At 39.0% G+C, this 61,960-nt stretch overlaps 2 protein-coding genes across 6 annotated transcripts; one reads left to right on the top strand and one right to left on the bottom strand.

The window, feature by feature from the left end:
* Nucleotides 1-5,601: 5,601 nt before the first annotated feature.
* Nucleotides 5,602-10,275, top strand: LOC105060988 (pentatricopeptide repeat-containing protein At1g79540). 5 transcript variants are annotated; one of them, XR_012138436.1, is made up of 6 exons: nucleotides 5,602-8,105; nucleotides 8,399-8,515; nucleotides 8,667-8,738; nucleotides 8,824-8,947; nucleotides 9,576-9,681; nucleotides 9,843-10,274. XR_012138436.1 is itself a non-coding variant. In XM_073251427.1 (2 exons), exon 1 carries the CDS (start codon nucleotides 5,704-5,706, stop codon nucleotides 8,059-8,061), a length of 2,358 nt encoding a protein of 785 aa, XP_073107528.1. In that variant the 5' UTR covers nucleotides 5,602-5,703; the 3' UTR covers nucleotides 8,062-8,105; nucleotides 8,399-9,491. The 5 variants fall into 5 exon arrangements, 1 of the variants encoding a protein (XP_073107528.1); XR_012138434.1 differs by having other exon boundaries at nucleotides 8,399-8,738; XR_012138433.1 differs by having other exon boundaries at nucleotides 8,399-8,947; nucleotides 9,843-10,275.
* A 20,446-nt stretch (nucleotides 10,276-30,721) lies between these two features.
* Nucleotides 30,722-32,917, bottom strand: LOC105033471 (patatin-like protein 3). Its single transcript, XM_010908302.4, is given in 5 exon segments — nucleotides 30,722-31,201; nucleotides 31,204-31,363; nucleotides 31,478-31,540; nucleotides 31,813-31,856; nucleotides 31,859-32,917. Coding segments are annotated over 5 exon segments (1,308 nt in total). The 5' UTR covers nucleotides 32,727-32,917; the 3' UTR covers nucleotides 30,722-31,028.
* Nucleotides 32,918-61,960: the final 29,043 nt, after the last annotated feature.

The following is a 61,960-nucleotide window of genomic DNA, read 5'->3' as shown; positions in this document are numbered from 1 at the left end:
ACATTTATAGTAAAGGAAATCTGGAATTTACTATGCTGGTGGTTGTTTTCAGGGTGATGATGGCCGATAGATGATGGGTGCTTGGTTTTAGTTATGAAAGGGATATTTGGTATGGGGTGATCCATCTTAAATCAAGGATGATATGAATGGAGATGATAAGATCACGATATTTGGTTGCACCATGATAATCTTATATGATAGTGATTTCAAATCACTCCCATTCTTCAAATCATCTCCCAAACCAATGATGGAATATCCATTCTTGAGGTCGAAAATTCAAAATCACCCTAGGCAGTGATCTTGGACTGAAATATAAGAACAAAAATATCCATCAGTCTAATAAAAAATTTGGTCTAATCAATATATCATTAAATATTATATCAATATCGTATATATAATATTATGTTACATTATATATTATATTTATGATATACATTACATGATAATATATTATTAATTATATTTTATCATATATAATTCAACGATAATTTTAAATTAGAGTAAAAAATATCTTATTATACTTTTATATTTATATAACAAAATATTTAATATTTTATTTCGATTCATCTTATTGTTCTATCAAAATAAATATTCATATTAATAATAATATATTATAAATTTAAATAAAAATACTAATTTCTATATATAACAATTATATATTTTTAAGGATTGATAATTTATCAGATTAATAAATATCTTTTTATAGAATATATTAATTATTAAGATATTAATAAATATATTAATATTTTATTTATAATATATTATATATGATTAATAAATATATTTTTATGGAATATATTATAGATGTTGGGTGGATGTCTGGCCAGGACACCACTTCCCAAGATCTTTTAAGTACCACGCGATGCAGCAGGAAGAAGAAAAAATAAAAGAAAGAAAAACAATTAAATACGTGGATCAGCCACAAAAGGGCTCGCCTCCACGGGGCATGCAAACTTCGCTATGAAAAAAAAAATTTTACAAGAGGAGACCTCACCCTCAACCCTTGTACACCCAATTCTCTCTCACCTGAAGTTCCCCTCACAAAAGCTCTCCCTCCCTTAGAAGACCCCCTGAACCCCTGAAGTGCCTGGCGACCGCTGTCTAGGAGCCTCCTGCTCCTTCTCTCTCAGCGCTCTCGCCTCTTTCCTCTCTTCTCGGGTTCGTACGTGCGAGAAAACCAACCACTACCTCTCTGTTCGTCACATAGCTTTTTATAGACCTTAATCACCACTTAGATCATGATTAGGACTCCTTAATCAACCCAAATCACGTCCCAGACTGTCGGATCAAGATCGGGAGCCACCTGGCCCTGATCGCGGCTCCGATCCACGGAATAGTGGCCGTGGACCGTGAGAAATGAGTGGGAAATGCCCATGCGATCCATAGGCCCAGCCGTGGATCGCTCGGTCCACGGTGGACCGGGGCAAAGGGGCCAGCAGGCCGCCTGGGCCTGGGCCGGCCGCGCGCGCAGGCCTGAGCCGCCCAGCGCGCGCCTGGGCCGCGCACCGGCTGAGCCGTCCACCCGCATGGGTCGCGGCAACCGCACGGGCCTGGGTCGCACGTCCCGCGCGCCGCCGCCTCGGCCGCCGCTGCACCCGCGTCGGTCGCCGGTGGTCCTCCGCCACCTCGAATCTCGTGCAAACTTCAAAAGCTCGTATCTCCTCCATCCGAGCTCCATTTCAGGTGATCTTGGTCTCGTTGGACTCCATTTTTCGCCGCGAAACCTCGCTGTGGACTCAATGTGGGCTGAATCTTGAGGCATCAAATCCCTAACAATCTCCATCTTGACTCGATATTCGGCCTCCTCCAAACTCTGAGAGCTTTTGGATCTCTCGCCCCCATGCCCTGGGATAATTGCCTGCTGATCATGGATGGGCAAACATGGGAGTCGAGCCAGGCTGCTCGATCCATCTCCGTCGTATGCTGTGCTCCTCCTGACCTGAGACCTACTCGGGGCATCATCCTGCGGCAATAGGAATCTCACCCTGCGACGTCGCCTCTCATCCCTCCGAGTCTTCTGTCTCGTGCCCGATCCACCTCCTGGAGCTCCACCTCGCTCTGGGCCCCACCTGACTCTCGAAGCTCCACCTCGCACTGGGCTCCCGCCAGGTAATAATGTCCTCTGCTCCCCTTCTTCTCCTCCAGCATAATCCTATTATCGCGTAGCACCCTCAGGATTCCCCCACCAGCTACCATCCTGTAGCCTCTCGAATCCAGTCTACTAAGTAAGATAAGATTCCGTCTGAAATCGGGTATGTATCGGATCTCCCCCAATCTCCTCACTGTACCGTCATGTGTCCTCCAGCTGACCGTCCCAATGCCTCTGATCGCACAGCTCGATCCATCTGGCAGATATACAGTGCCCTCACTGTTCTCCAGGGAGTCAAGCTGCTCCTCTCTGCAACATACATGATAGGGGCATGCAGAATCTAATATCCACTGCTGGGAAGAAGTAGATACCTCATCAGATATCTCCAAGACATCTTCATCTGAATCGCTGCCGGCCGTCGCTATAGCAGCCACCGTCCGATTTTTAAGTTGAGGGCAATCTCTGGCTAGATGCCCTAACTCCTCACACCGGTAACACTTGTTTTTGCTCAAATCCCTCCTGGACTTGAACCGCCCTCGTTGCGATCTCCTGTCGCTCCGTCTACCGCCTCCTGCTCCTTCAGAAGCCACCAAAGCTGAGCTACCGCCACCTGAGCTCGAAGCTGGGTTCTTCCCTCCTGAGAACCTCGTTCTGGAGTATCGCTGCGGTGACCTCATCCATCTTGATGGTGCTCTTCCCCACTAGAAGAGCAATCACCAAGGACTCGTACGAAGAGGGAAGCGACGCCAGCAAAACCAGCGTCCTGGTCTTCTCCTCAACATTCTCGCCAACGCTGAGAAGGTCGGTGAGGATCTTCTGAAAGTGTCTGAGATGCTCTACACGCTCTATCCCTCAGTCATCCGTAGTTGGTAAAACTGCCTCCAGAGGAAAAGAGTATTGGTGAGAGACTTCGCCATGTACAACTCCACGAGCTTCGACCACAGCACCGTCGGGGAAGTCTCGCTCAGCACATGGATCACCACCTCATCCGCCAGGTACATGCGGATGGTACTCACCGCCTGCATCTGTAGCCGTTTTCAATCCCGCACCTCTATGGTGGTCGGCTTCTCATCGCACAAGAGAGCATCGATCAACCCTGTTGGATGAGCACGTCCTTCACCCTTGCCTGCCACAAGGAGAAATTGCTCTTACCATCAAACTTGTTGATCTCCATCTTGATTGTTCCTGTCTTCTCCATCTTCAGTCTTGCTCACCACCGCTGCAATCTGCGTCCTTGAACCGCCTTGCTCTGATACCACTTGTTGGATGGATGTCTGGCCGGACACCACCTCTCAAGATCTTTTCAGTACCACGCGATGCAGCAGGAAGAAAGAAGAAACAAAATAAAAGAAAAACAATCAAAATACGTGGATCAGCCACAAAAGGGGTCACCTTCACGGGGCATGCAAACTTCACTATGAAAAAAAAAATTTTACAAGAGGAGACCTCACCCTCAACCCTTGTACACCCAATTCTCTCTCACCTGAAGTTCCCCTCACAAAAGCTCTCTCTCTCTTGGAAGACCCCCTGAACCCCTGAAGTGCCTGGCGACCGCTGTCCAGGAGCCTCCTGCTCCTCTCTCAGCGCTCTCGCTCTCTCTCTCTTCTCGAGTTCGTACGGCACAAGAAAACCAACCACTACCTCTCTGTTCGTCACAGGACTTTTTATAGACCTTAATCACCACTTAGATCATGATTAGGACTCCTTAATCAACCCAAATCACGTTCCAGACAGTCGGATCAAGATCGGGAGCCACCTGGGCCCTCCGATCGCGCTCCGGTCCATAGAATAGTGTCGTGGACTGCGAGAAATACGTGAGAAATACCCACGCGGTCTACAGGCCCAGCCGTGGACCGCGGTCCACGGTGGATCGGGGCAAAGGGGCCAGCAGGCCGCCTGGGCCGGCGTGCGCGCGGGCCTGGGCGGCGCCTGTGCGCGAGCCTGGGCCGCGCGCCCTCCTGGGCCGCACGCCCGACTGGGCCCGCCGGCGCATCCCGCGCGCCCGCCGCCTGCGGCCGCGCAGGCTGCCGCCCCGCCGGTCGCCGGTAGTCCTCTGCCACCTCGAATCTCGTACCGACTTCAAAAGCTCGTATCTCCTCCATCCGAGCTCCGTTTCAGGTGATCTTGGTCTCGTTGGATTCCATTTTTCGCCGCGAACCTCGCTGTGGGCTCAATATGGGCTAATCTCGAGGCGTCAAATCCTAACAATAGATAATTTTGGTATTATATAATCAGTGATCTTGGATTTTTATAAAATACCAAACAGGTTACTCGTGAATACTCCAACGATCTTTAATTACCTAAATCATGGCCTAAACAAACGTCGTGATCTTAGATCATTGATGATCAAATCACTACAAGATTCGGATCACCGATGATCTAAATCATCGTGATAATCTCATTTAGATCATATAAACGCTATCAAAATGTGGATACTCATGGAAGGCTAAATTTGGCTATTTTAAGGCCATCAGCGAGTCATGATAGAAACCGACTCTCGTGTTGTTGAAGATTGTTTGGACGGTCCTCATGTAGATGTTCACTCATATGGTGCAGCGATTGAAGATTAAAGACAACATATGAGACTAATTGATAGTTATAGAATGATACATGCATTAAGAGAAGCTAATTTGTAGCTAGTAACTTGGCAAATTTGGGCTTAACATGCATTGAGGTTCTCAAGCAATATTCTTTTTTATTTTGACAAGTTGGAAGACCCATACAATACCAGACGACCTAAAAGGTTAGAAAAAAGAACGTCCCAAAATGACGTAGGCAAAACAAAAGTAACAGTCCATAGACTCCCTCCCAAGTGCGAGGTAATATAACTAGCTGTCCAATTGACAGTGCTGTTTGCATCCTAGTAAATATATCTGGTGTCAATAGTGTGCACCCTCCTGGAAGTCTCCAAACGTCATGGATGAGACGGTGTTGAGCCGCTCCACCACCCCGACTCTGCATCCAGCTCATCATTGTGGTAGAATCTTCTTCGATGACCATCCAGTCAGCCCTCGGAACCTGCCTCCGACTACATTGTTGAACTTACAACTGGGACATACTATAGGAGGCAGTTACTCCATGATATAGTTTTTTCTTGCTCTTTTTCCCCTAGCACAATTTTTTATTAATTTTATTAATAACATAATTATATAATTCTTTTTCTCTTGTCATTCTATATTTGGATATTGTGAGCAAACACGAAGATACATGCAAACCTACTTCAGGTCCACTGAAAACTCTAATTAAGCGAGAAATTTTGGAAGCCCCAAAAACCGGCCACCTGAACGCAGAGCGGTCCAAAACCCAGCACTAGAAAATCCATTTTCTGTTGGATTGAGCTAAGCTGTAGAACTAGGTCGAACTACGTCCCGGTCCAATAGAAGTGAGGCTTTGCACTTGAAAAGTTTTTCCGTAGCCGCCGCTGGAGAAGGGCGGCGGAGACCGTGCGAGGAGCACCGAAGAGGTGAAGCCATTAGATGCGGTAGGAATTCTCTCCCGCCGCTATTATTGTTTCCAAAGTCCAAAACGCCCGCTATTCCTCATATCTCTCTCCTCCTCTTCTCCCGGCCTCCTCTTGCTTTTCGAATTCCACTTTTCTCTCTTTCCATGACCGTATGAGATGGGCAAGAGCAGCCAAAGCCCCATCTCTTCTCCGGAGATCGGAGGCTCGTCTCCTCTCCACCATTCCCTCCCTCTCCCACGAGCTCTCCCTCTCCGAGCAGGTCCACGCCATCCTCCACACCGTCCCCACCATCGAGCCCCCCCTCGAGTGCATCGCCCCCCTCCTCACATCCCACGTCGTCGCCGCCGTCCTCGACGAGACCCCTGCCGTTCGCTCCGCCTTCCGCTTCTTCGTCTGGGCCTCGAGGCGCCGCCACCTCCGCAGCTGGGTCGGCCACAACCGGATGATCTCCCTGCTCCGGGATGGCGAGGAGGGGTTCGAGTCGGCCTGGCAGTCCCTCGTGGAGATAAGGGACTGTGGCGAGCTCATCCCGCCCGCGGCATTCACGGTGCTCATCTCGGCCTATTCGGCCTCCAGCATGGCCGAGAAGGCCGTGGAGTCCTTCGGCCGGATGGTGGAGTTCAATTGCCGGCCCAATACCTTCACGTACAACACCGTTCTCCAGATTTTCGTCGATAAAGATGTCATCTTGCTCGCCATGGCGGTCTATAATCAGATGCTGAAGTCAGATTGCCGCTCGAATCGATCGACCTATAATATCTTGATGGACGGGCTGTGCAAAGCGGGGAAGACCCAGGACGCCTTGGCGTTGTTCGACGAAATGCTCCAGAGAGGTATCTCACCGAATACCATGATCTACACGGTGTTCCTCTCGTCGCTTTGCAAGGCCGATAGGTTAAATGATGCGAGCAGGCTATTGGATTCCATGAAACAGAAGAACTACAAGCCGGACTCGGTTACCTACAATGCATTGTTGAGTGGATTTTGCAAGTTGGGGAGAATTGACGGAGCTTTCGAGCATTTGAAATCATTCAGGGAGGATGGATTCGTTCTTGGATTGGGTGGTTATAGCTGCTTGATTGACGGGTTGTTCAGGGCTGGGAGATTTAAAGAGGCATGCCTGTATTACCAGGAAATGTTGGAAAATAATGTTGTTCCGGATTGTATCCTGTACACTATATTGATTAAGGGTTATGTGGAAGCTGGTAGGATTGAAGACGCTTTCTCTTTCTTGACTCAGATGACCGAAAGAGGTTTAGTTCCCGACACCTACTGTTATAACACTCTGATCAAGGGTCTTTGTGATGCTGGCCTTTTGGACAGAGCTCGTTCTCTGAGGTTGGAGATTTCACAGCATGACCGCTTTCCTGACTCTGCCACCTACACTATCATGATCTGTGGATTATGCAAGGAAGGGCTTGTTCATGAGGCACAGCAAATCTTTGATGAGATGGGGAAGCTTGGGTGTGTACCAACTGTTATGACGTTAAATGCTCTCATCAACGGGCTTTGCAAGGCTGGGAGGCTGGAAGAAGCTCACATTCTTTTCTATAAGATGGAAATGGGAAGGAATCCTTCTCTGTTCCTTAGACTCTCGCAAGGTGCCCATCAGGTTCGCGATAGTAACAGTCTTCATAGATTGGTGGAAGAGTTGTGCCAGTCTGGGCTTGTACTTAAAGCGTATAAGCTTCTCCGAGACATCATTGACAGTGGAGTTGTACCTGATGTCATTACATATAACATACTGATCAATGGCTTGTGTAAGGTGGGCAACACTGACGGGGCACTGAAGCTCTTTAAAGAGATTTATTTCAAGGGGCTCTCCCCTGATGCAGTCACATATGGGACACTTATTGATGGGCTCGTAAAGGTCCATAGAGAAGAGGATGCCTCAATGGTTTTCCAACATATGTTGCGGAGCGGATGCACCCCTAGCTCATCAATTTACAGTACTCTTATGAGAACATTGTGCAGGAAGAAGAGAACCTCACAAGCAGTGAGCCTATGGCTGAACCACCTCTCACAAAAGCACCGGATTCCTGAGGAAGCCAAGACCATTGCAGTGGTGCGCAAACATTTTGAGCAAGGTTACCTGGAAGAAGCAGTTAGAGGATTATTTGAGATGGATCAGAAGCATGGATCTGTTAATTCATTCCCATACACCATCTGGCTCATTGGGTTTTGCCAGGTGGGAAAAGTTGATGATGCTCTTAAGATATTTAACATCCTCATAGAGTTCGACATTGATGCCACTCCACCCAGTTGTGTACTTCTCATAAATTGCCTGTGCCGTAAAGGGAAGCTAGCTGCTGCATTGGATGTTATGCTTTATGCGTTGAGAAAAGGTTTCCTTTTTATGCGACCTGTGGGCAATCGTTTAATTAAGAAACTTTGCATGCATAACAAAAGGGAGGCAGCACAAGTGCTCGCATGGAGAATGCATCTTGCTGGATATGATATGGATGCATATCTTCGAGAAACTACAAAAGGCCTATTGTATGATAATTAGATTGGTGGCAGCTGAATTCTGCTGTAACATCAACGTGTTCTCAGGTGAGTGATCGGAGAGGTTTTTGTTATTACTCTAAGAAGTCTGTGGCTCGGGTAAATTACCAACTTTTTGAAGTAAAAATCAGCTGCATAGGTTCCAAATGATTAGCTATTCTTTTGGGTTTTGTGTAACTCACACACTGATCTTGTAACATCAATAAACAAAATGCAATTGGAAACAAGGTCATGGGTTGTGCTGGTTGTGCTTTTTTACATTATGATTACATCCTTTCTTTCACATGATGCTTTGTTGAATATAATGCGTGAGTGTTGTAAAGTACTTCACTGGCAATCAGGATAATCATTAGAGGAGTAATTGGAATGGCAGCTAAGTGGAACATTAAGTGATGCTTGTTAAGACAGTAGTGCTGAAGTTAGTCACTGTGACATTTTATGCTGCCTTATGGTGAAAGGTAAGTATGTGAACATAGGTCGATTCTGATCAATGAATAAAGGCAATGTTCATCTATGTAAGCCTTTAAAATTGGATAGCTTCTTCAACACTATAAACATACAAGGAGAGTATCTTATTTATGCCACATTCGCGCTTTTCACTTTCTCCAGAGCAAATTCAGGTGGTAAAGGAACTAGACTCCTTTCTAGTCCAAGAACGGAAACTTTTTGCCTAGTCTTTGGGTATGTATGGTTGTCTTTTTTCCCCTTCTTCATTCTGATTTATTACTTTCCTTTTTCTTGCATCGAACTCAACCTTTGTTTGCAGTTTTAGCACTCCTGGGAGTCTCTAACAGAAGGTGAATGCATATTCTGTGAGCAACCTGTAAAATAAAGGCTTCAAAATGGCACAACCTTGATACAGTCAACAAGTTGACAGGCTTTTGCCATTGGTAGATTTTAAGATGATAATGCTTTCTGTGTTTTATTCTAAAGATATCTCCTCCTTGTTGCTCTTCTCATCTTTTATTGTTTCCATTAATTTGGTTTTTCATGAAACTTTTTCTCTAGATATTGCCTGACTTAAGAGTGATTTGTCAGACTTTTCTTTGAGAGCGTTTCCAATCCCTATATCACTTTGAACTATGAAAAAGAGAAATTTAATTGTTCTTCAATTGTCTGTTGTTCCTTCACCCATATTCATGTGCAACCCAGGAGACAAAAGATATTGTGTCAAACCTTGCCATTGTTGGGATAGTTTAGCTTGCGCTGAACATCAGGAGACTTAACAATACGATTTTTTTTCACCAATTATGTTACTTAGATGCCTTAGTAATTTTATATGTGATACCTCTTAAATGAATAGATGTTAGTGGGCTAACTGTGATATTAGGAAAACTTCCACTTTATGATTTTTTTTTTTCATGAATTTATGCAGGTTTGGAATTACTTTAGCTCAGCTAGCTGTACGTTAACAGTCATCTTTTGTATCATTTTTGTATTAGTTGTTATTGCACTAGCTTTTTGCATCTTGTCACATTTTTTGCTTCTTGATTTGTAACATGATCTTTGCATTTACAGGAGTGAATCCTCTAGTATGTCAAGGAATTCCATCACAAAGCCATTTGATCAAAAAGTGTCCCTGCACCAGTTATCATTGCTATAGAGGTTGATCCTTGTTGTCCAGGTAAATTTCTAACACACAACAGATTTAACAGTTTTTTTATCAATATAGATTTCCAAGTAATAATCCTTCATTGTCTAGTTCTCTACAATTCTATATTGATAGGAATTCTTGTGCTGGCACTCACTAATCACATTACATCATGTTGTTGTCTTGCCAACAAGTGAATGAAGTCTCAAAAATGCCAGAAAGATCAAAGGGAACTGTACATCATTCATATCGTCGATGGAATCAAGCACCTCGGAATGAAAAAACACCGTCCATATCGTCGATGGAGTCAAGCACCTCGGAATGAGCAGATCTCAGTTCGTTAGATGGTTAGGTTTTACACAGAAATTGAGAATCAGTTGAGAATCACCCTTTCGTTATCATTAGACATTTAGGAGAGAGAAAGAAAGTTGATAAACATTGTAACAGCCCATACAAAAAGGACAGAAAAGTGCAGTGGATTCTTACTTAGGCTTGTCAAGCCAAAGTAAAAGAAAGCCCATAAATCCTCCCTTGGTGGCTTTGACAAAACCAAGGACCAAATAATGGGCTAATGTTTTTTTCGGAATATGGCATGATCCTAGCAGAATCGGTCTGTTCAAATTTTAAAGTTATTAGTTAAGACATGTCTTCTATTTTATTTTGTTCAGTGGGTTATCCAGTTTTTTTTTTATAATTGTGCTAAGTAGAATAGAAAAATAATATGAAGGCATCTGGTAATCATGCTTAAATTTTAATTCTGTATGCCCGTACCATCTTAACTAATTCTCCATCCTTTGTCATCAAATAGATGTAACTCCTATAGCTTCTCTAATGTATTCAGTCACCACTCATTCTCCCTAGTTTCATTACACATCTGACTCAACATTCTATTTCTTGGACCATTGAATGGAATTAATGGTCAGGGAGTATGGACAAACTGTCCCTGAGAGTAGTTTAGTTTGTCGGTTAATATTATGGGGGTATTTGGTTTGTAACCGAAATCAGAATGAGAATGAGAATGAGAATCGAAATGGCTTGGAATCGGAATGATCAAATCTTTGAAGCATTTGGTTCGTGATCAGAATCAGAATGGAATCGAAATTGAAATGAAAATTTGAATCCATAGAGGAGAGTAGAGATTGAGTTCTATATGAATTGAGTCATTTCCATTCCACCTTAGAATCGAAATTAGAATGGAACTTCTCTCAACCAAACGGTTGGAATGAAAGTTACTCATTTCAATTTCGATTTCAGATCCTCACTCCTCTCAATCAAACACCTTCTATGGCTTAATACACAAATCGGACTAAATTAACAAATTCATGGTCCTCTCCTATGAGAATTTTTATATATTGGATGATTTTTTTTATATGCTTACTGAAGCAAGGGGGTGTTTGGTTCGTAATCGAAATCGGAATGGGAATCGAAATTGGAATGGCTAGAAATCAAAATTGAAATAGTCAAATCCTCTGAAACGTTTGGTTGGTGATCAGAATCGAAATTGGAATAGAAATTTGAATCCATAAAATAGAGTAGAGATTGCGTTTTATATAAATTGAGCTATTTTCATTCCATCTTGGAATCAGAACCGGAATAAGACTCCTTCCAGCTAAATGATTAGAATGAAAGTCACTCATTCCGATTTCGATTTCAGACCTTCATTTTTTCCAACCAAACATCCTTTAAACATAGATTTTTAATTTATTGAGGCTGATTGGTGGGCAAATAAATCCACCTATGCGAGCACAGACGTGGTTTGGACTACCATGTTCTTGTCTGAGCTCCTGCGCTCAATTGACAGAGATGCAGCGGGTGTAAATACGAGAGACTATAGCCGAGAAAGTGCATCCAATCTGTTTTCCTAGCCCAAAAAAGTCTCGTACTTCACAGCTTTTATAAGCAGAAAGTACCAAGTCTTTGCTAGAGCACTCCTGACTAATTTTTCTGGTCAGTACCGGATGATAACAGTCATCTCTGCATCCCATTATATGTAATAGTCAACTCAGTTTTGTGCCTCGACCACATCGCATGAGTTGCTTTACCCTAGTATCTATTTGATTGTTATGCATCACTAAGTTGTCATGGAGATTCGATCATCTCAGGAGGTTGTTTATGCACATGTGAGAGGTGCAAGAGGTGGGAATCAAGTCGGGCCATATTAGATACAGGTTGGATGCGAGTCTGGTGGAATATATGTCAGCATGGATCAATATTTTTTATTGAGGATCTATTTGGATGATTGAACTAAAAATTTTATAGGATTTATATGTTGGATTAATATAACTAGTAAAATTATAGGTTGGATTAGGCCTGTATTTATAAATGTCTAAAGTAGCTTTGGAGTGGGCTAATGGGAATCCTATAAAAAGAAAAAGCATATGGGCCTCAAAATGTTTAGAAGATCAGCCAACATGGATTCTGTATCTATGTGTTCAACAGTTATGTTCTTTTTCTTCACAAGGTCTCTTACTGTCAAGTACTTCAGCTCCAAATGTTTAAATTCGCTGGAAGATTTATTATTCATTGTAAAGAACATAGCAGCTCTATTATCACAATAGATTGTCAATGGTCTGGTGGTAGAATGAATAATCTGAAGTACTGCAATAAGATTTCTCAGCCAAATAACATAATAGTAGCCCCTAGCAGGTAATACATTCAGCTTGCATAGTGAAAGAAGCAGTCAATATCTGTTTAACACTCAAGGATACAGCATCTCCAGCTAACATAAAAATATATCATGAAGATTTAAAATCATCAAGGCATTCAGCAAGATCTGAATTTGAATAGCCCATCAAATTTAGGTTATCAAATCTTTTATACATAAGCATGTAGTCCTTAGTTTTCTATAAGTATCTCATCACTCTCTTTGCAACAATCCAATATTAGAACCCTGGGTTTGACAGATATCTACTAAGAACTCCTACTGTGAAGATGTTGCCCAGCTATGCAACCCAAGAGGAGGGAGGGGTGAATTAGATTTTTTTTTAATTTAAAAATTAATTTACAACTATGAGGATTATTTAACAATGAGCAGGATAAATATGGAGAGTAAAATTTATGCAAGGTGTAGAAGTTGGATGCAAGAATGCAAGAAGATAAGAAAATTTAAAAGGAGAGCAAGTAAGCACAACACAAACAAAAATTTATAGTGGTTCGGTGCCAATCTTGCACCTACGTCCACTCTCCAACTCCTACTTGGAAATTCAAATCCACTAAACCGTATTCAACCCGAATACAACGTCAGAACTCCGACTCTAGCTATTCCAAGCTAGAACACTTTTTTTCGGATACAAACCAACCCAATACAATCCGATTCAAGGTTCGATCAACCTTTCTACGTTTTGGAACCCTTCCAAAACAAAAATCAACTCAAAAATAGAGTATAACAGTTAATCACATGAAAATACAGATGTAGCTCCTTTAATGAGCAATAAACTTTAAATACACTTTACACAATAGAGAAGCAAGCTTTTCTGATTTTCTCAAGATGGTTGAAGACTTGAATGAGCTCTTGAGGGGTTGGTGAACTTGAAATAAAAGCTTCTTTAACTTCAAGAGGGCTCTTGCTTGGGGTTGAAAATGAATGCTTGAAGAACCTTTTCAAAAACCTTATTGATTCCCTCCTTTAAGTGCCTTTTATAACTTCAAATGATGGTGGAGAGTAATCTGGGCTGAAATAGAGCCGTTAGAGCACATTAAATGGGTATTAAATACAGCCAAAACGAGCTGAAAACTAGCCGTTGGGAATTTTTCGTCACAGGGGTCGACTCATAGGGTCGATCATGCTCATGAGTCGACTCATGGGGTCGACTTCTGTGGCACAAACAGAAAATGACTGTTTTGTAATTTTGGCCTACACAGCAGCGAGGTCGACTCATAGGGTCGACTCATGCAGGTCGACTCATGGGTCGACTCACAGAGTGTGCCAGCCAAAGAATTCAGCGTGCGTTCAGCCCTTTTGCCATGAGTCGACTCATGGGGTCGACTCAAATATATAAACATGATTTTCTTTCAAAATACATATTCAAAAATATTAAATTACCTCCAATAGATTACAAATCTTGTGTTCTTGCTCTTGAGGCTTTCGAATCAGAACTTGATAAAATTAGATTTTGCTCCTGAAATACAATAAATCTTTTTTCAAGCAAAATCATTAGTAACCCCCTCAAATGCTTTGTAATCATCAAAATCAATTCAAGAGCAACAATCTCCCCCTTTTGATGATGACAAAATACTTGAGCAAAAGCATATATAAAGCATTGAACATGAATTTTCAAATTTATGAAGATGCATCACTTCAAATCATAGTCAAGTATTTGAATGAAATGCATCATAAGCAGTTTGAAGATCAATTTAAATTTGCTTATAAGTTCATTTGCTTTGAAATAATAAAAAGGAGTGACGATTTTGTTCTTTGACACATTTGCTTAACAATTTTGCTTATTACTAATTTTTTTATTGCTTATTGCTCATTTCTTTATTGCTTATTGCTCAAATTCGATTTTGATTCTCTACTCTTCTTTTTGACAGTATCAATTAAGATTCTCTACTCCTTTTAAGGATCTTGAAAGACAAATTTTCTTTACTTCCCCTTTTTGATAGCATCAATTAAGATCTTAAGGGATTTTAAGATAGAGAAAAGAAAAGAAAGATGATAAAAAGGATATATTTTCTTTACTCCCCTTTTTTGATACCATATTTTACTTCTTTAGCCTCCTTCTTTGATTGCTTATTTCTCTACTCCCTCAACATAGCAAACATAAAGGATATATCAATTTGCTCATCTAGAAGATATTGCAATTCATAGTATTTCTCAGCACTAATATGAGTTATTTTTCATATCTCATAATTAAAATAATTCAATTTGATCAATTATAGAATTTCGCTTGCGCGCCGCACCACAATATAAATTTCAAAAGTGACTGAATACAAAAGGTGTCCCAATACACATGAATCAACTCAAATATAAAAGTCATGGATAGAAACTATCCAAAGTTAATTAGCCAACAAATACAAGGCCCATAAGATAGATCCTAGACATAGGAGACAAACTAATCTAGATCTAATAGATGTCATGGCTAGAGGGATCAGAATCTGAAGAATCAAAGATAGGGTGAGGAGATGTAGGATCAAGTCCATGAGCACGATCTCGACCACGTCTGCCTCGGCCATGGATAGAGGTACAGCACGAGTAGAGGGTTGAGAGGATCCTGAAGCCTGAGAAGCTACGGAGTGTGCATAAAAAAAATCTGATGGTGTCCAAAAGATCCAAGGCTCTCGATACAGACTGTATCAGGCACTGAACTGAGTAGAAGCATTCTCACTGGAGCCCCTGATCTCTCTCCTCAAGAAGTCAAAGTCACTCTCTAAAACTCCTCGAAGTCTAGCAGCCTCTGCAGATAGGTCGAGACCTCTGTGATATCTTCATATGGCTGGGATGGTCTAAAGCTAATATTGCCTCTGTAAGTCTAATACTCTGTCTGTCAATCTCAAAATAATCCTTCAAGCTGCTCAATGCGTATCGATTGATCAGTAAGCATCTGAAAAATAGTAGAAATATGAGTGATCAGAGTCTGGTCTGAGTCACCCTGGGATGTCGATCTCTGAGCAAAGACTGAAGTGGTAAACTGCTGTGATAGAATGGAGGCTACACGCTAGGACATCATCTCAATCTGATCATCTGCTAGTCTAAACTCTGAAGGATGTGCCCTGCTCTCTGACTGCAGAACTGAAGCATGCCTCCTCACAGACTCTGAAGGACCAGCCTCGTGATCAGATATGAACTAAATATCTGGAGATGCTCTGTGATCATGAAGAGTGAAGACGGTTCCTCCTCCTTTGCTCTATCCTCCACTCTCTCCTCAATACCCTTTGTCCAACCGCCATCAGTCTTAGAAAAACCATGCGATGCAGTGTGTGACGGTTGATGGTATCGAAATGGGATAGTCTAGCAACTATCTCTCCTTCAAAACTGACTCCGAACCTTCTAAAAACTAAGGTGAGTGCCATACCAAAAGGCAAGTGAGCCTTGGACCTGTTCAGGGTCTCTCTCATGGCCTCAAACATCAATGCTGGAAGGTTCAGGGGGGTTTGGGTGATCACATGGTACATAATACAAATATTCCTATCAGATAGAAGGTCATGTTTACCACTCCTAGGGACAAACAGTTTAGTTACCAAGTAATGTAATAGCCTCATCTCAACAGAAAGAATTTTTGCTTTTAATTTATTTAGACTTCCAGTATAGGTCTCCCTAAGATAACATTAATTCTTCTTCTTTAATAGGGAGCTCCATATTGGTATAGCCTTCACAAGGCAAATGCAGTATCTGTCCCAAATATACTGGATCAAGAATAACATCAACACCTTTTATTGTAGATTTCACTATTTATTGCTATAGCTCAAATTTAAGTAAAATTTTATGACTAGATCGACATAAGTATTTTCTTTTAAAAAGTAGTAAAATTTTCATTCTTGATACTTAATCTTCGATCCAATAGTGAACCCTTCTTTTTCAAAAAATTTGAAATTAATATTTTTTTCAGATTTTACTTTTCGGTCAGAGAGAGGTATCTTGCTTGGGCTGATTGGAGACTGAGTGAAAGCTAAAGCAGGACCTGGAGTAGGGATTGGAGCAGGAGAGGGCTCGGCTGCTAATCTCTTTCTGTGCACACTCTCTTCTAACCCGCGAACAGATTTTTTTCTCTGCGGTAGCTTCATTTTGGGAGCCATTAGGTCAAGAGAGATTTGAAAGGAGCTTAGGAGACTAAATGTGAGACAGAGAAAAAAAGATTTTGGAAGGAAAAAGGCAAGGATTTAAGGAGTTAAATCACCGATTTGGAGAAGAGGGGATGATTCTAGGGCAAGCTCGAACCGCTCCAAATGAGGAAGGGAGAGGAGAGGAACTTGATTTTTAAATGGGCGATTTGAAGAGTGAAAATCGATGGGAGGAGATATTTGAGAGAAATCTTTGGTTTGAGGGAGAAGAGATGGAGAGCTTTTGGTTCGGTGGGAGGAAGAAGATGAAGGCTGAGTCGGCTCAAGAAAAAATTCTCAATAAGAAGAGAGCGCTCGAAGGGTTTTGACAAAATTGTAAGTTTATCCTAGGGTGACCCTGGGGGTCGACTCATGGCATAGAAAAATTCAAAAAAATGATGGGACAATTTCGAAAAAATTTGAAACTCTGAGAAAAGGATGTTTACCCAAATATTGATCATGTGAATGATAGTTTTGAGCTTTTGAGCTCTTAAGAAAAATGAGAATTGAGCTTAATAGATTTGGTTCAATGAATTTTTGGTATTAAGAATTTGAAATCAGAGAGATACTTAAGCTGATGGATCAAGGATTCCTAGTTCTCTTCTAATTTCATAAAATCTATCTTCACTTAAGGCCTTGGTAAAGATGTCAGCTAATTATTTTTTAGTACAAACATAATCAAGAATTATATCTTTATTTTAGACATGTTCTCTTATGAAATGATGTCTAATTTTAATATGTTTTGATCTAGAATACTGAATTGGATTTTTAGTTAGATTTATAGCACTGGTGTTATCACATCTTATGGGAGTTTCATTGAGTTTGATGCCAAAGTCTTCAAGTTGTTGTTTAATCTACAAGATTTGAGTACAATAACTTTCGACTGCAATGTATTCGGCCTCGGCCATAGACAGTGCTACCGAATTTTGTTTCTTACTAAACCAAGAGATTAAGTTAACTCCAAGAAATTGGCAAGTTCCATTAGTACTTTTTCTATCTAATCTACATGCAGCAAAATCGGTATCTGAATATCCTATCAAGTCAATTGATGAGTCTTTAGAATATCATAGTCCTAGAGTTTGTGTACCATTTAAATATCTAAGGATTCTTTTAAATGCATTCAAGTGAGATTCTTTCAGATTTGAATGAAATCGAGCACAAAAATAAATACTAAACATAATATCTGGTTTACTTGCAGTTAAATACAATAGAGAACCAATCATGCCTCTATAAAATTTTAAGTCTACATTTTTTCCTCCTTCATCCTTGTCAAGCTTACATGATGGGCTCATGGGTGTACCAATTGCTTTGGAGTTTTTATTCCAAATCTTTTGAGTAGTTCTTTTGTGTACTTACTTTGGGTGATGGAGATTCTTTCTTTTGTTTGTTTGATTTAGAGTCCGAGGAAGAATGTAAGTTCTCCTATCATGCTCATCTCGAACTCCCCCTGCATGAGCTTAGCAAAATCTTGACAAAGAGTTTTATTAGTAGATCCAAAAATAATATTATCAATATATATTTGTATAACTAATATATCATTTTGATTTCTTTTAATAAAAAGGTTGTGTCTACATTTCCTCTTGAAAAATCATTATTAAGCAGAAATTTGCTTAGCCTTTCATACCAAGCCCTAGGTGCTTGTTTCAAACCATATAATGCTTTGTTTAATTTAAAAACATGATTAGAAAAAGCATGATTTTCAAAACTTGAAGGTTGTTCTACATAAACTTTTTCAGCAATATATCCATTTAGAAAAGCACTTTTGACATCCATTTGGAATAACTCAAAATTTATAAAGCAAGCATATGCAAGTAGAAGTCTAATTGCTTCTAATCTAGCAACAGGTGCAAAGGTCTCATCAAAATCAATTTTTTCTTCTTGATTATAATCTTTTGCAACTAATCTCGCTTTATTTCTTATCACATTTTCATGCTCATCCAATTTATTCCTGTATACCCATTTTGTGCCAATTATTGAATAATTTTTAGGTCTTGAAACTAAAATCCATACATTATTTCTTTCAAATTGATTAAGTTCTTCTTGCATTGTATTTATCCAATTATAATCTTTTTCAGCTTCATCTAGGGTTTTAGGTTCAAGATGAGAGACAAAAGTAAAATGATTGAATGCATCTCTAAGTGAAGAGCGAGTTCTTACACCATGTGTAGGATCACCAATGATTAGTTTCTTGGGGTGATTGTGATCATACCTCCATTCTTTGGATAGATCATTTGTACCTAGAGGTTGTTTTTATTGTTCTTCACTTTTCTCATCCTGTTTGTCTTCATGTTCTTCATCATCTTGAATGGTTGAGTCTTTTAGAGTGATCTCCTTCATCTTTTCTATAAGAGGATCTGCATCATCAATACCTTCATTCTTTTTGAAGAAAGATCGTTAGTTTCATCAAAAACAACATGTATTGACTCTTCTACTATTAAAGTTCTTTTGTTGAAAACTCTAAAAGCTTTGCTAGAAGAGGAGTAACCAAGAAAAATCGCTTCATCGAATTTAGCATCAAATTTTTCTAGTCTCTCTTTATCATTGTTCAAAATAAAACATCGACAACCAAAAACATAAAAATATGCAATATTTGATTTTCTTTCTTTCCAAAGCTCATAAGGGATTTTCTTTAAAATTGATCTAATTAAAGCACGATTTAATATGTAACATACCGTGTTAATTGCTTCTGCCCAAAAATATCTTGGAAGGTTGCTTTCATATAGTATGGTACGGGTCATTTCTTCAAGAGTTTTATTTTTTCTTTCTACTACCCCATTTTATTGGGGTGTCCTAGGTGCTGAAAAGTTATGGTCAATATCTTTTTCATTACAAAACTTTTCAAAATCTTGATTTTCAAATTTGGTTCCATGATCACTTCAAATATTTTGTATTAAAATTTTTTTTTCATTTGTGACTTTTTGATAAAATATTGAAAAAATATAAAAAGTTTATCCTTATGTGCTAAGAAGAAGACCCATGTAAAACGAGAGAAGTCATCAATAATCATAAAATTATAACATTTTTACCTACACTAGTAGTTCTAGTGGGTCCAAATAAATTCATGTGCAATAGTTCTAATGGCCTAGAAGTTGAAACAATATTTTTAGATTTGAATGAGACTCGTATTTGTTTATCCATTTGGCATGCATCACAAATTCTATCCTTTTCAAAATTCAATTTGGGTAAGCCGATAACCAATTCTTTTTTAATAAGTTTTGAGAGTGAATGCATGCTAATATGTGCAAGCCTACGATGCCAAAGCCAATTAGTCTCATTAATCTTGGCATTCAAGACTACTAGGCATTGCATGTTTATTTTGGAAAGATCATTCAAATTTATCATATAAATATTACCATGTCTATGCCCAACAAATTTAATACCTTCATTAATAGGACTAGTTACTATACAAACTGAAGATTCAAAAATGACTTTGTATCCTTTATCACAAAATTGACTGATGCTTAATAAATTATGTTTTAAACCATCTACTAATAAAATATTTTGAATATACTTGGAGGAAGTGATACCTATGTTACCTACACCGATGATCTTTCCTTTGCCATTGTCTCCAAAGGTGACCATCCCTCTATTTTTAGCATCAAGTGTGATGAATTGAGATTCATCACCAATCATGTGTCTCGAGCATCTGCTATCAAGATACCATCTCCGATTTGCTTCTTGGGATGCAAGACACACCTATACACAAGAATCAAGTTTTGACTTTAGGTACCCAAATTTTTTTGGGTCCTTTTAGGTTAGTCATAATGGTTCCTTTTGGAATCCATATTTTCTTTACATTGAAATTTTTAGATTTGTTAGAAAAATATGAATAAAATTTGTGTCCTACTTTACCACATTTAAAACAAGTTATATTTAAAAATTTATTGTACGATGAGTTTACAAAGATGTTTTTCAAAAATTTTTGTTCTTTTAAAGGGTTATATCCAAGACCGACTTTATCATAAATGGCCTTTTGATTGTCAAGTATCATGTGAAGCTTATTTGAACTTAAAGTGAACTTCTCAATCATTGATTTTAACTTGGCAATCTTAATTTTTAAGTTTAGATTTTTTTGAGACAGATTGATTTTTCATTTAAAATATTCTCATTTTCTTTTAGTAAAAATTGATTCTTTGATTTTAATTCTTTGTTCTTTACCCCTAGCTTCTTTAGTTCATCAATTAGGTCATAAAATGCTTCATGAAGTTCTTCAAAGGTGAAGTCAATAGGGGTTTCAGTATTTATCTCATTTTTATGTACCATAAGGCACAAGTTGGCTTGTTCATTTGAGTCTTCTTCTTCGGAGCTTGACTCATTACTTCCGCTCCATGTAGCCATCATGGCCTTCTTCTTATACTTCTTGGGATCTTTCTTCAGTTGTGGATATTCAGACTTAAAGTGTCCCGATTTCTTGTATTCATAACAAATAAAGAGTTGCTCCTTATCCTTCTCTTTGCTATGTTCCCCTTTTGTAGGTGGCCTCTTCCTCATTCCTTATTTTTTTTCTTCAAAAACTTCTTAAATCTTCTAGTAATGAGGGCCATTTCTTCATCCTGCTCTTCATTTTCTGTATCATCGAATTCTTCATCAGGTTGAGCAGTAGATTTGAGGGCGATTATCTTCTTTTTTTTGACATCTTCTTCTTGGTGTTGTTTCGTGCTTAGCTCGTGAGTCATCAGTAATCCTAGAAGCTCCTCCAAGGGTAAGATATTCAGATCTTTGGCTTCTTAGATTGTGGTCACTTTGGCCTCCCAAGTCTTTGGTAAAGACCTAAGAATCTTTCTTACGAGATCACTGTTAGAATAAGACTTATCAAAATTTTTTAGACCATTAATAATATCAGTAAAATGAGTAAACATCTCAGTTATTGATTCATTATGCTCCATTTTAAAAAGTTCATATTTATGCACAAGTATGTTGATTTTTGATTCCTTCACTTGATTAGTTCCTTCATGAGTTACTTCTAATCTATCCCATATTTTCTTAGCTGACATGCATGTTGAAATATGATTAAATTTATTAGTATTTAGAGTACAATACAAAATATTCATGGCTTTAGCATTTAGTTGAGCCATTTTCTTATCAACCTCATCCCATTCTTTTTCGAATTTGGTTGATTCCACACCATCAATTATTTTAGTGAGTGTGTGTGGTTCATTTACTATGATACTCCACATATCATAGTTAAGTGCTTGAATAAAGATTTTCATCCGAGCTTTTCAATAGATATAATTTAACCCATTGAAAAGTGAAGGTCAGTTTGTGGACTGCCCCTCGGCTAGTGAAGTGCCAACTTGAGTTGCCATAGATCTTTAGCTCTTTGATGGTTAAATCAAAGTAGGGCTAGAGTACCGAGCTCTGATACCACTTGTTGCCCACCTATGCAACCCAAGAGGGGGGTGAATTAGATTTTTAAAAATTTAAAAATCAACTTACAACTATGAGGATTATTTAACAATGAGCAAGGATAAATGTGGAGAGTAAAATTTATGCAAGGTGTAGAAGTTGGATGCAAGAATGCAAGAAGATAAAGAAATTTAAAAGGAGAGCAAGTAAGCATAACACAAACAAAAAGATTTATAGTGATTCGGTGCCAACTTTGCACCTACATCCACTCTCCAAGCTCCTACTTGAAAATTTAAATCCACTAAACCATATTCATCCCGAATACAATGTCAGAACTTTCGATTCTAGCTATTCCAAGCTAGAACACTTATTTTTCAGGTACAAACCAATCCAATACAATCCGATTCAAAGTTTGGATCAATCTTTTCACATTTTGGAACCCTTCCAAAATAAAAAATCAACTCAAAAATAAAATATAACAGTTAGTCACACAGAAATATAGATGTAGCTCCTTTAATGAGCAAATAAAGCTTTAAATACACTTTACACAATAAGAATGAAGCTCTTCTGATTTTTCTCAAGGTGGTTGAAGACTTGAATAAGCTCTTGAGGGGTTGGTGAACTTGAAATAAAAACTTCTTGAACTTTTAAGAGGGCTCTTGCTTAGGGTTGAAATGAATGCTTGAAGAACCTTTTCAAAACCTTGTTGATTTCCTCCTTTAAGTGCCTTTTATAACTTCAAATGATGGTGGAAAGTAATCTGGGCTGAAATAGAGTCGTTAGAGCACATTAAATGGGCATTAAATACTGCCAAAATGAGCTAAAAACTAGCCGTTGTGAAATTTTTCCGTCGCAGGGGTCAACTCATAGGGTCAACTCATGCTCATGAGTCGACTCATGGGGTCGACTTCTATGGCACAGAACAGAAAATGATTGTTCTGTAATTTTGGCCTACACAGCGGCAGAGGTCGACTCATAGGGTCGACTCATGCACAGGGATCGACTCATGGGGTCGACTCACAGAGTGTGCCAGCTAAAAAATAATGTGCCATTCAGTTTCTTTTGACATGAGTCGACTCATGAGGTCGACTCAAATTTATAAATATGATTTTCTTTCAAACTATATATCCAAAAATATTGAAATTGCCTCCAATAGATTACAAATCTTCTGCTCTTGCTCTTGAGGCTTCCGAATCAGAACTTGATAAAATTATGATTTTGCCCCTGAAATATAATAAATCTTTTTCCAAGCTAAAATCATTAGTAACCTCCTCAAATACTTTGTAATCATCAAAATCAATTCAAGAAGCAACAGAAGACTTTTGCTTGCTTCTTAGCACCATCTTGAAACTTATTATAAACTCCTTTGTGCTTGGTAGCTATACCACTTGTTGCCTAGGACTTTGCTGAAGAGACTATAGTATTCCTATACCAGTTCTCGCTGCAATTGATGCTCCACTTGATACGATCTCCTCAGAGCCATGCCTCTCAACTGCACACACCGCTCCATCTGGTTCTTTGTAATCGTGGTGCTGGTGTTGGTATATCGCTCCTCCCCTTTCACTCCTTCACTCTGAACTCATGCCAAAACTCCTTCCATCTGTGAAGTCATCTTTGCTCGATGCTCTACTTGAATCTGAAGTCCATTTGATGCTGTAGAAGTTAATCCTATAGTCGAGGCCAGCCACCCAACACTGTCTTGTTGGGCCTGCCGCTGCACCTCGATCACCATCGCTGCCTCTTCGAATCCTCCACACTTCATGGATCCCTCCGAAGCCATTTCGGACCCTCCACTCCCCGCGGACTCCTCCGAAACCAACAAAAGCTCATTTGACTCTTCAGACTTAGCGACTAAACCTAAAGAATTTGAGTCTTTCTTTTCTCCTCCCTTTCTCCTCTTCTAAAGCGGACACTCCCACTTAAAATGCCTTACTTTATTACACTTGAAGCACCTAGCCTCTTGCAGTCTTTCTGAGACTATCTTCGTCCCATTTGTTCACTCTTTTTTTTTCATTTCTTGAGCCTCTTCGAAATAGCAAGATCCTCCTGAAAAATCTCTCTTTTCGTCATTTGTTCTCGTCACTCGTTGGACCTGAGTACTGACACGATCTCCTTATACATCAGTATCTCCTTCTTGTACAGCAACATCATAACCAACGGATCAAAGCTTTTGGATAGTGAACATAATAGCAATAGACTCTTATCCTCTTCTTCGAGCTCCACCCCAATATTAAGCAAATCCATGCTCATCCGGTTGAATCACTGAATATATCTTGCAACATCCTCGTTCTCTTGCATCCGAAGGCTGTAAAGTTGCTTATTCAGTATTAACTTGTTGCACATATTCTTCCCCATATACAACAGATGCAACCTCGACCACAAATTCCTGAGTGATCTCTCCTCCAACATGTCATACAACACCTCGTCCGTTAGACAAGCCCTAATCATGGTACATATCTTTTTCTTCAAGGATACTCACTGCTTGTCGGTCATCCCTTCTGATCTATCCTTCAAGGTCGAATCCAATCCCATCTGAACTAGCAGGTCCTCCATCTTAATTTTTCACATGGTGAAACTCTCATTTTCATAAAACTTCTCAAATTTAACGTTCATCCCACTATTTTTTATGATCAAACCAAATCACAAACAGCATAAAGGTGGATCTGAAAAAATATCTGACTAGAGAGGATGGACAACAGCCTCCAGATCTCTTCCTTCCTCACAAAATTTGGAGAAAATCTAGATCTAAAATCTTGCTGCTGAAAATTGATCCCGTGCTGATCTTCTGTTGAAAAATCTGATCCTCTATTGCTAAAAAAATCTAATATGAAATCTCGACCAGATCTGAAAGAAGTTTGCTGCAGAAAACTCTTCTTCTTCCTCCTCTATGCTCAACTTGACTCTGATACTGACTGTAGAAATTTGGTACCACTCCAATACCAGCCGTGGACTGATCTCTTGCATAGAAATCTGGGTGTTAATCTAGTAAATCAAAGAAGTGACAAAATGCTGAAAATCTACAGGCGTGTAGATTTCTGTTCGATAGCCTTCTGTTAATGCCTCCTCCTAATTCTTCTAGGATTAGATCGGGCCGTAATTAAAATAGTAGAGATGTAAATGAGCCGTGAACCTACTAGTTTAATGCCTAAAATTTTCAGAGCTTAGGCGTTAAGAAATAGCTCCATGAAGATGAGATGCTCAGGATCCTCTGTAGTAAATTTTTGGGGCAGTACCTTCTTGATAGGATTTTTTTTCTCTTGTAAATCCTTTCTCTTCCAGATTTGAATCTTCCTTGTTTAGATCTAGAAGCACTCTTCCTGAACTCTCTAATTCACCAGAGAAAAGAGGTCTAAAATCTCTTTTGGACGGCAGCAAGAAGGGAGCAAAGGAGAGGCGGCAATCACCAGGGGGCGCAAGGATGCCTAGCACCTCCTTTCTTTCCTTTTTAGGAGTGGTGGCCAAAAAATCCTAAGATTTTTTACTGGTGGCATGGAGAAGACAGAGAGAGAAAGAGATGAGAAGAGAGAAGGTTAGAGAGAAAATGATCTTTGTATTTCGGATTTCATGAAATCCTAATACAAACTATGTATTTATATACTAAGTCAATATGACTTGACCCTTGACCCAAAAACTCCAATGGCTAACCCAATGAGATTGAGCTCACCCCAAGCCCATGTATACCTATGATTTGACCTAATCTCATACTTTTGGACTCAAACCTAGCTCAATATAAGTTAGCTCTTCAAAGTCCAAAGCTTCTGAACCTCAGGACTGTGAAGGCTGACAGTCTTTTATTTTAGGACCCAAACCAACTCTAGAATCTTTGAGCCAACTCCATGGCTCAACTCCTGATCTCCCAAGACTTGAGAGCATGATATCTGACCCTACAGTTGTGGCAGTGATCGGTGGCTGTTGGATAGAAGAAAGAAGAAAACCAAAAACAAGGGATGCGACCTTGCTTTTGATCTGATGAAGGAGACTTCAAGATGGCTGGTGGCGATGGTAAGCATCCACACTGCCGCGACAGCAACCATGACCATAGTGGCCGACAGTAGATGGACCAAAGAAGACAAAAAAACCTTGGCATGGCGAGATCCAATGGTCTTCCAAGAGGATCTCAGTCGATGATGGCTGCACAAGGATATGAAGGAAGAAAAGAAGGTGCCGATGGGGTGGGATGCAATGATGCATCGACTTTGATGAGGTCTCAAGGTTTGATCATTGATGAGTTTCAACAGAAAATAAGAAAATTTCCACCAAAACTCTTGAAGTCACCAGAGGTTGAATGGCGTAGAAGAGTGGTTGGGGCTTTATGGATGATGGAGGTTAGGGTTTCCTAGCCTTCGATGAATTTGAGAAAGAGCTGAAATCGGACTCCTCCGACTAAAATAGAGGAAGGGAATGGCTTTCATTTTTTTTTCATTTTTTCTTCTTTTTGAGCCCAATTCTAGATCTGTTTCTGTAATGAACTGAGCCAAATGGATAGAGTATCACATACATGATGCATCATGAAGGTGAATCAGAACAGTTCAACCCTAAGAGAGATGACGTAATGGCTATTTACAATGATATAGCACTACTCTATAGTGCAAAAGTCATACTGTAAAGGATCCCTTTTGTCTCCTTTCCACAAAAATTAGCCCAACAAAAGAATAGATGTTTTAATTATAATTATGCCCTCCTCTTGTACCACATGCTTGTAGTTAGTATTACAAACATGTCAAAACACTAATTAGATGCTACAAAATTAATGGACCGCAGATCCAAAGGATACCCTAATAAACTGATGAAGAGAATTTGTCGCTTAGCGGCACTTTTATCACCGTGTTTTTTAATATCTTTTGGATATAGATTATGAGCTGTCACATATTAAACTTGAGGGTAAGTAGCTTCTCATCTCCTTCCGGGAGGCCACCAGCTCTGTCAAAAAAATGCTGGAAGCCAGCACTTGCTTACCTTATCCGTATAGGTCTAGATTCTGTGTCATGGCTCGCACCCATAGACAAATCTTTCACGTGTGGACAATTGCTGTGGTATCCCCGGGAGACCATCGTTGACCAAGACCTACGTTTAGAATTACTAGATCTGTTTGCATGCTTTTATTCTAGAATTTAGAGATCCATTTCCATCGACGTACGTCTTCGATGGGCAACTTTGCATGTAATTTTATAAGCAATGTTGCTTCGACCTTAAATACTGATAGCTCCAAATAAGCTATTAATTAAGAATGTAGGCAACTTTGCTTTATATGTATATATATAGTGTAATCATGGCCACTATGGTTACCAATGCATTTCACTTGGGCTTGCATTTCTGCTTCTAATCATTTCTTGTATCAAGTATCTTCTTCTTGAAGGGCTTGGAATACTGTGATCAATGGCAATTTAGTGGGAGCATGGAAAAAGGTAGGGTGGCTCTTACAAAAAGAAAAAGGTGGTGGTCCCTCAGCTGTACGTTTGGGTGCTCAAATTTATAGTGGGGTCCATAGAAACCATTGGGTGTGCATCCACCGGTACTCTTGCTCTAGGCACACAATGATGGAGGGATCTTCCCATATTTTGATGTGGTATTTCTGTGCAAAAAGAAAGCTTGTTCTCGTTTGAATTTTACTCAAAGCTTACAACGTAGCTAGCCCTGGAATAGGAAATGATAGAACCGCGTGTTGGGTTTAATTTTCACTACATTCAAGTCAAAAGTGCATATTTGTTAAACGGTGCCTACAAAAATGTTGTCCCTTAAAGCTACAACCTTGCCGATCCTCCACACGTGCAGCTCTTGGTGGAGGGAAAAGGGTTAGGTTGCCAAGGTTAGCAATAGTTCCTACTAGATCATTTTGCAATATGCATGCCGACATGGTGTGGATATTTCAAGTTAAAATAGAGTCGTACGCCACCAGCTTGCATGTGTAGATAGTTGTGTGATAATTTGCAGCTTGAAAAAATGAATTATAAGTGCTTCGATTTCATTGCACTTTTACTTGCGCCACTTTTATGACTTGAGATGTGAATAATAACATAAGAATCTATAATGTAGCAGTTAAGTAGAAAATGTCTATACAAATTTAATTATTTGCAAGCATATAAGAGATTATTTCTAACTTCCCTCTACGTCCAAACTGAAAATTTCGAAGCTCGAATAGTTTAAATATTTTAAACTTATGTAGCATGCAAAGATAACATGAAATTTATAGACAGACCAAAAGGACACCCTAATGTGAGGTAGTAATAAACAGCAGTTAATCCCTCATTGACTTTTACTACATCCAAGGCCAGGCTAATTAATACTTGCCTCCTTCCAAGAAAGCCACCACCTCGATTCCAAATATTATAGAATCCATCCAGCGAAGTAGCTAACTGTATCTCCTTACAGGTATAGATTCTCCTATGTACTGGATCACAATTATAGAATCATTGTGGCACGTGTGGACTAACGGTGGGTGGAATCACAAAGAAACCATAGTTGACCAAGGCTGCTGTTTGGATCCGCCCTTGAAGGAAAGTGGGAAAACTAGGGCTCAAATCTCAAATCCATCGCCATTGGTACAAGCCATTGGCTCCCACAAGCACACCACCTTTTAATTTAATTTACGCTGTTGGGTCTCGTTGCATGGCGACCGTCGCCGCACCGCCCCCTAGCCCTGCCTAGTAGCTAGCGAAAAGCCTACAACTCATGCAACACTGGAGATGAATGGCACGGCCCTATTCCTTGGACCACTCACAGCCACAGACTCTCTCACTAGCTTGTCGACCCCACAATACCTGGACACACGTTGTTATGACTGGGTGCCGTTTGGGTACGGTGGAAAAGGGACGGGTAGGTCGGGTCACGTTACGGAGCGGTGATGGGACCGCATCTCCGGCAATCACGTCGGAAAGGAAGGGCGGCAGCGAGAAGGACGGGGTGGGGGGGCCCACAGTGCAGGCCTCAAGAATCGAGCGTCCAGAAGCTGGAAGTTTTTTTTTGCTGATCCGAGGCTGGCACTAAGAGAGAGAGAGAGAGAGAAGGAGAGAGAGAGAGGTGGTGGTGGAGGTACGGATCCTGGCAGAACTTGGACACCAGCTTTTTTTTTTTTTTTTTACAGTCCAGATCACTGTGACAGCTCGACAGCTGTGAAAACGGTTAAAAAACAAAATAGATTGACTGCTCCTCGGTTCCATGTGATACCCACCTACGTGTTAGCCTCGTGTTTGTCATCTATCATATAATGTTATATCCTTGGCATGATCTCCTGTTTTGAGGGATAGTTTTGTTCCTAACAATTGGACGCACAGTGTAATAAAAAAATTGCATGCCAGTGAAACTATAACAATTGTAATTACATGTAGCTGAAATTTATTGGTTCGGATAAACATAATTATAATTGTTGCAATGCATTTTTCTTTGGATGTGTTTCGAAGGTTAGAAAATAGAAATTACAAGTGGATAATAACTATTTAATGGAATCGACCAGGAAAGAACCACCACTCATTTTTCCAAATCTTGAATGCATACTAACGATTGCCGCACCCATGGATATATTGAAATTGGCACGCAGTGGATATTCACCCGTACCGGCTATGAGGAGGGCTGCACAGGCTTTGAGAGCAGTAGGTGAAGTGGGGCCCCAATGAGGTGGAAGAGATGAAGGGGGCGCAAAGGATGCATGTCACTGTAGAAGAAGGTGTTTGGATAGGAGATTTTATCGAACAACTTGCGGGCGAGATCTAGACGGGTAGTGATGTTAGCCAAGTTGCACTCACTTTTTTATGAGCATCCAAACCTGCTATTGGCGACCGAGAGGTGCAGGGAATTGGCCAGGGGATGAAGGCCGAGGAATGGGAAGTGCTAAAAATAGAGGGAAGTTGTTGCATCTTGATCTAATCTTGCAAGCCGAGTTGCTATAGCCTCATATGTTGTGGCTATAATTAATTAGACCTGTAGACAACCTAAAACAAACATGCCTAAATAACAATGCTACAATAGTACAGTAATAGTCCTTGCTCCTCATGTTGTATTGATGCTGCAATTGCTGGTGAGAATTGCTCTGCCCAACGCTTCTTGGAACTTATTTACCACCACCAAGATTTGAACCATAGATGAAGATGAATATATGCGATCCAACTGAGATAAGGATGGATGGCTTTTATTAACTTTTTCTTTAAGTTTTTCGATTGATAAAAACAGCAATCATAAAAGTATTAAAATGGTTTGAATATACATGTTTTCATTTAGAATATTATGATCAACCTAATATATTAGGAGTTTGTAAGTGCTATCTGGATCAAATACATACTTCCGTATTCTAACTTTCGATGGTAAAACAAAGTTCAATTTGATAGTGTTTCTACTAGAAAGGTGAAATCAAAATACTACGCCTTTCATTTATGTCGATCATGATGATCTGAAACTCTAAAGTTATTAGTTAATGTGGGAATTGCAAAGATGACGTCTTTTTCATAAAAAATAACCAAATGCTCTAGAAGAATGGTGCACTCATTATTTAGTATAACGACTTTAATTTCCAACGAAACCGAAATTTTGCTTTATCCTATTTATTCCAATTTCCATTGTACACCAATTAGAATATGCTATAGCATTATGGAACAGCTTAGAGGACCCAAAATCCATTATTACGGATTGTTAGGGGGAACAGTAATGCTATCATATAATCTATTAATTAGTAATACTTCTCTTTATTACTGGGTTGTGAGTGCTTATGATTACTTTTCATGTGGGTTATCCAGAATTTTTTAGATAGTTACTTTGTGCAATTTGGTATAATTAGTAAGATTATAATTGTTTCATGGAAACCCCTTAAAAGGGTGGTACTCAATGCCCCACTAAAAAGGAGCTGTTAATGATTTATAATTAATTATGAGTTGGCCGTCTTACACATAATCACATATATGTACTCCCGACATGCCCTACTCACGTTACAAGTAAACTAGTGTGACATATCTAACTTGATGAATATATCAGTGGAATTAGGAGAAAATTATGGAAAAAATCTCAAAGGTGAAGATTGCTATTACAATTTGTGTAACTTCTCCAAATCATAAGTTAAAAGAAATATGAGCACACTTGAACTGGTTCCCATACAAAATCTTGAGGGAAGCCAGAAAAAGAGGAAATAATACATATTTAGCAATCCATCATCATTCCAGTGAACTAAATGTACACAATCAATTATACCCCAATTCACACTGCAATTAAATATCAATTCTCATCCTCCTACCATCTGACTATTTTCTTTTCATTTGAGAGCATAGTCATAAGCCTCAGTCAATCCAAAATCAAAATTAGTGGGATGGACATGTCGATGTTCGTGCAGACATCGTGGTAGTAGTAGTAATTGTGGATGTTGTTGCTGATGATGTTCTTGGTGTCATCACTTGCTTCAATATAACTATTGGAATTGGACTCTTTTTTCTTTTCTCGTCCTCTTTGATCAATTCACTAGCAAATGATTCAGCTTCTCACCATTGGCTTGCTCCGACATCTTCCTCCCTCTAAACAAAACTGATTCCATATTTTTCTGTGCCAACATTTCCTCCGCTGCTCCTAACAATTTCCTCGCATCCATTGTGCCAGTAATCTTAGATGTGTGATGTCTTCCAGAATTGAAACCATGTGCCTGGAGAATTATATAAATTTATCAACAATGATGATTTTTTTTGAATATTTTGCACAAAAAGCATCCTTGCCAGATTGTGTTCATTAGAATAAAGGAAATTCGTCCCCACAGTACCTGTATGCGGACATAGTTGCTTGTCCTGTTATGTCCGAACGCCATTGCCACCGCTTGATCCACCTGATACCGTACCAGATTAAAATAAATAATTAGTAAACAATTTTTTTTAAACAAAATAAAAGAGGGGCATTTTTGTTATTTAGCTGCTTCGTTAAAGTTCTGTCTAATCACATCCGTCCAGACTGGACGGTTGTGATCATTTATCCGTACCGACAAATCGACAACTTTGGCAGGTTTTGCAGTGTTGGAGATATTACGACGTGTAAAAATGTTAAAAGTGAAAGAAAAATGAAAAACAGCTGGCGGGAATTAAAACCGTCCTCGGTCCGTACCATGTCAGCCACACCCTCCCCGGCGATCCTCACCAGCTCCGCCGCCCGCCATTACCTCCGGTGGCCTGGACCTCTCCGCTCCCCAGCGACACCACCAGCAGGTCCTCCACCCCGGCGGCGAAGGGGAACTCCTGCTTGTTGTTCAGCACGTGCGTGATCGCCGCCGCCGTGGGGTTCCCCATCGCCACCCCGCCGCCGACGGCAAGGATCCTCGTCCGCCCATCCACCGACTTCATCTCCACCGGCGCCGTCCCCGCCGCCGTGGGGTCGGCGCACGTGGCTGCGCACACATCTCGCATCCGGAAATCGTAGCCGTCCGTCTCCGCAGCGTCCGCCCTCGAGAACAGGAACGGCGCCCCCGTTGCCAGATCGTAGCACGGGATGAGCACCGGCTTCACGGTGTCGCGCAGCGTCGCGTCGGAGAAGATGCGCCGGAATATCGCCCCGGGTTTCCGGAATATTCCGCGGAGGAGCCCCTTCTTGGGGGCGAATGCGGCGCGGTTCTTGGCGAGGAACTGGAGAGCCTCGGCGGCGGAGAACAGGGGGTGGCCGTCGGGGCCGCGGGTGAAGAGCATGGCGGCGAGGACGCCGCCGGAGCCGGATCCCGCGGCGACGTCGAAGAAGTCCGCGATCCGCGCGGAGGGGTCGCCGGAGCGCTTGCGGAGGGAGGTCTCGAGGCGGGCGAGGGCGGTACCGGCGAGGAGGCCGTCGGAGGCGCGGCCACCGCCGTCGATGGAGAGTATCCGGACTCGGCACCTAGGGGTCTTTGCCGGCGTCTTCGGCGGGGTGGTAGCGAGGAAGAGCTTGGGGTCGTCATAGCCAAAGAGGAACTTGCTCTCCAAAATGGAGAAGATCTCGTAACTCAGTTTGTCCACGTCGAAGCTCGGTCCCATCAAAGCCGGCGTTGCTGCCATTTCTAATGTTATGAAACCTTGTCTTGGAGCCGGATTTCTCAAGAGAGGGAATGGAGAGATGGGATAAGGATGGGAAAGGGGGGAGAGCTCGTCCAGTGGATTAAATAGGGCGGGAGAAGCCGCGCAATTTAGCTACGAGACTGGTGCACGATAGCATTGGCTCGTGAGCCGTGGCGATTAATCGGCGGACGGGCTGCCGCCCCGCCCAATGGGAAGAAGCCAACGACGGGCACCTTTTATCTCCTTCCGTATTGACGAAAATGCCCTAACGAGTACGGCGCATTTATTGATGAAACGTGGACCGTGTGATGTAAAGTAGACGGTGGTGATTGGGTCGGCTACCGCGAGATGGGGAAAAGAATGATCGGGCGGAAGGTGGTACGAAGAGTCCTTTTGTCGGGATGGGGTTCGGGCGAGGGTTTGGCGAGGACGAGGGCAGGGCAAAACCCACGTGTGACAACGAGGGTAGGGTCACCGACGGAGGGGGATGGAGATAAGGGGAGGACCAGACGGCGGAGATCGGAAATCAGCGATATGTCGGGGAACACGTGACACGGCCAGATGGAGGATTGGAGCCACCGGATCCTTACGATTCCTTCTGCCAAATCGTCTCACGCCCTCATGCCGGAAAATTCACCCAAATATATTTAAAATATTTTTTTACTTATATATCCTTTAAATATTAAAATTTATTTGAATACTCTCTAACATATGTTTTGGATAGAACTGTATTGTCCGAATCGAAAACATAGCTAGGCTTTGGTTGTGATAGACCTATGGGGTCACTCACTAACCCACATATCGGTCACCGATAGCACTCTTGCGATCGATCCTTATGCCTACAGTCTATGTCAGGCTCCGATTGACGTTTTGATTGCAAGCTTTGCATCGGCTCGACCCATCTTCGTGTATATCAGATTGCTGATCTACATATCGACTATTGTTCTTATCATCAAAACGACCTCCAAGTATCGGACACCCGATTCAAGCTTCGGGTGCCAACCCCCATGTCCGGTTTGACCCATGCATCTACTGCTGATTTCCGTCTTCAATAATATGCGTGACAAGTCTTCGACCCACGCTTCTTCGACTTATGTTTTGATCGTCATATTCGAAAGGTTGATAGAAAACTCCCACATAATCTCTTCAAATAACGCAACTACTGGGACAGCCGGTTATTGGTCAGAAAAGACAACCACGATGTCCAATCCCGAGAAATCAGGTCAAAAATCTGGACGACGAATTCAAAGGAGTTGGAACAATCTTTAGCTCTTTCCTTTATGGCTCTCACATCAATTTATAAATAAGAAATGACCAAGGACCATTAAGGTATGCATTATTCTCCTCTCGTGTGCTCCTTCCCTTCTGTTCTACTGATTTCTTACTTGAGCATCAAAGGGTCCTACTGAAGTCAATTCCGATCAGAAACTTATTTTGCAGATCCGGTTGCTATCATCTTGCCGGTTGCTGCTTCACTCCGGCCAATCCGACCCAAGCCAGGATCTGTAGCAACAATATATATCCTCATGAAACATTTATTTTGCATATATATATATATATATATTATTATTATGTATGTGTGTGCTTTTTTTTTTAATATATGTATCAATATCTTTAAGGCCATTATGAAAATAGCGGTTTAAAACTAAAATAACTAAAATAGTTTAATCGATAGGCATGTAAAAAAAATATTTATAAAATATATATGCAATTAGCAACTTTATAAAGTACTTATGTAATTAATTTTACATATTTAGGAGGGCATACACATAGAAGATCTTAATTTTAGTTTTATATATTCAACTTATTTTAACATTCAGATTAGTCTGTGCTTGCTGTCAATGTTTCTATGAAAATATTGTTTAGAAAAAAGATAGATCCAATAATTGGATAACAAAAAAGTTATAAAATTCTTCTACCATCATAATATTATTTTCCTATATAATTTTTATTATAATTATTGTTATAGATGCATATATGAGGCATGGATTAGAATATAAAAGAGATTAAAATCTCTTAAAAGCATAGATCGAACTTCCTTGTTACTAATATGCTCATGGATGGAAGAACATCAATCATCCTCGAGCAAAAATATTAAGAACTCTAGAATCTTTTAGACTAACTAACAATCTTTGCACCCATATGATAGAAGCCACTCCTGATATTTAGTACCTTAAGCCACTTTTTTTAGAGCTTCGATTTTTTTGAAGAAGAAAATACCTAGCGTACAAATCCATCTTTTTATAATGATTTTAAATCAATCACCTGCCAATATACAAGAAGTTTTATAGCTCTAATAGATGAACATTGCAAATCTCATGCACTCAAAAATAAACTAAGCAAATATCTCATAACACTTTCATTTAAATAACTACAATGCTAAAGATAGGATATGACCATCTTCATATAAAAATGATACAATGAAGGGAACTCCACTGACAAAAGAGACTCAGATTCTGACAATAAAAATTCCAGCAAAGGAGAAGGGGAGAGAGAGAGAGAGAGAGGTGACAGTAGAGAAGGAAGTCAAGGAATGATTTTGACTCCGGACAGAGAAGTGAAAGAAAGAGATCAAGAGATATTGAAAGATTTCTCAAAGAAGGTAAAAGGATTAGGTTGATCTTGAGTGGAAGAGAGAAATCACATGAAAGAGGGAAAGTTCAACGAGTCAAGTAAATTTTCAGTGAGATCCGTTAATCCATTACTTGCTTCAAAAGTAAAAAGATAATATCATGGTTTAATTAATTTTAATTTAAATAAATATGATTTTGGTTAATGACATCAGCTGAACTGTTATATTAAAGTTATTTATGCAAAAATAGTATTTTATGATAGTATTGATATAAATATCGTTTTAGAAAGATATTTACTCAAATCTAATATTTAGAGGTTATTCAGGTGAAAATTTCTCTCACGATCCACCTATAGAGGCTCTTTACCTCTGCCACTAGGGCTGCTCTAGTTGACCTAGATTGAGCTTGATATCTTAGTATTTTTGTATACTTGGATTGGGAGCAGGACGATGACCTCCTTCCCTCTACCCTATCTCTCAAAAGCTAAGCAAGCCCAAGTTGGATAAGTTGGAACCTGATAGGGACCTTGCATAATATGCATCAATATGGTATAATATCATACCTCACCAACCTGATACTTGACTAGTATAGGTTAAGATATCGATTTATTGAACTTTGTCTGAATCCACATAAATATGCTTACAACAAGGGTTTGGTTGAATGCCACCTAATGAGATATTTCGACTTGAGCCTTTGATTCAAAATATATGGCATCATAGAGTTCCAATAAGAAAAAAGAGTTGAGAGAGTTGATCTGAACTATTTCCCTAATTTTTTTATAATAAAAACCATTTGAAATATGATTTATCTTATTTTAAAAGAATAGGGATAAATCAAGATTTCGTGGCACCTCTCCAACTTTTTTTAATGTAGTTTTAAGTGGACATCAATGCTAGGAAGATCTTTTTAATCAAGAAGAAATCTCTTAACATCCAAAGAGGCTCAAAATAATAGTACATAAATATGAATATACAATAGATTCATATTGTTGAGTATAAATAAGCCGAAGTCTTCAGTGGAATCGACTACACGACAACTTCGCCCGGGCTCCTACGGGAGCCGGGCTCCGTCACCAAGAACTCCAACAACTGCAGCCGCAAGCAGACTCCGCCCGGACTCCTACGGGAGCCGGGCTCCGCCGCCGACATCGACTACAGGACAGCTCCGTCCGGACTCCTACGGGAGCCGGGCTCCGTCCTCAGCGTCAACTGCTGGTAAGCCTCGTCCGGACTCCTACGGGAGCCGGACTCCGCCGCCGACATCGACTACAGGACAGCTCCGTCCGGACTCCTACGGGAGCCGGGCTCCGTCCTCAGCGTCAACTGCTGGTAAGCCCCATCCGGACTCCTACGGAAACCGGACTTCGCCTTTAACATCAACTACACGACAACTTCGCCCGGGCTCCTACGGGAGCCGGGCTCCGTCACCAAGAACTCCAACAACTTCAGCCGCAAAGCAGACTCCGCCCGAACTCCTACGGGAGCCGGGCTCCGCCGCCGACATCGACTACAGGACAGCTCCACCCGGACTCCTACGGGAGCCGGGCTCCGTCCTCAGCGTCAACTGCTGGTAAGCCCCGTCCGGACTCCTACGGGAGCCGGACTTCGCCTCTAACCTTGACTGCAGAAAAACTTCGCCCGGACTCCTACGGGAGCCGAGCTTCGTCCTCGACTCCAAAGACCGCAAAGCAGACTCCGCCCGAACTCCTACGGGAGCCGGGCTCTGCCGCCGACATCGACTACAGGACAGCTCCACCCGGACTCCTACGGGAGTCGGGCTCCGTCCTCAGCGTCAACTGCTGGTAAGCCCCGTCCGGACTCCTACGGGAGCCGGACTTCGTCTCTAACCTTGACTGCAGGAAAACTTTGCTCGGACTCCTACGGGAGCCGAGCTTCGTCCTCGACTCCAAAGACTGCAAAGCAGACTCCGCCCGGACTCCTACGGGAGCCGGGCTCCGCCGCCGACATCGACTACAGGACAGCTCCGCCCGGACTCCTACAGGATCCGGGCTCCGTCCTCAGTATCAACCGCTGGTAGGCCTCGTCCGGACTCCTACGGGAGCCGGACCTCCCCTCTGACTTTAATTGCAGGGAGACTTCGCCCGGACTCTTATGGGAGCCGGGCTTCATCCTCGAAGCCAACAACTTCAGCCGCAAGCAGACTCCGCTCGGACTCCTACGGGAGCCGGGCTCCGCCGTCGACATCGACTACAGGACAGCTCCGCCCGGACTCCTACGGGAGCCGGGCTCCGTCCTCAGCATCAACCGCTGGAAGGCCTCGTCCGGACTCCTACGGGAGCCGGACCTCCCCTCTGACTTTAATCGCAGGGAGACTTCGCCCGGACTCTTATGGGAGCCGGGCTTCATCCTCGAAGCCAACAACTTCAGCCGCAAGCAGACTCCGCCCGGACTCCTACGGGAGCCGGGCTCCGCCGCCGACATCGACTACAGGACAGCTCCACCCGGACTCCTACGGGAGCCGGGCTCCATCCTCAGCGTCAACTGCTGGTAAGCCCCGTCCGGACTCCTACGGGAGCCGGACTTCGCCTTTAACCTCGATTGCAGGAAGGCTTCGCCCGAACTCCTGTGAGAGCCGGACCCCGTCCTCGATTCCAACGGCTGCAGACAGTCTTCGTCCGGATCTCTATGGTGGCCGGACTCTGACCACTGTCGAACTTCAGCCGACAGATCAGCACTCCCAGGCCACAATCGCGGCCACGATTCTGCTACATTTCCTGCGGCGGATTCCGCGCAGCTCCACCACTCCCTGACAGGCCGTAGTAACGATCGCAGCACTGCTCCACTCTCTATGATGGATCCCGCGCGGCTCCATTACTACCTGACCAGCCACGATAAACGGCCACGATCCTGCTCCACCTCCTGCAACAGATACTGCACGATTCTCCCATCCACTGGCAAGTCATGACGACAAACGCCGCCCCACTTCATGCGGCAGACTCCACGTGGCACGCCCCAGCGATAGCCACGGGTCCGTTCCACTACGCTTCGCAGCAAACTCCACCTGGCCCTGGGCAGTCCACTGCCAGACGTTACAAACGTCGCCATCAATTCGTTGCTTCCTCCGCCTATAAAGGGGACTCAGATACGTTATTCGATAAGCTCATTTCTTATCTCAAACTCTGCTAAATTCTCCGTTCGAGCACTCCATTCTTGTTGAGGCAAAGAACTGACTTGAGCGTCGGAGGTCTTGCCGGAGCAACCCCACCTCCGGTTTAGACTTCCTTTGCAGGTCCGGTGGCGACCGCGCTCCCCAACTCCAGCTTCTCCGGCGCAAGCAGATTTTGCACCAACACATATCTATTGGTTTTATAAGAAAAAAGTCCAATCAACAATCGTATGTTAATAGGTACTAAGATTTTACACCAAAGGCAAAAGATCGTGAACTTTAATTCGATATGAAAATAAGAATACTGTATACATTACTCTCATATCATGTCCAAGCGGATTAAATACCTCTTCAATAGTAGGCCGATAATAAGTCTGGCCATCGAAGGCTTACCCAACTATTCTGGATTACTAATCAAGTGGCTTTGAGAAGGAGACACTTAAATCAAAAGAAAATGACCTTTCATTCCTAATGATATGAGTTTGATGTTTCATTTATTTTGACTATAATATGTTGTTAAGTTTTATATTGTTGGAGTATTTGAAATGAGACCCTAATAAAAGTCTATAAGGTAACTATTTTAAGTTTTATGCATATTAAATATTAAATAATATTTTTCTGAATTATTATGATATAATTATATATAGAAATGGGAGTCCAACTTCAACCTTGATGCTATATTATTACCTCCATTAGCACATCATTCTAACTATTTTTTTAATTCTCAAATGAGGTATTCCATGTATCTTTCATAATCAATTATTTATACTTTCATATAACACTATATACTTGAATGAGGCATTTAACATGATGTTTTTCAATTGGTTATTACGAGATGAAGAAAGAAATGTAGAAGAGAACAAAAAGATTGATGTTTGTTCCACCTTATCAACGAGTTATTTTTTCCTGAGAAATGGATAAAGGAATTACCATAGTCGGAATAGATCCTAGCGCCACACTTGTACACATTGTTGGAGAGTAGCTTCAATTGGAATGGCACATCCACTTCCCGTCCAACATACTACTCCAATTATTACACTAGAACATATGCATGGGATTCCTTATTTACCGTAATCAAATTTTAAAATGTCAGCTATGTCAAAGAGTTGCATGGTACTCTCTTGTCTGTTCATATACTACAATTATTGTCCTCACATTACGGTAACAGTTGACAGATAATATCAATCCAGATCCATTTTCATATTCGAATCTATTTGGATATGAATAAAAAATTTGACCATCGAACTAATATTCATATCCATATATATATCCGTAAAAAAAAAAGAGATATGGATATACATAGATAATTATCTGATTCATAACCAAATATCTGATTCTATTTATAATACCATCAATTTTATATACAACTTATAATGATATACTGTTAACTTAATTTACTATCCACTTGATCATATTTTTTATTTTATGATCATAAAGTTTAATTATCTAATGATTTATATCCATATTCATATCTATATATTTAGTATTTGATTCATATCTTTATCTGTTTAAAATAAATATTGATATGAATTTTTCTATCCAACTAATATTTATATCATTATCTGCATTTGTCAAACACAACAAATATGGATATGGCTATACTCGTATATCCGATCCATACTTAATCTAATTTCAGCCTCTATTTCACATTAAGCATGTGATTTGGTGTTAGGTTTATGTTGATTGAGTAGGGCTTTGAAATGAGCTTAATGCCTGGTCATGTCTGCAACTGTTGGCGGGTTGACGGGTTGGTACAAAACAAATGTGGTACAATAACAAGAAGCCGTGTGCTTTGCCAGGCCAACCACTTTATTCTCTTATTTTTCAAATTCTTCCATTGGAGGTACCTGAGAGCATGAGTTTGTTTCTTTATTCCTCCAGATAACCATAGATATATCTTGGTCTACCTAAAAGGTGGCATCCCTTGGACTAGGAAGTTTCCCCTCTCTGTTTTCTGTATCCTTCTTGGTTCCTCGTGTGTTTAAATAATCATGGAATCATATTTTGGTCGTGCAATGGTTTCGTCCCATCTCATAATGTTTCACACTAAGAAAAGGGATTGTTAATTTGTTAAGGGTCTCCTGCACTCAATTAAAGAAAAACTATTCTTTTACGCTAAGGTTTTAGAATGGGAGCACAAGCTCGTGCTCTCATGAAAACGCATGGTGAGTCTTTGATCGATGACTTGGTAGCCATAGTGGGGGGAAAACAACAATAGACTAATATATTCTCTCAGAGAAATAATAGGCTAAATATAGTTTCATAGTAGAATCTTGATATGTCAACTTTTATTACTTGTTCAAAAGTGCATGGAGTTCATATATTTCATGCACCTTTCTTGATATAATATTACTACTTCATATTAGTGTATGAAAGGTTCAAAGAGAATCATGTATATTGCAAAAAGATTCCTTAACAGGAACATAGAGATTACAAGAGTAGATCCTGACACATTAATTGATAGATAGATACTTTGTTAGCATACTTTATTACGAAATATGATGTTTCAATGTCATAGCAGTTATTATATCCAATTATGGTACTGCAATTCATAACAAGTTATTGCAGCTAATTGTGTCACTAGCAAGTTTGAAATGGGAGGCATCCTATTTGTCACATCATTCTTTATGAATGGAGGGAAGTGCACTTTGAAAAATTCATCATTCAAATTTAAATACCATCTGGAAAGTGTTAATTTTTACAAGCTTAACCACCAATTAACAATTTAATTCATACATGCGCTGTCATGGATTGTTACTATTCTATGGATAATTATATATATGGCAACCATATGATGCAGCTTTTTAAATGATGGAATAGATTGCCTATCAAAGTGGAGAGTGGTCCACCAATTCACAAGTTACTCAAGGACATATGTTTGGTTGAGCCAAGTGAACCAAAAAAAAGGACTTTCACATGCTTTCTGAAAGTTACATTTTCAAAAATAATCTTTGTAAAAATGAGCATTTCTGCTATTTGCTTTTTTAAGACAGTAATGCTGACAGAGATTAGTGGAATAAAATAACAATATCAGAGGATTGATTACTTTGTTATGTTGAGGTAATATTAGAGCATAATTACTATTAAAATATAAAAATAATGATCTAGTTCCTAAAAGATAATATTTTATTATTAATTTAATTCTTTAAAATATTCTAATTAAACTAATTATTAATTATAAATATTTTCTAATCAGTTATTTTAGTATTATTAATTATTCGATATCTAAAATGTACTTAATATTTCTATTACGTAAATTGTAACATAAGACTTGGAAAGTAAGCTGTCTTCCTTAAGTAGCATGCATTGATCAAATATGATTGTATTATTTTAATACTTATGAGATATTTAATTAAAAATTTTAATTATTTGATATTTGATATTATTGAATATATATGAGATGAATAAAAGCATCACTAATTTATTTCTAGTTATCCTTGCAATGTTTGTAATTTTTCCAAGCTGGCATCCTTTGAGGTAGGAGCAACATCACTAATCATATCCACGAACTTGGATTTAGGAAAGAATAAACATGTAGCTAACGATATTGAATTAATATTTAGATATCATTAACTATTACAAGGAGGGGGATATCCAAACTATACATCCAAATCACAACTTTTGACACCCAGGACCCATCATAGTAGTAAAACTGATTTACAAGGGATATCAATTACAACATTAATAAGTGTTTCCAATTGCGAACAATAGTCCTCTAAGATAGTCCTATATCTCCCATCTTGCACGCAAACCTTAAAATAATTAAGAAAAAGTAGTAAGATATATAAAACAATATATCCCATCATGGTAGACATCATATGTTCTGCATGGGCTCAGACACTAAGGGCTCGTGTCAAGAAGGCATTGAAAACCATAGAGCACAATTATCATGATAACCTATGAATAAATAACAAAACCAAATAATAAATACACCACATCATACATCAAATAGATTCAATTTAAAGCCATCTTGCAAGGTACTTGTATACAAGTATAAAATGAGACATGTTCTGACAAGGCATACAACAAATGTGATGAGAATAATAGCTTTCAGCTTGCCAACCATTTATGCAATCTATATAAAATTCTGTTGTGATAAACCAATGAACAAGGAATAAGAAATTAAAAAAAAAAAAAAAAGATGCAATAACCAACCACCAGCAGCAAGCAGTGAACAAGCAGCAAACTGCCAACATAACATAATGATAGAGCTCCCACAAATCCATTTCAATCAATCACATGGAGATTAATAGCATCTAGATGCACTAACGTTTGCAAGTTGATTACCTCCTAACATTAATGTGCAGGTCCTAACATTAATAACATCTGTCTGTGATTACCTCCTACATTAATGTGCAGGTCCTAACATTTGCAAGCTGAGGATCAAAAAGAGCATGTTAAGGAGGAATAGTTTGTGTAAATCTAGATGTACTATAAGATGTTATTTTTCATGGTTGTATGATAACTGTATCATTACGGTTGTACCAAACCGAGTTGTTTGAATTTTAATCTTATGCATAGTAAAATATTACATTGAAATTGTATAATTTTTATATGTGAATAGTTGTGCAATCAATATTTTATCTCATTGTTGCAATTGCTTTGAATGGCACATTTGGTTGTATAATGATTCTTTCTTTCCCTTTTTTTTGGTTTGATTGGTTATATCACTTTGGTAGTTTTTATTGAATGAGACAAGTTGAGAGGTAAGCTCATGACCCCATTTCAGGTGTAATGGGATATACCTACTTATATTACCAACCCAAATAGGTAAGCAAACATTGGAAAGCTACTTGCTACAACTGCAGTCCCTGCAAACCAAACACTGGATTGGTAACTCCAAATCTTCCATGCTCATATAACCCTGATACATGTAAAGTGGGAGACGCAAGTATCCATAATGGGTGGAACTGAGTCGGTAGTGGCTTCCACCCTGGGAAGTCAGGTTCTCACTTTCATGGCTAACCAGCTGGAGCGACTGGGAGTCGCTTCTAGCACGAATTAAACGTGCCTTCAACTGGCTCCTTCGGGTCGTGGCAGGGCATCTATCTACCTATCTAAGGTGTACAAATTATTTGCAGCAAACCAATTTTGTCTTATTAACTTTAAATTAGAAAAAAAAAATGTAAAACGTATGTAATCCAAGAACCAAAAAAGAGAATTGCAAGCACGTGCTGCATGAGTTAATTAGACGTATTCAAATCAAATATTTTGCGACAAAATTGTCACTCCTTTAATCACTCATTGTCAAGCAAAAGCATCCAATGAGCATGCATGACATGATCTACCAATAACTCAATAAACAAAAGAAGAGGTTTCTTGAAAGTGATGTCTGTTGGCTCGACCACTAATCGTAATCTTTTCCGACTCCAGTTTAACAGAACAAAACGAGGTTCAAATAGAGTGACTCGCACCATGAGATGAAGGTGTTCTGTTCTTTTCTCGTTAATATTTCTCGTTGAATGGGCACCATATTTATGTGCCGAAAAAAGAATTGGCACCATATTTTTGGAATTGACATATGATATAGAACAAAAGATTCTCCACCTAAGCAATAGATACCAAAGGTATGTTTAGTTGGGGAGGGGTTGAGCTCTGGAATAGGAATGGGCATGAATGACTTCCGTTTCAAACTCGCATTCCAGCCATTTGATTAGTGGGAATTCTGTTTTTATTCGGATTCTAAGAGAGAATAAAAATAATCCAATCCTTCAAAATCAAATACCGGTTCTCTCTTAATGTTCAAATCTGATTCCAATGTTAATTCGAATCACAGACCAAATATATCAGAGATATTACTTTTCTAATTCCCATTCCGATCTATTCCGATTCTAATTCCAATTCTAAACCAAATGCACCCAAATACTAATTTGAAAGGTTTCTTCCCTATAGTTTCCGTTATTGGGATGGCTAGGTCCTATGCTAAATTGGACCATATCTTTTAGCTATTTATGAGCTTATCCTCATTGTTGTCATCATTGTGAGACATACACAACTCTTACGCTCGTAGGCTTCAAAAGTACATCAATACACTAGCTGATGATCTCTAACCTAAATTTTGAGTTGTTGCTATCAGAATTTGAAAAGGTATGTTAGGCCCTAGCCTGCCTCTAGGAGAAACCGTATCAAGAACCAATTCGCACCAAAATGACTAGGGCAAAACATCCAAAAAGTCACATTCTCATAAATTCGGTTCTGGACCACCTTCTCTCTCTCTCTCTCTCTAATTGTTTTTTTTTAATAAAGAAATAACTCTCTATGATTGTTAGTTTGCTAAGCTGATTTTCAATTTCCAAGATTTCTTTACTCAAAAAATAAAGTCCTTGCATTTTTAATGTTTTCCTACAACAAATTGATCACATTGTTTCGATGCTAACACTGATCATTTGTATATCATCCATATTTATACATTTGAACTTCTGAACTGGTTGTTGATGACTAACTAATGATCCTCCACTTAATTCCACAACCAACTCATGCTCAAAGCAATTTATCCATACAATAATAAATGGTGATGTCACAAAGCCAACTCCAAATAATTGGAATGCTTGTCGACTATGGTTGCAACAAGTCAATATGAATCTAAACATTGTGGAATAAGTTGGGGATATCCCTCAATGTGGTAGGATCAGATATACCCCAACTTCATGCCAAACATTCGAAAAAAATGGATCTTATACCATAGTGGGGATGTCTCCTAGCAATATATATACGTCTATCCTACCAAAATTATGGAATAGGCTTATGAAGTGGAGCGTGTCCCTATTTTCTTCAATTATCATTTTTCCCTTATCCCCTCTGCTCTACATAATGAAGAAATTGAGAGGGTAATTTGGTCTTCGAGATAAAATCTAAATTATCATGAAATTCAATGCACATTAAATTTAGCATATTCCCTTAACCTATTTTCTGAACTTATTCCTAAATCAAATACAGACATGCCTTTTGTGTAGAATAATTTATTCGTTTGACAACGCAAGAGATGTCCGTCCTCCAACTTATCCTCCAACCAAACACTACCTAAGACCGCATTGGAATGGGGAATAAGGAGGGGATAATCCCCTATTCCATCCCTCTTCCGACCAAGCGGTCTTTTCTGGCTGGCAAGATAATCTCAATTCCCACCTTAGACCGCATAAAGGACATCCCTCTCACTTTGGGAGATTAGTCAGTCCGGGAAAAGAAGGGATGGGAAAAACTGATTCCAGCACACATCACACGCCAATGATTATATTGCTCCTCCACTTATCTATCCACTCTTAAATATACAAAAAAAAAAAAAAAAAAAAAAAAAAAAAAAGGTGATAGTGTAGTTTTATTTTTGTAATAAAAGATAATAGGAAAATTAAAAAAGCATTAAATATACTTTATTCTCTCCTTTCTTTTTTCCCTTCCACTTGTTCCTCCAACCAAACATCAAAAGACACTTATCCTCAGGGAATAAGCCATCTCTCTCTCTCTCTCTCTCTCCCCCATTAGACCCCGATTCTTTGGGACCTCAACATTACCTCAAGGACCACCATCATACGGCTAAATACGGACATTGCCTAACCTCATCCATCGCCAGCTGTAATATCCATGTTCTGCCAAACAGCTTTCAGTCAAAGAAGCATCCATTTCAGAGGAGCCAACAACTGCTACAAGCCCCATCGCCTCCACGTTTCTTAGTTATAGGCTTATAGTTATTGCAGCCTCTCCCATTTCTCTCTCTCCATTAGCATCCATCCGGTGGGGGCATGATACAAAGCTACCCTGCCATTTTTCATTGAAGAGTTTTGGCACCATCCTATAGAGATAACCTCAATATTCAATTAATTTTAGAAGAGTCAAAATAGTTATTATTTTCATGTTATTTTACCATCTATCTCCCTCACGCATACACTGACACAGATTTGTCACCATTGTTGTCCAAGCATCCAGAGAGAGGTGTAGCCAACCGAGCAATCGGAGCAATGATATAAATGGTATGTACTGCCACTGTTGGAATCCAATGCGGCTGAGTTTTATGCACGCGACTTCAAACCACAACTTTGTGTGTTGGAATTGGCTTCCCATTAGGTTGCTATGTCCACCTCAATTCGATACAAAGAGCTTTGCTAATGATAATAATGATGATGATGGCATGTAGTTCGACCGTCCGTCAGTGTCTCTGTACGTAGGGTTACAATAGCCATAAATTATTGTGCATACTATGTGTCGGAGATCCACCGGTGGTAAGAGAAATCAAGGCAGGGACAGGGAAACTTGGCCCATGGAGAGAGGGGAAAAAAAAGATTTTTTTTTTTGATTAAAAAAATTGATTTTTACTGCACCAACAAGCTCCCATTGCGCCTATGTGATCGGGGATACATATGAGTCGGATTATCCATGAGTTACTCGGACTCGACTCGAGTCGAGTTTGAGTAACTCGAATAATTTTTTAAATCAAATTTGACGAGCAAGATATTCGATTCGAATGCTCGCGAATCTTGATAGCACTGTTTTGATAGTTGAGTTATAGGTTACCTGGGTGGATATCTCCTTTGCGAGGCTGAGACTATAAGCGGAGAGACTTACGAAGGAGGAGGACTTAGCCTGTTATGCCCCGAACCTAATATCGAGGTCGGATACGTGATGGCCGCATATTCTCTAGAGCAAGCCTTAAAAAATATGCAAGCCCTATAAAATTTCTTATAATCTCATCATCCATAATGATCTAATTTTTATAAGAATTGATGAAACTTGCATAATTATAAATTCAATTCTTCTAATCATCTGATCGGGTATCAATGACACTCTATCTATTTATCCATTCATCCGCAAACCTAAACCATAATCAATTTCATGTATCTTATAACTTTAAAAAGAAAAGAGAAATAGAGAGAAATGAGCTTTACAACCTAGTAAGAATTTCCACACACTCACACCAATATAATAATACAATTGGAAAATAACATAGGACCAGTATCAAAGAAAATAGAAGCCACAAAATCTCATGTCAAGTATTCAATATAACTCAATATCGATATATATAAAAATTACATTATATATCATCAAATATTCCTCTTTTCCAAAAGTTAGATACTGTACATATACATCAAGTAAAACTCCTTTTACTTTATTGGAGTTATGTCTTATCATCCATATCTTATTAACATGATCTGAATTAATCACATGTTATTTTAGCGTCATGGACTAATTATGGTTATGATCCCGCTCGTGACTAGCAAACTATACTAGTCGTGATCCTGTTCGTGGTGGCAAACCATACTAGTTGCACTCCTGCTTGCAGTGGCAAATAAAAATATCCACAATTCTGTCTGTGGTGGCAAACTCAAGTACTATGTTTCTGTTCGTGATAGGACTATTCTCAATTTAATATGACTAGACCCAAATATCTCTTTCTTGATCACCAATTTATTAAGTCTTAATTATGACAAAAAAATATTATATCATATTAATAATATTCTTTTCAAAATTCTCAATAGCTGATATCATAATCCAAACTGTCCAAAAAATATTATTATTTAATATAAAATATGATACAAAATATACAGATAATCATACTGACAAACATAAAACAAGTATCAACCATAAGAAACCAATTCATATGGTACAAAAATAAATAAATAAATAAATAATATATATATATATATCGGGTTTGTGTCCAAGAATCTTTATTCTATTGGTGATTGATCCAAACACAGAAATTGATGAACTCCTCGATCTATGAATTCGAAACAAGATATTTCACTCGATACCTCGTGCAAACAGTCGTATCTTTATATGATCAGAGTCAAACATAAAAATAATGGATGATTAGGGATAAAAAAAAATTATGAAGAATGACCATAATATCATAAATCCAGGATCCCTCTAGGATCAATCAAAATTTGGATTTGTCTAAGTACCTGGATCCTCTATTGATCCATAAGACTCTTAGAGAGAGAAAATCCATGATGAGAGAGAAGTAGGGAGAGAAATTGGTAGAGAGAAAGTGGAGAGAGTGTTGGGATTTCATAGGTGCTTATACATATAGATTTCAATATTTTTTCAAAATCAAAACGTAGCAGAATAACAGATTAAAATACTTTCAATCTAATAACATATATTTATCATATGAAGAGACTAAGGATCTAGTTCATATGCAGAAATAATATGATCTGACTTTTAATCTAAAATAAATACGTGATTGGATCGTATACCTATTTTGCTTTTCCTTCTTTAGATCTAGATCTTTATCGTGCATCGATCCTCACTTGCGAAGCGGTGATCTTGGATATTTTTACAAATCTTTTGAAGCTGCACAAGTATCCGACCTCTACGGATATCCATATAAGGCTTTAATATGATCAGAAGCTTTTGATCTCATCGAGATGCTAGCTTACTTGCAGAGATCGCATCTTAACGGTTGAGGAGAATTTTTTTTTCTCTCAAGATACTTTTAGAGAAGAAGAAAAATAGGAGGATAAAATTTCTATGCTAGAGATATAGAGAAGAACTTTTTTTTCTCTTTTCTTCCATGCATGAGAGAATCCTTTCTCTCATCTTTTTCACATCTTCAAGAGGAAACTTTTCTCTCAAAAAATCAGCCCACAAGAAGGAAGACTTTTCTTTTTTCTTCAGCCCATGAGGAAGACTTTCTTCCTCACCTTTTGTGATGCCATGAAGGAGGAACAATTCTTCTCTTTTTAGTCCAAGAGGAAGACTCTTCTTCCTCTCTTTTCTTCACACCATGAATCAGATTTTCTGTGAAGCAGTAGCAGCGAACCAGTAGCGAAGCAGTAGGGATCTCATGTTCAAAAAACCAGCAACCCATGCCCAAGAGACCTCCTCTTAAATAGCATGGAATTAGATTTTGATTAGGAGTCAAACTCCTATAGTTTTGGCGTCATAAGGGCTTAGCAATGTGGGGTCTTGGAGGAGAGTTGGACGCCCCCACCTTTTAATGTGTAAGAAAGAAGATGGGGCAACTTAATTTTTAGCATGCAGGTCTTTCTTTTTAACATGGAGTTATGGCGCAAAACCAAAGTGGTGTGGAGATGGGTAGGCGGCCAAGAATTTGATGAGTTCCTAGTCAAACTAGAAAATCTTGAATCTTGATTCAAATCCCTAACTAACTTTTGGACCAATCCTAACCAACTTAGAAATTAGTTATAACCAAAAAAATAATTAGGTCCTAGCCCAATTAGAAATCGAATTAGGCCTTAATGTAATTATAAAAAGATTTAGGTTAAACCCCATCAGTTAGGGATTGAGTTCTTGGATATAAGGTCATCTCATAACCAATAGGGCTTAATCCAATCAAGCCTGTTATCTAATAGGTAGGTTTGATCCAATCAAATCTAAATCAAATTAAATTGCATCTTATTTAATTAAATCTAATTTGAACCCCATTGCTTGATCATATTGAGTCCTATTGCAATCTAATTGTAAATTAAATCTTTCAAAAAATTTTACTAACCCTTAGTGAATTAAACATTGCAACTTTTGCATTGATTTAATCATTAATCAAATTGATTATTAAATCTTATTATGATTCATAATCGCATATCAATCATCTGATTAGTCAAAAGTCTCTTTTGTGTATGATCCCATAGGTTTTATTCTGTCTGATAGTGAGGTATATTATAATCCCTATCATAATATCATCAAAATTTTTTTAATGGGTTGGAACTATTCCAACTCTATCCATCAAGGATCATCGATCATCAAGATGATGCTTATGAGCCCCATAATCTATCAGTGACACCTAGTAGTATTTAGTGGTAACCCAGCAGAATAAAATGAGATGAACCTCTAGGTGCAATTAATATATGATACAATTCCTCTATCATGAGTTTCGATTAGATGGAGGTCATGGATAACTCGTCAAATCTCATCATCAGTTATATATAAGATTTATTCAACTCGAGTTTATAGTATGAATATCCATAAAATTCTTTTCTATCAATCACTCTGCTTTGGCCAAAGATTTCTGAACTTAGTCTCATAAATTATATAGGACTACTCTTTTTCATTAAGATCAATAGATTCCATCTAGATTCACACTTATTCCTATAGTGGATCAATTATCGTTAATATCCACTACAAAGACTCATTGAGGTTATGTTTATGTGTAGTCAAACTTCAGTGTCTCACTGTGAGTAGGTGTGGCACCGCAGGTCAAAGGATCAGTCACACTACTGCAACATCGAGAAAGTCACTGATGAGTAAGCAGACATCCATATGACTTGTCATGTTGGTCATGCTCAGTGCTAGTTATTCTCTAACAACCACCTACACTTTCGCTCCAGTGTTCCTACACTGTAGACTCGATATTTATCTGTCCGAAGAAAGTGATCTATGTATCAATCTATCTAATCAATTACTGTTCTCGTGATGATCCTATGATTAGGAGTAGTTTAGGAATTAACAATTAATGACACGTACCTCAAATTCTCAACTCTTTGAGAATATGTGTCATCATCTTATTAATCCTCAGATAACTCATGGACACATACAATATGAATAGAATTAAAACTATCCATTTAGTATAAAATTATGTCTTAGAATTATGATATGCGTCAGTCAAGATTAGTTTCTAGGGCATACATCCAATAGAGAAAAGATAGAGAGAGGAACTCCCTTCTTTCTTTTTTTCTTTTTCTTTTCTTTTCTTTTCTTTCTTTTTCTCCTTTTCTTTTCTTTTCTTTTCTTTTCTTTCTTTCTTCTCATTTTCTTTCTTCTCTTCTCCATTGAAAAATAGGGGAAAGGGATGATGGTTGGGGCTGGCCACACCCACGATGGCGACCCCAATCAGCAGACCACCTTGGTGACGGCAGCAGCAGTAGTGATGGCCCTCGATAGTCCAAGCATGGCCAGCAACGGTGGCCGTGCTGTGGAGGGGAAGAGAAAAAAAATAGGAGAATCTTGATTTGGTGACTCATCGGATCAAATTTGATAATGGCAAGGCTAGAAAAAAGAGGATGAGAAGGGAGAGAACCTCACCTGGGTTCAACGATGCCCATGGTGAGTGATCCGACGACCTCTTCAATGAAATCTCAAGAAAAAGAACTCGATGAACAGACCCAAATTGGTGGCAATTTTGTGAGTAATTTATGGTGGGAAATAAAGGGAAACATGGGATCTCTATTTATAGGTTGAATTAGGGTAGTTTTACTTTGAATTCTAGTGGGATTCTCCTAATTTTTCTTAATGGAAATTGGGAGAGAAGACTCCTAATCGGAGTCTTTTGTTCTCCCCCCCTCACTCATGTGCACAGTGCGTGACTTTTCTTTTTTGTTCTTCTGGGCGAGTTATTACACAGCCATATAGTCATTGGTTGGTTATGAGAGTGGCCGAGAGATGTAGTGGTGCACCACTTTTTTGTGACATTTGGCAACTGATTCGAGGCCGCTCCTCAATCAACATTAGGCATGTGTATTGTGAGGCCAACAATGCTGTGAATTGGGTGGCTTCTTTTGTGGTAGAGTATATAGAGGGATTACTTGGATGAGATGGCAAACTTACTGTAGGCAAGCCTATTTGAGTACATATATTTTTTATAATAATAGTATTGATATATATGATAAGTAGACTAAGGCTCAAATTCAAGTTTGAACTCAAACTTGAATATGGCTTACTTTATATTTGAGTCGAGTTAAGTTGAGTTCGAATAGTATCCTTTTTTATTAAGTTGAGCTCGAGCTTGAGATATAAAGGCTCGATCAATCTCGAGTCAAATTTCAAGTTCGAGTATTTTGAATCGAGTCGAGCTCGAGCTTCTAGCTACTCGACTCGATTCAACTCGATTTCATCTCTACATCTAATTTAATGCATGGTAAAGAAAAAAAGTATATGGTGTTGCCCAAATCGTTATGGATTTCTAAAGGATAATAGGAGGAGCTATTAGTGAAATTGTAGACATTAAATAATTCTTTCTAAAGAAAAATATTAATATGCTACAAATTTATCATGTTCTTTCTTAACCATTTTTCCCTCCCCAATCTGCCACGTCTTAGAATACCCACTACTATTGTTACAAATGTAACCCATTATATTTATAGAGTATTCTCTTGGTTCTTTACATCTTATTTTGTGTTTTCAATTATAAAGCTTTTGGTATAATCCTTTTATAATTTAACAGCCAACATGATGAGTTTGTCTTCAATTTTAGTTTTAGTGGGATAAGTCCATATCAACTGAAAGTCTATTTTGGATGTCAATTCAAATCCATATCAAATTAGATCATATGGCCTAAACTCATTTATTATAGAAATATCAGTTTGAGTCTAAATAAATTCACTCTCTTATATATCCCTTGTAATCCTAAAAGAAGTAGTAGTAATTAAGTGTCCTAGAGATCTGATGTTTTGGAGGCTTGAGTTAGTGAGGTAATTTTATACTTTATAATCTTTAATTTTTTTTCTTTTAATGAAGCTTTTGCACTGTCTTTATCCATGAATATAGGTCAATAGATCGAACTACATGAATTTTATGTGCTCTTGTTCTTCTCTCATTTTCTTTTCTTCTCTCTTTTTTCTCTCTTTTTTTTACTTCTTGTTCGTTATTCTCCCTGCTTGTCACACTATAGAGCTTAGTTATTATTGGGCCTCCATAAACAAAAATTTTCAATAATTAATGTTCAGAGGAGCTTTACAATTTGGAGAGCTCGTACTTATGTTTGATATCTTCATTGGGTCCTCTATGCTCTAAGCAAGTAGCTTTTGATTTAATATCCTTTACACTGTTATCTAAGAACTGCTACTTGTTGTTGCTTCACAATTAGGGATTAGTATATTGCATAGAGATAGACAAGCATAATGTGAAGTTGTGTCATTCATAGAGCACCATGGTAGTGGTTGTTGAATGCAACATGGAAAATAGAGCAAGCAATAGTAGGCTAATGGTTTTCTTTACTCAATCATGTGATGACCCAGTTCTAAACCTATTAAAGAGTCCTATGTGGCCCGGACTAGATCAACATGACCCCTGATAGGAGTCTTCCTTCCTTTCTCTCCTAGCCGACCCTGGGTGGAAAATAGAGACCCAAGGCGTATTGGATTCCTTTGGAAACTTGGATATGTTCCTATAAAATTCCTTTCCTTCCCTCTTTAGGTCTCCACCATTGGACCCTCGTCGATAGCTACCAGAGTTCTTGTTCTTCTAAGCTCCTCATTGCATTACACCCTATTTTCATCAGGCAATATAGCAAAAATCCTCATCGGAGTCAAGGTATTATTCTTCCCCTTAAGGATCTTTTTCTTTGTTGTTTATGTTGATGACCGCACTAGTTGCCGGTCTTACTAAGAATGGCTAATTGCAAGGTTTAATTGAACAAGGTCCTCCCCTATTTCAATCCTTTCCACCATCACCTTATCTTTTCCATCATAAAAGAAGGTTGTGGCCCTTACTAGAACTCTAGCTAAGCTCCTCGTGAGCTCTACTATCATAGCCGAGCATCAACCGCCAGCCGGTGAGCCGGAATATATGAATTTTTTCTATTTTTGCTAATGTTTTGATGACCCTTATTCTCTACACCTCCACCAGCCACCTTAGCCCTTGTTGTCGTCATGGTCTTTACCGAAGGCTAGAACTTAGGCAGATGCCGCCGCAACCACTGTGGACTACTGGGGCTACCACTATCTTGATGAACTATGACCCCTCCCTGATTCTCATATTTTTCTCTCTTCCTTCTTTCTTTTCTCTCTTCACTCTTTCTTTGTTTTTTCTGTCTACATGTTTTAGTGAATCCAATGGAAGGTTTAGGAGTTCTGTTTTATGGATCTTAAGTTGATCCAGTGAGGAGTGCTGGATCGATATTACAGGCAACCACTTATCTTGTCGGCCTCCACTCTGGCCTTCAGTGGCCATTCTTGAATCCATCATTAAAAAAAAATCCTTGATTCATTAACCTTGTATTGATTTGAAGTCTATTTATTAATTCGATAAATTTGCCTTTACTATTCTGATCGATTAAGTCACTAGGCACTGCTACCTAGACAGCATCCTCTTTCTTACACTATAAAAAAATTACTTATTAGTGACGACTAAATGCGGTCATTAATTGCTAAAAAGCCATCGCTAATATTATTAGTAATGGCACACCGTCATCAATAAACCATCAAAAAAAAGTTGAATGCTGAAGATCGTTATTAATGACAGTGGAAAAAAATCATCGCTAATAAAGTATTAGCAATAATAATTAACGACAATATGTCTATTGCTTATAATAATTTTTAGATTATTTTCTAATTTAAATTAAAAAATTAAAAAAAATATTAGCGGCCGCTATAAGCCATCGCTAGTAAGCTATAACCATCGCTAATAGTTAGTGATGGTATTAGTGATGGATTTAGCCATCGTTAATAATAAATTTTTTAAAAAAATATAAAAATATATTTATTAAAATCTACTATAATTAAATTAACAATCAATATATATTGACCGACACTATAGCAACTAATAATTAACTATTACCATTATAAATAAAAATTAATATTATATAAAAGGTATGAATAATTCAATTGTACAACATAATATTGTTTAAATATCAAAATTAAATACATTACATCAAAACTAAAAAAAATCAATGAAGATCCTCCTCCTCCCCCTCCTGTACGTCGTCTGTAGTAGCAGGCGGATGAGAGCTAGATATCCCAGCATCCTATAATAAAAAAAATAAAATATTATTAATAATTTTAAAACTAAATTAATTGAAACCATAAAACTAAAATAATTTATGCACCTCAAGCCTAAACTTTACGAAGGGTTATATTTTGATATACTCCTTTGATTCTTGAATGGATTCTTCTTATACATTTTATTCAATGATATGGAGCTATAGACACTCCCAACCAATCTATCGGATGGTTAGATTGAATTTTGACTGCTTGAAGCCTAAATCGATATGGAGGATATATTTTGATATACTTCTTCGATTCTCGAATGAATTATTTTTATATATTTTATTTGATGATATTGAGCTATAAATATCTCCAACCATCCATCAAATTGTTAGATTGAATTTTGACCCCTTAGATACCCCTTCCTTTCACTAGAAGCCTAAATCGGTCAGAGGGATATATTTCGATATACTCCTTCGATTCTCGAACAAGTTATTCCTACATATCTTATTCGATGATACGAACATATTACACTTCTAGCCCATCTATCAGATAGGTAGATTGACTTTTGACCCCAGGTTCTCTTTTTTAGACTCAAGTCCAACTATATGAAGCTTCTAAATATAAAAATTAAAATAAATAAAAAATTTATTAATACTGTTTGACTTATCTACTGTGATAGCTGTGACAACGAGCTCAGCTGATCATGTAGATGTATGTTTTAGAGAATCTTAACAATTATCTTACGAATGATGTTCTGGAAGCTCTAAGATCACTGGCAAAAAACCTTTGCACGACTTCCTCGATATGTGCATCACCCCATGTTTGGATCATCGAGATCTGAAAGGAGAATGTTGAAGACCAGCAAGCTACTAGAGGGTCGAAGCTATGCCTGAATCCTATGACCCAACTTCTATTCATCCCTTCGATGGCCTTGAGCCATCCTTCAAGGTCAAGGAGGGTTCGAGAGGATGGATTCTCACCATGCCACACTATGACATACTCCGTGTAATCCATCTGTACAATTTAAAAATTCATTAGTACCATTATACACATCAGTATATATAAAAATTTAATAAATAATATTTTAAGTTATCATGATCCATTTGGATGTAGAATCTAAGTAATCACTAGTTCTCCTAGATTGGTTTGTGACCTCCCACAACTGCAGCTATCTTAAATATGACCCAGCTGCTATGTTTACAATAAGTAAATAATAAAATTAAATTAATAAAAATATACATATAATCAATTAAATATGAAATTAGTATAAGTTTAGAATTTTTATCAATCTATCTGCTATAACATATGTGCCAATGGAGATGCCATGTGCTTAATCGGATCTTTTGGGCGGTCTGATTCTGTCGGATCCTTTGCCATCTACTAGAGTAGTCTTCGTTGCTTCACTGGTCACAAAGGACCTATATACATCCTTCCGTATCTAATGATTGTGAAAGACTTCTAATCCGATGGTGATTCATAATTGGAGAACTCCATGAGGGACTATCTGAAGTTGTATAGCCCATCTCGGAGCCTACGTGTGCCCACCTCCTTGAAGGTCCGATGGCCAGCCTTCTCATTCTGAGGAGTCTCGAATCGATAGTGTTCCTACAATTAGAAGCAAGCATGTATTAATAAATAGAATACAAACGTATCATGAATTTAAAAATTGAACATCTTTGACTTACCAAAAATATCTCCCAGACTGCATCACGAGCCCCCGATGATTAATTGAAGAACTCGTTCACCGACTCCGACATCAAACATTGGATGATCTCAATAACCATATGGGACACCCCAAGCTTCCTAAATATCCTGCAAAATTGATTTTGAAAAATAAATATTGATTCTAAAATAGCTAAACTTTAAACATATTCTTTGAAGATCTAGTACTTATGTGCGGCTTTGAATGTGGACGAGCTCTCTATCCTTTGACCGCATCGAAGGTGCTGCGAGCCAGACGGATCCTCTACTATGGCTTGAGGCTGAGAGATGGCCGCTGCTCTGTGTGACTGTGGGATCAATGGTGACCCCACATCATCCGAATCTGAAAGTAGTAAAATATCATAAAGAATATTATATTAGATAATAGAGGACTAAATAACTAAAAGAGAATTTTTAAGGTGTTAGAGTTTATCATGTGGTGTGCATGCCACAGAAGCATATGAGCTAGCCCCATGAGAGCTCTCTCCTCGAGAGCTCTATTTTTTGGAGCTCTCTCCTCAACTGGTATGGCTCCATCCTCTAAAAGTAGATATCCTGTAATCTTTAAAATTAAGCATAAATAGATTCATAGATTAATTATACAATTATGTCAAGCAATGGAAGAATTAAATGATACAAGGCAAGTATAAAAAGCAAATAAAGCATGCACACTACAAAGATAAAGAAAACTAGCTGTTATGCTATCCCTTGGCTTGGGGTCGACTCCACTGCATGCTAGTCCTCTCCAGCATGCCAAAGTTGACTCCTTTTCTTTGAAGTTGAATCCTTCCTTCAGATGATTGATATACTTACCATTACTCATCGATCTCTTCAGATGTTTGGTACCCTTTAGATTATTCTTTTGATTCTTTCTCTTCTTTCACTTCTTCCACTTCTTCTCTTTCTTGAATAAGATTACCTTTTAAAACAAACTCAGTATGATCTACCTCTTTATGTTAGCCATTATGTAGGAGAATTTTTGAAGTATCCAACTCTGCATCTATTAAAGGTTGATGAATTTCTAATATTTTATCCTCTTAAAAGTATTCTGGTAAATAAGATTTTTTTTCTTTTTCAAGCTCATAATAAACAGCTCGAGATTTAATTTTGCATACAGTCCACCAATCTTTTCTTCCTCTCTTTCTTGATAGAAAAAGAGTATAATCACTTGAACAACTTATTGAGCCGACACAAAGGGGTCGTTGACATATGCTTTTAATCCATGTTCGATTTTAATAAGCCTGTGCCATGGATCAACCTTCATACAATTATTGTTATTAAACCATCGGTACTTAAATAGAATAACACTATTACCTTCAAGATAGATCAACATGATCACTTCTTCGAGGGTTCTATAGTAGTCACTCTCCACCTCTTCCAAACTGTCATACTGAACAATCAATTGATCAATGTATATAATTCTTCTATCCATATAGAAATATATAAATATATAGATGCCGTAGAATATATACATTAATCAAAAGATGAATTTATGATTCTATGCAATGCAATATTTTTAAAATTTTTAAATTAAAAAATTTTAAAGTATTGAAAAGCATTGCAAATGGGGAGGACTGGGACGTGCATCCCATGCATACAGACTTGGGGCATGCCAAACGACTAGGTCGTACATCCTGCACACCAGAGACTATCGTCCAAGACGGTCGGATCTCAAATCTCATACTGATGGGCCGAGCTGGAACAGCCACATAGGCAGCCCCCTAGCACCCCAGAAGGCATTCAGGCAAATCCCACTATAGGGGTTTCAAAGTATCGAACAGCATTGCAAATAGGGAGGGCTGGGATGTGCATCCTGCACATGCAGGCTTTAACCGCATGATGATCGGGCCATGCAACTTGCGCACCAGGGACTATCACCCAAGGTGGTTGGGTCATGCATCCCATGCCAATGGCCTGAGTCGGGGCATCCATAGAGGTGGTACCCCTACCACCTCAGCAGTGCATCTAGGCAAAATCTCCCAAAGATTTCAAAATACTGAGCATAATTGCAAATTGAGAGGGCCGGGATACTCATCCTGTACATAAATTAAATTCAAATATTATTAATTTAGATAAACATCATAAATTTAAATTTAAATATAAAAAATTAGAAGAGGAGAAAACAGTGTGCGGCAACAGCTCCGTCACCGTCGCCACCACCGTCGCTAATACTCACCAGAGGATGAAAAGAAGAGGAGGGAATGGCAAGGGAGGATGGCGAGGGCACGGGGATGGCAGATCCGGTACAGGAACGGCGGATTCGATGCAAAGATGGTGGATCTGGCATGATGAAAGCGGCATGGGGATTGGGGCATAGGGGTGGAGGCTCCGATAGGCTTCCGACCGTGCGGTGAGGGAAGAACAGAGGAGGCAAGGAAGAAGGGGGAGGTGGGGGCATGGGGACGGCAGATCCGATGCAGGGATGATTGATCCGATGCGGGGATAGTGGATCTAGTGCATGGACAAGGGTGCGGAGATTGGAGCACGGGGATGGAAGCTCTGATAGAGTTCCGACAGTGCGATGGTGAAGGAAGGGGGACCGAAGGTAGGGGAAGAATGGGGGATGCGGGGCGCAGTAGAAAAAAATCGATCAAAATAGAGGGTTGTACGGCTCTGTATTAGCGACAGTGAGTGCTATATCGCTAAAGCCATTGCTAATTATTAATTAAGATTAAATAAATATATATTTAAAATTTAAGAATTATAGCGACAGCTTTGCTGTCGCTAATAACAAAACAGTCCATCACTAATAGATCTTCGACTCTTTAATGACGGTATTCTTTTCGATCATAATTATTCGTCGATAAATATCTCTATTAGAGATGGCTAATTTATCGTCACTAATAAAGAATATTCTTATAGTGTTATGTCTATCTTCTTTAATGATCAACACTGATTTTGTGTGGAGGTGCAACTGACTGGATCAGAAGATGTTTAGCAAGGGGATTGACTCTCTAATCCTTAAGTCATGGTAAACCTCTGAATCTTTATTTATTAATTAGTCATGTTTTAGGTAAGATCAAGAAATCTTGGATTAAGAGTAAGTAGCATACTAGAACCGTAAAAATATGAATCTAACAATAATTTATTATTTCTTGTGTTGATGGTTAATTGAGGATGAGTTAGAATTATATTGATTGAATAGACATACTAGATGTGGACTAGAAAATAATTGTGACTAAGTTTATCATCAGTAGAGGTAAGAATTTTCATATATGATCACCACCATATATATTATTTGCATTACTAGATTTGTATCGTTAGTTTTGTATCATTAGATTTGTACTAATGGATTTAGCTTTGCATGAGATGATATTGCTTTTATATGATTTTTTGATATGAGTACATTATGTTTTGACTAAATATGTGTGTTAGTGATTGATGATATAGTTATATGACTATAATATGCTTATCTTGATCATATTGTTAAATTGGAATTGATTTGAATATAAATTGGACTAACCTCATTATGTGGATAGCCTCCATGGGCTTACATATGGGATAACTTTTAGAAGCTTATGTCTCAAATAGCCTCCACGACTTTATGCATGGAATAGCCTTTATGGACTTATATATGGGACAGCTTCTATGAGCTTATACCTAGGATAGCTTCCACGAGTATATGCGTGAGATAGCCTCCAGGAGCTTATACCTGAAACAGTCTCCATGGGCTTATTTGTGAGATAGTTTGCATGAGCTTATACCTGGGATAGCCTTAATAGGTTTACGTATAGAAATTTGATCAGATATAGATTGAGGTATGATCTTAGTAAGTCCAAAGCTAGAAAGAAAAAGATCATCAAATCTGAAACTATGATAAGAGACACATAGATGATAAGATACATTAAACAATGGTGAATAAATATTTCACTTGTTGGCATATCATGATATATCTTTTTGATAAAATAAAAAATTAATGTATATTTTTGCAGATATTTGAGTTATTCTAGATATTTGATATGAACTTTTATGTATAATATTTTTTACTCAAATATTATTTGCTATTATTTTCAAATTATATTATTACATTAGTGTGGATGTATGGAGATTTTTATTGGACTGTAAAGCTTACAACCTTCTTTTTTTTTCAGAGTTATAAAATATTTATACTTAGCTATGGTTAGATCATGAGTAAAAGGATAAATAGATAAAGTATCATTAATATCGGTCAGATGACTGAATTTTACAACTATATAAGTTTTATTATTTGTTATTAATTGAGATCATTATCGATCAAGGATATTCATGTTATAATAAATTTTGAGGCCTCATATATTCTCTATAGTCTTATTCTAGAGAATGTGAGGTCATGTCGTATGGCCGACCCTAGATGTTGGATTTAGGGTATGATAGAGTGGTATCAAAGCTTAAGATTAAGATCATCAGGGATCGTAACTTAAGTGGTATTTGAACTTTAGATTACGATCACTAGAGACATAATGGACATAGTGAAAATAGATTCAGAGCTTAGGTTTAAGCTCATTAAGCATTGTGATAAAAATTTATGTATAAGGTTGGGCATACTATGAGGACAAAAGGGATGGATAAGTTATGTATCTGAATTTGATAAGTAGGGTTATCTTATGATAAATGCAAGAGGTTTGAAGCGAAAATTAGTGCAGGGGCAAAATGATAATTTTAAATTTTTTTTAAAATTACTATTTTACAGCGGAATTATTAATTAATCTCATTAATTAATACTAATTAACCCTACACTAAGATCTAAATATGATACAACAGCATGCATTTAAATTTGAAATTCAAATTTGAATCAGTAAACGTTTTACAGTACTGTGTTCAGAACACATCACCTTTTGCGGGTAGTCGATCACCGCAATCTGATCACCGTCGGGGGGCTCTGATCGTCATGTCACAGCCACATAAATATCTGGCCTCTGCGGATCGTCCACATGAAGCTCCCGTCTGATCAGCTCCTCACGAATGCTAGTTCGTGATTTCACCCTTTTGATGGCAGATGTTGATCGAACTCCTTCGATCGATGTGTGCCGACTTCTCAGATGCTCCGGATCATCTGCACAGTTGCTTGAGAGGCTGATGGATCTCTCTCTGAAATTTGGTGGACTCACGACACTCGTGGTACACCAATCTCACTTCCCGAACCCTAGGTAGAAACCCTAGGGTACACACCAAAAACCCTGCGCCCAATTTTCTCTCTTTTCTTTCTTTTTCTCTCGAAAGGTTTTGGACCTTCACCTTGCGCAGAAGCCTTCCTCATGCCTCAAAG

Source organism: Elaeis guineensis, chromosome 2 (genome assembly GCF_000442705.2).
Source record: "Elaeis guineensis isolate ETL-2024a chromosome 2, EG11, whole genome shotgun sequence".
In the NCBI taxonomy this organism is placed as follows: Eukaryota; Viridiplantae; Streptophyta; class Magnoliopsida; order Arecales; family Arecaceae; genus Elaeis; species Elaeis guineensis.
Note: the sequence above shows the minus strand (reverse complement) of the source record. Positions and strands in the feature narration are given on the sequence as shown.

Bases quoted from the DNA above. Each gene is read 5' to 3' on its own strand.
- LOC105060988 (XM_073251427.1), top strand. From the start codon at position 5,704: ATGAGATGGGCAAGAGCAGCCAAAGCCCCATCTCTTCTCCGGAGATCG.